At 33.7% G+C, this 71,499-nt stretch overlaps 8 protein-coding genes across 11 annotated transcripts in view; 4 read left to right on the forward strand and 4 right to left on the reverse strand.

The window, feature by feature from the left end:
* Positions 1-7,810, reverse strand: part of LOC107186627 (protein 60A) — a 47,153-nt gene extending 39,343 nt beyond the window's left edge. The window contains exon 1 of the mRNA XM_015574528.1: positions 7,372-7,810. Coding sequence (XP_015430014.1) covers positions 7,372-7,777 — 406 coding nt within the window. The 5' untranslated portion in view covers positions 7,778-7,810. The remainder of the gene's footprint in view (positions 1-7,371) is intronic.
* Positions 7,811-18,781: 10,971 nt separating this feature from the next.
* On the reverse strand, positions 18,782-21,061 carry LOC107186584 (protein CWC15 homolog B). The gene is made up of 3 exons (XM_015574485.1): positions 20,775-21,061; positions 20,270-20,576; positions 18,782-20,069 (listed from the first exon to the last, which is right to left on the reverse strand). The coding sequence occupies exons 1-3, from the start codon at positions 20,903-20,905 to the stop codon at positions 19,827-19,829; spliced, it is 681 nt and encodes a 226-aa protein (XP_015429971.1). The 5' UTR covers positions 20,906-21,061; the 3' UTR covers positions 18,782-19,826.
* Positions 21,062-24,876: 3,815 nt separating this feature from the next.
* LOC107186310 (dedicator of cytokinesis protein 9) lies at positions 24,877-36,651 on the reverse strand. The gene is made up of 28 exons (XM_015574150.1): positions 36,461-36,651; positions 35,632-35,748; positions 35,253-35,431; positions 34,720-34,789; positions 33,897-34,337; positions 33,313-33,807; positions 33,045-33,211; positions 32,790-32,951; positions 32,643-32,722; positions 32,299-32,552; positions 31,977-32,218; positions 31,293-31,392; positions 30,809-31,180; positions 30,526-30,723; positions 30,308-30,454; positions 30,066-30,229; positions 28,972-29,176; positions 28,636-28,844; positions 28,147-28,557; positions 27,770-28,070; positions 27,534-27,693; positions 27,296-27,456; positions 26,876-27,205; positions 26,651-26,792; positions 26,089-26,351; positions 25,640-25,997; positions 25,185-25,476; positions 24,877-25,111 (listed from the first exon to the last, which is right to left on the reverse strand). The coding sequence occupies exons 1-28, from the start codon at positions 36,557-36,559 to the stop codon at positions 24,877-24,879; spliced, it is 6,354 nt and encodes a 2,117-aa protein (XP_015429636.1). The 5' UTR covers positions 36,560-36,651.
* Positions 36,652-38,207: 1,556 nt separating this feature from the next.
* LOC107186784 (protein phosphatase 1L) lies at positions 38,208-41,808 on the forward strand. 3 transcript variants are annotated; one of them, XM_015574725.1, is made up of 8 exons: positions 38,208-38,453; positions 38,806-39,051; positions 39,248-39,445; positions 40,391-40,684; positions 40,755-40,911; positions 40,990-41,120; positions 41,196-41,503; positions 41,585-41,808. In XM_015574725.1, exons 1-8 carry the CDS (start codon positions 38,418-38,420, stop codon positions 41,664-41,666), a joined length of 1,452 nt encoding a protein of 483 aa, XP_015430211.1. In that variant the 5' UTR covers positions 38,208-38,417; the 3' UTR covers positions 41,667-41,808. The 3 variants fall into 3 exon arrangements, with proteins under 3 accessions (XP_015430211.1, XP_015430226.1, XP_015430218.1); XM_015574740.1 differs by having other exon boundaries at positions 41,017-41,120; XM_015574732.1 differs by having other exon boundaries at positions 39,263-39,445.
* A 2,799-nt stretch (positions 41,809-44,607) lies between these two features.
* On the reverse strand, positions 44,608-47,038 carry LOC107186872 (cysteine protease ATG4B). The gene is made up of 9 exons (XM_015574827.1): positions 46,779-47,038; positions 46,543-46,713; positions 46,262-46,439; positions 46,109-46,188; positions 45,877-46,028; positions 45,700-45,778; positions 45,472-45,626; positions 45,230-45,395; positions 44,608-44,822 (listed from the first exon to the last, which is right to left on the reverse strand). Exons 1-9 carry the CDS (start codon positions 46,879-46,881, stop codon positions 44,755-44,757), a joined length of 1,152 nt encoding a protein of 383 aa, XP_015430313.1. The 5' UTR covers positions 46,882-47,038; the 3' UTR covers positions 44,608-44,754.
* A 9,142-nt stretch (positions 47,039-56,180) lies between these two features.
* On the forward strand, positions 56,181-62,594 carry LOC107186939 (vesicular glutamate transporter 1). The gene is made up of 9 exons (XM_015574915.1): positions 56,181-56,233; positions 57,683-57,863; positions 58,888-59,121; positions 59,983-60,288; positions 60,677-60,800; positions 60,867-61,000; positions 61,528-61,670; positions 62,104-62,224; positions 62,421-62,594. The coding sequence occupies exons 1-9, from the start codon at positions 56,181-56,183 to the stop codon at positions 62,592-62,594; spliced, it is 1,470 nt and encodes a 489-aa protein (XP_015430401.1).
* Positions 62,595-63,637: 1,043 nt separating this feature from the next.
* On the forward strand, positions 63,638-65,638 carry LOC107187089 (FGFR1 oncogene partner 2 homolog). 2 transcript variants are annotated; one of them, XM_015575096.1, is made up of 4 exons: positions 63,638-63,824; positions 64,365-64,499; positions 64,815-65,066; positions 65,298-65,638. In XM_015575096.1, exons 2-4 carry the CDS (start codon positions 64,365-64,367, stop codon positions 65,523-65,525), a joined length of 615 nt encoding a protein of 204 aa, XP_015430582.1. In that variant the 5' UTR covers positions 63,638-63,824; the 3' UTR covers positions 65,526-65,638. The 2 variants fall into 2 exon arrangements, with proteins under 2 accessions (XP_015430582.1, XP_015430585.1); XM_015575099.1 differs by having other exon boundaries at positions 63,638-63,756.
* A 585-nt stretch (positions 65,639-66,223) lies between these two features.
* LOC107186532 lies at positions 66,224-71,107 on the forward strand. Its single transcript, XM_015574428.1, has 5 exons — positions 66,224-66,373; positions 66,937-67,059; positions 67,521-69,479; positions 69,560-69,725; positions 70,665-71,107. Exons 1-5 carry the CDS (start codon positions 66,308-66,310, stop codon positions 70,874-70,876), a joined length of 2,526 nt encoding a protein of 841 aa, XP_015429914.1. The 5' UTR covers positions 66,224-66,307; the 3' UTR covers positions 70,877-71,107.
* Positions 71,108-71,499: the final 392 nt, after the last annotated feature.

The following is a 71,499-nucleotide window of genomic DNA, read 5'->3' on the forward strand; positions in this document are numbered from 1 at the left end:
TCGTTCAAGCCAATGACGAAAAGGATTCCGACCGAATAGAAAGTTCTATGATGAGGCGGCGGGACATTTGCATAAGTCGACGGCAACGAAAGTGGAAACCATTTCTGTTCTCTCTAAACTGATCCTGGCTGCCTTCCACCCCTCCTCTCCACCTTTCCATCCATTTTTTTCGAGGAGATCCGCGCACCGATTTCGATCATCCGAGGCGTGCGTGACATAACCCCGATGAGTTATCGCCAACGGTCCCCGACGAAGAATTCACGATGGGCGGTCCGCATGAACGGTCCCCGCCAGGACCTTCTTACGGGAAATGTCTACACGTCCAAATAGAAAGTTCTACAAGCTGGCTGGTTGGCTCGTCTGTATCTGTGTGTGATCCTCGAAACGTGGAAATTTCGTACTTCCACAGACCTCACCCCCCCCCCTGTTCTTTTAGTTCGTCCATGTTTCTCGTTGTTCAAAGGATTTTCTACCCCTTTGTGTACGACTTAATATGTAAAATACAGTAAAATAGAAAACTCCATACAGTAAAAAACAGAGCTCCAAAAATTCTCCATTTATGGTTTTGATAGTGAAATAAAAATTCAAATTCGTCTCTGAGACCAGAATGGCCCGTGATTAACAAGAAACAATTCATTACGCACGAGGTCCAATTGCGTAGAATGCTTTCTAAATCAGAAACTTACAAAATGGTAAGTTCGTCCGTGTGACGTCACGGTATCATCGGAAACGAGACACGACCTAAAATTTCATCGTGTTCGGGCTCTGCGATGAATATGCATGCGGAAGCGACGAATACACGCGAAACTGGTTCGCGTTTTAGGACGCGCGCGACAAATGGCGAACGCAAACGGGGATCCGACGAATGTTAAATCTATGCGTTTCTTCCCCCCCCCCTTTTTTTGGCTAAACTGCGTGCAGACTGCATTCCAAAACGAATATTTCTGCTCGCCAATTGTGGAATGTGAACAAACATCGAATAAAAAGTCTTCAATGATCGTTTTGGAATATCAGTATTTTTCGAAAAAATCGCGAAAGAAAAAGTGTTTATTTTGAATGAAATTCAGTTAAATTGTTGATTGTTCCAAATATTTTGGCGTGGCAATGAGAAATCACCGTTCGTTATCAAATTCAATATTTGGTATTGTACTCGACAAAGTAGAAAAACGCTTTAGTATTAAAATATTCGACATTAATAAGATCTAATACAGTAGTACATTTGATATTGTATAATCGAATAAATAAATTCGAATATTGTAGAAATATTTGATGTTTATAACGGTGTCGCATAGAATTATAATTATTCGACAATACTTGGTTGCAGTCCTGGGTAAAAGACCCATTTACTGCCACCTACCGAATTACTGTCATCTTAGACTGTTTTACTTAAAATAACAAATAAACGTAGTAAAGTTATATACAACGTAGTAAGTATATATAACGACAATTCTGCTCAAGAAAAAGCAGCACATAATTTCCTTTTTGCATTAATTTTTGTAAAATGATCCAAAATTCTTAGTTGTTTGGAAGAGTAAAAACTACGACTTCCTTATTAGCGAAAGGTAAAACAAGGTAGTAAAGAAAAGGCTATAATTGTAATATTTGAACTAGTAACATAATAAAATGTAATGTTTTAGGTAATATAAAGATCGTATATACAATAATATGCTAGTAATTGGGATGTCAGTAATTCGATCGGACACATTTTACAAGTGACAGTAATAGCTTCCGAGATCTATTATTGAAACTAATAAATTTATAAACAAAAGTAGAGGTTTAAAAAGTTACAATAATTTTTTTCTTCGGTTAAACATATTAAATAATAATACATACAAATAAAAACTTATGTTTTTGCTCAAATAATAAAAAAATTATGCAATAATGTCAGTGTCATTTCTTAAAGTGTCAGTAACTGGATCTTTTGTCTTATATCATTTTTATCAACCACAAATACGAGAGAATAATACCTAATCCAATTCATACATTCGTCCGACATACAAATAAATAGTGAACTACTCGTTTGTATATCTAATAACTGAAAATATTTAAAGTCATTCGACTGTATATTCGAAGATTCTATTCTTCAGTACGGCAACATAATTAAATTAAGTTCTATCGATTCTTTATATCCTTTTTCCAGATTAGGTGTTTATAATGAGTAGATTATGGCTATTCATATAAATGCACGTTTTCAGAGAGTAATTTAGAGAAACCGAAATTAAACAGAAATTTATTTCCCCTGTTAATGACTTCGTTTAATTAAAAATGAAATTAAAATACTGATCAAACTTTATTAGAAATAGTTACTTTATTTTATATTTTTCAATCGTGTATCCCATGTATACCTATAATACACATTCTAATAATGAATTAAACAACCGTGATTACTCGAATACTGTTCTAAAATTCCGAAATAAACAATCGAGATTATTCGGATATTTTCTAGTATTACGAAGTAAACAATCGAGACTATTCGATTATGATTCTAATATTACGAAATAAACAATCGAGATTATCGCATATTTTTCTATGAAATAAGCAATTGAGATTATTTGATTATTATTTTCTAAGGTTATAAAGAGATTTAATGTGGTTCGTTACGTATTTTGATGTGTTAGATCGTGCGGCAGGGATCAGTTTACTATCCCCTGCCGGATATTATGGGACAAGAACCCGCAGAACAGTCACGGAAATCGATGTTCTACTTTTAAACTAGTAGGATCTAGTAACATCAAAGTATCATAAGATGTCGACATTAATCGTAACAATTTCACTCAGAGTTTCTTAATAAAACAATTATACATATACAATATATATTTCTCAAACATGGTATAGCCATCCAAAATATACTTACAAAAGGGTCGCAATGTATTTAATGTGCTGGTGAGTAAGAGAAAATAAGTTTCTTTTAACCGTTGTTGCATTTCTTGTATAAATAATAAAAATAGAAATTACTTCCACTTTTTAGCGCGTCTCGAAGTTGGTCCACCTTTTTTTTCCAAAAAAAAACTTTTTTATTCACTGTACTTTAGACATTACGCCATCAATTTCTCAAATGCCTCTTAAATGTCACAATTTACACGGAAAACTTCATTCTGACTTTTTTCCCCGATAAAATCACCTCACTTAATGGCTCCGTTGAGTTTCCCGTGTCAATTGTGGATCGAAGAAGTTTATCTGATCGACGCTGACGATTTCACGGATCGAAATCACACACACATACATAAACACGATGTCTACTCGATGATATTCGAGAACCGAACACGAAGATCTGGCAAAGTCACCTGAAGAAACGCTAGACGGAGGCAATATTCCCGCGTGCCCGCAGAATGCTAACACCCACGAGAACTGCTTCGAAACCGGTAGAATCCAGTTGGTTAAAACGATTTATAATCCCGAAGTAAACTCATACAGAGCGCATTAATTACATCGATCGGTCTGAAAACATTTTCTAAAGCTGTCTCTGAATTCAAATCTGCCGATTAAGAAACCAGTTTCAGGCTCCAATTCCACCGCGGTTTCCCTCGGTCGCCGTCACCAGTCGCCACCATTCTTCTGTTTCTTTTTTTCATTTTTTTTTTCTTCCTCATCGTGGCAACGGAACCGTTCCGTCTGTAACATTTCGCCGCGATGGTGACGCGCGCGGGGCGTTCGGCTCAATTTCGTGCTATGACGCAACTGATTTGCTATTCGAGCCTAGTTCTCCCGTTGCCTCCGCGTTACGCAGGAGTAGCCAGTAGGACGTTCGAAACGAGAAAATTCAATCTCCCCCGTAACAGCGCGGCTTGTGAATTTATTAAACTAATAATGTAATAGTAATAAAACAAATAGTAAATTTATTTTAAAAACAAAGAAGTTCAATTAGAGGTGTACGTATTAATCTTGGAGCAGTCATTCAGTTATTAAAAAAAACCTTCAACTCCTAAACAGTAACATTTATAAGCTTGTACAGTAAATCTCCGATGTGTGCTCGTAGACTCCTCGGTACTGAACATGTGCTAAACCTCGTTAAAAAGTCAGGGTTACATCTGGGGATCTCTCCTTGTCAGTGCCGAGGTGCCTTCGAACACTCACCGAGGATTTACTGTAAACAGAGTTGCACAAAATGCAATCTAATTAAAAAATCAAAATCACAATTACAATGTGATTGCAATGTAATTGCAAGACAATTACAAGGACAGTAGTATCCTCAACACGTTGAATACCGTGGAGGTCACCGGTAACCTCCACTCTAGGGAGTATACTTTTCGATATTACTAATATTGGACCATAAATCGGTAAATTTCTACAAACTAAATGCCAAAAGTACGATAACATAGTTGACATTAATAATTTTATATAACATTTTATTCTTCTACACTCTGTGTAACAAAAATTTCACTTTGACGCTGTAACTTAAATGTATGAAAATCCTGCGGCATTCAACGTGTTAATTCAAATAATACAGGAAATGGTCTTCGTCCGAAAACATTTGTCCCATATTGTATGTATCCGAAACGTCGAATAACGCGTTCATCGAAGAAGAAGTCACAGGAAGCTTAAATCTGCCAGCCTTAAGTACCGCGATAAGTCGCGCAGCCGTGTGTCGAATCAAAGTCGCGGCTCGATCATGAATCCCCAGCGAGCTAGACAGATGCCAGCGGAAAGCGTGTTCGCGGAAGCAGTTATCCTCCAGTTGGGTGGAACTCACTGAACGACTCCGACGTTGGTGGACGCCACAGACGAGACGTCACGCCGGGAACATTTCTGAGATTACGGCGACTACGTCGTCGCTGACGACAATGTCCACTTACGCGAAGACACTCACACGCTACCGCTCATAAAGGTGAATTTATACGGTTCACTTTGGTTGAAATTCAATTCAGTCGATTCAACAAAGTTGGAAGAAAAATGAACAGTGTAAGTTACCATTTGGTTGACAGGGGTGATTGAATGGTAATTTACACAGCGTTCACTTTGCTTTCAATTTTGTTCAGCCAATGTGAACCGTGCAAATTCGCCTTAAGGATCCGAATACCTAGCAGTTTCAGACACACAATAAACCAACGATATTACCTTACTGTTTTCTCAGTGAATTAAATTTCCATAAAGGTGAATTTACATGATTCACTTTGGTTGAAATTCAAACGTTTGATTTCCCAGTGTAAGTGTACGATGGACTTATGAACGGAAATATGTACGCGCGCATACACACGCGAGTCGCGTAAACGCGGTGCCCAGCGACGGGATTAATTAAGTCCAATATGTATTCATGAATACCAATCCGTTTGATGCGAAAGATTCGTTTCGTTAAACTCGATTAATACTCGTGAAAACGAACGGTTCAATCTTTGTATCTACTAAACACTTGGCATCATTCAGCTGATTAACGCTAATAATGTACTTCGAACTCGACTCATCTCTTTCGCAAAGAGCGTTTGAACCTTGTCGATTGTACAATGTGCGAGTGAACGCTTAACAGTAGAACTATACATTCATACATATACTATAAAATATAGTAATATACAGAATCTACAGTACAATTTAGCATAATATAATATAATCGTAAAATGTACAGAAAATTAAAAATCACTATAAAGTCCACGGAAATCATTATAATTTCAGTAATGGTAAAATATTAAATCTGTAATCCAATATTTATTTTAGTATAATTGTACCTATGTACAGAAATTTTCGATGCATATGATCCGAAATGAAACATTCAGGTGTAAAAGGCACCCAAAAGTTACACGTCTGAAAGGCATTTACTGAGATTTATAATGGACATAACATCCGATAAACGAGAATCATTGCGCCGGCTGTCAATTAAATACTAATATGTGAAAGTAGGCAGAGTCTAAAAATAGTAGCTATGATCCAACACGGAAACTTAATATAGAACTTCAACGTAGTATCACTTTTCTTTACTAAAGATATTTTACCGTTCGCCACAACTTTCAACGTGTCTGAATCAAAAATTAACCACAACACATTCTTACCAAAAGTAATCGAAAATCTAATATTCGGAATCCAATTGCTGTAACGATCTAATTAGCACGGTTTCTATAATATTTTCTAAAAGACGGGGCAATTTGTTAAATGATCCCTCTCCGTTAGCAATGCTAGAGTCAACACTTTTCTAACCGATATCCTATTAATATAGGTTTCGTGATTTCAGTGCCTATCGATAAGAAATATATTTAATTCACCATTTAAATCAAGACTGAAGAAAAAGCTGTCACATTACATTATGAGGGCTGTGACTACGTTTCACGATTATAATTAAATTTTGCGATGGAACTGTTCATTACCAATTCCTGGTCGTTGATCGTCGAGTATAACTTTTTAATTTGAATGTTTATTTCACTGTCACAATCTAGTGCAGAATTTTCTAGGCTATGGCGTTCGAGTACCATCAAACTACAGTAACCAGTACATTATTTCCCAAAATGGTGTATCGAAAAAGTACCACTTAGTCGGTTCTTAAAAGTATTCCAAAATCGTCGTTACAGGATTATTCATCTCTAAGACTAGTGTAACGTTAAACTCAGTTTTCTCAGTTTTAGAAACCAGTGGACATAGAACACTTAAAAATTAGAGCGACGAAATGTAGTTAGCGGATGAAAAAACAAATTTTTTAAAAATTGACCATTTTTTAGCCATCCTAGGCTAACATTGTGAGTTAAGGACTAGTTTTGGTATGCGCAGAATAAGCGTACCAAATTTCAAACCAATCGGTTCAGCCATCTCTGAGATCTTTTTGGAACGCGTTATCAAAGTACAATTTGTGAAAAACTGTGATTAATGTTGCATTTAACTTTTTTTTCTTTAATTTCAAGTTAGATTTGTAAGCGAAACCTAACCTACACGTCACTGTAAATGCACATTAAGTGAAAGAACGTAGGCTGTAAACAGTAAAACAGAGGTTTAATTGTCTATTTTCAAAGCATTATACTGATCAGGGTTGGTTAGAGCTACTTTAATTAAAAAAAACGGATACTAATAATAGTCTATAATTTGATAAATAAAAGTACTTATAATTGTTTGCGACATTTTTTAAACTGATATTTTGATTGATTTTTAGAGAGCCCCTTTCAACATACTAAAGTTTGAAGAAAAGTGGTGATCCCTTTCGAATTGAAAACTATTATCGGTAGGGATATTTTCCCATACAACTATGCTTCAAACAGTGAAGATATGCCCGAAAGTGTTCGAAGATCTAGAGAGAGAGAGAAAAAAAGGAGGTCGTTTATACTATCCTCGTTGTCAACGCGATGACACGCAGAGAGCCGGACCGGGATAGAGACCCAGAGCAATGTACAGTATACATAGGGGGAGGGAGGGGGTTAGGGGACCATAGAGAAACCGAACAGAGAGACTATAATGACTTACTGTGCGCGGTAAAGGTCATGATGACGTCGCTCTGGTCGATGGCCCTGAGATCCTGACCGGTGAGATCGAACTCGCCGGCCCTACGTTGCTCGCCGCCGATCGGCTTCTCGTCTTCGTCCTCGCCCAACGCGTTCTTGTATATGTCCAGAAGGAACTTGGGCGCCGACCTCTTGACCTGCGGTGGCCTGCCGGCTGTGCTCCTCGGCCGATCCGGCAGACCGAGCAGATTCAATATCTCGTGCTCGACCTCGCGTTTCTCCCGTTGGCTGACCACCCGATGGACAACGGTCTGATCGAACCCGTTGTCGACGTACAGTCCACTCATACGGTCCGCGGCGGCGGTGCTCGTCAACCCGGCGAGGATCGTGCCAAGGATCAGCAGGGGCGCGAGACGGCGCGGCGACATCTCGCCACCGCCGCGTCTTTCCGCCTGTGCGCGGGACCTACGGCCGGTCGAACCGACCACCATTCCTCTGTTCCACGACCACGCCGTTTTTTCCACCACCACCTCCACCAGCACCACCTTCCCCTACGCCACCGTCGCCTCCTCCTCCTCCTGCGTCGGTGCTCGCACCACCACGACGACGACGTCGTCGTCGTCGTCGTCGTCCCCTAGTCGAGCCACCAAAAACGTGGACGGAAGACCACCGAGCGCGGAGAACCGCGCGCGCGCGCGCGCGCGCCTCGACTCGGCGATCGAGCCCCTGGAACGGTTAAAATCGATCCGATCGATCCTTTGGCACACGACGAGAAACAGGTAGATACTCGGATAGTATCACGAGTGCACCCACCACAAACACGAACCTGTAACGCACTTGAATGAATTACCTCCTGCTATTACTCTAAATCCCTCCCGGCACTTGATACCTTCGTCTCTCCAAACAGGGTCTTAGTTGAATCGATCACACATTTAAAAGATACAAGTCCCGTATCTTGGCCACCCGTCTGTCCCCTCCCCCTCCCTGTTAGTATTGGTAAATATTTCTTCACAAAACACACCCACGATGATTCCTTCTTCCTGTCCTCCAGTGTTCACCACACGCGCGCACATACACACACACACACGGCGTTCGTGCGGTCCACCTTCGACCTTTCCTTTTTTTTTTTCACACGATTCCGAACTAATTTTCGTCACTATGCTACCGATTTGTAGGTACACCAGGTCTCTGTTCGCGATGCAGTTCACACCGGATCTTTACGGGGCACCATGCTCGCGGGCACTTTCCTCGATTACGGAACGGATTTAAAAACGAAAAGAAAAAAAAGTAACGAAATAATAGGATCCACACGCCGCGCACGTTCACCAAAACAAAAAAAAACAAACAAACGCGCACGGGTGGCTCTCTCGAGACCGTTCTCGGTGAGCACCGGTGACCACTGCCGCCGACTCCCGCGATGCCAGTGCCAGTCTGTTTGTCTGGCCCGTGCACCTCCTCGTCGCCGCCGCTCTGCTCCTCCGCCGAGGCCTCACCACACCGCCTCCCAGGGCCGTACCGCTCCTCCGGCAGAGCCACGCCTCGCCTTCCTTCGCCTTCCTTACGGCCCGTGGAACTGGCTCGCGGTTCCACTCGTTTCGCCTCGCCTCGCTTTGCTTCGCCTCGCCTCGCCTCGCCTCTCGGCCTCACCTCGCTTCGTCACAACTCGCCTCACCGCGCCGCGCTTCGTCTTGCTTTGCCACGCCGGTAGCCACGCGTACATACTAATGTACTTATTAGAATTGTAAGTATTCGGATACACGATGTATTCGAATAATTTCGAATAATTTCGAACACGAATAATGTATTCGAAAAATTCTAACAGTATGAAGAATTTGAATACTTCGAATAGTATGGAGTATTCGAATAACTCGAATAGTACGAAGTATTCGAATAATTCGAATAGTACGGAGTATTCGAGTATGCCAATATTTGAGTAGTATAAGAATTCCGAAGATTCAGATTGAACGTTTGAAAAACAAATAATTGTAAAGGCCAATGTGAAAAAAATTTCACGATAAAGTGTGAAAAAATATATTATGTTCAGATTCCTATTCAGTGCAATTGAAATTCAATCGCTTCGAATACTCGAAATAGTCCGAATACTTCGAATATTTCGAATAATTTGAAAACTTCAAATACTTCGAATATACGAATATCAAATTCAAATTCTACTGCTATTGGAATATTCACGTATTCGAATAATTCGAATACTCGTAACAGATATAGTACCTATCTTTAACCTCTTCTCCTCCACGTTCGTGTCTTTCCTATTCTACCAACACTCGCTACCCTCTTCCGTCACGATAGACTTCGATCGATAGAAATTTGGATTTGAATGTGATCTTGGAAGATTTCTGTGGGTGTGAGACTCTCCTGTTTATCGGAATAGACGTTTGAAGTGAGTTGGTAGCTAGCTGGATTATAGTTGATACCCATCAGATCTAAAACATACTCAGCTGTCGTGGCGCAACGGGGAGTCTTAGTTGATATCCTGAGAGGATTCTCTTTTAATTGGAACAGTCGTTGGTTATGGATTGATAGGTTCAATATTGGATGAAGATGGAATCTGTACACATTTTTAGATCTAACAAAAGGTAGACCACGGGGGGGAGGCTTTAAGTGAAATCATCAGTGGGCTTCCTTAATTGGAGCAAACGTTGGAGACCTTTCAATTTGACTAAAAACACGAAAGATGTTGAAAATTATAAATGATCTTTATTAAATGGCCAGTGAGCTGTAGATTGATTGGTTTAATAGCCAATGGGGATGGAATCCGGACTCATTTCTAGGCGCGAAAAAAGTGAAACACTGGGGTAGCTTATTTGGAATCCTGGGAGGATTTACTTTATTGGAGTAAACTTTGGGAGTAGATTAATTATTTACACAACATCTGACTGGTGTGAAATCTACACTCATCCTCATATGGAAAAAAGAAAGGTAAAACCGTGGGATATTCTATTTGACATTCCGTGATCGCTGTTTTTATTGAAGTAGTCTGGCAAAATATACGTTCAGAAGTAGTAGAACGCTAGAAAGAATTAGGATTTAAATTCCTCGGATGATGTTTTTAGTAGGGTCGGTCGACTGTCAATTTCTTCGATACTTGTCGAAGATGAAATTTATACTCATAGACAAATGGTAAAAAAGAGGAGAAACCGTTGGAAATCTTATTTGAAATCTTGACATGATTTCGTTGGGTAAAGTACACTTTAATTCCAATCGTGCAATCTGTCAAAATGATTGACAGCGATGACATATACACTCAGGTCTAAAAATGAGCGGAAAAATAGGAAGTTTTATTTAACATAGTAATTGACTGACTAACATTATCAAGCACAACGATGTCTAAACATGATCAATTTGTAGCGGACATCGTGCACACGAAACAATCATCATTCTCCTGGCACTTCGTTTCGACGGTTATTAAGTAACTGGACGAGGCTGAACAAACGCGCGTACCACGCGCGGATTAAATCAGAAACGGGGAAAGTGTTCGATCGTTCCTGCAAATACCAATATAATCTACAGGGTGATTCAGGAAATTGGGACAAGCGATTTCGGCGTATTTTCGAGCAGCCTGAAACGGACATAATAAACATAAATTTTATATAGTTCAGTGAACTGTATATTTTTCTGCGGTAATTTACGATATACAGGACGATTCAAAAACTGTAACAAATTGCAATGCGAATGCATGTTAATCCACGAGGTCTGCCTAGGTAACAGCCCTATTCAACACCCAAAAATAGAATGAACAGTTTGGCCTAAATTTTCTAGAATCACCCTAGTGCGTTCGACCCTGGCAGATTTACACCAAGAAAAACATTGCATGGAATTAGCAACGGGTAGATGGTTATGATAAAGAGAGCTGCGAAAATGAAGGATCGCCTCGTGCACGGAGTGAAACGGGGTACGCTCACACGATTAGATTGTTCAACAAGTGTGCAAGGTGTTGCGTACAACGCGCTTGTCGTTACACGCCTAATGCGGCATTCGCGGAATGTTGCATGTAACACCACCGTGTGTTTGCAAGGTTCCGAAGAGGTTCGCGAACGTGTACATTACAATGTAACGCGGGTTACGTAATGGAAACGCACGCGCTAGCGTTTGGATATACACGGGTATAACGGGTAGAACTCGCTTAGCACTAGGGATAAACCGATACCGTCAAGGTATCGATACTTTTACTCATAATTTGTATCGAAAAAAAGTATCGATATCTACTTAGTATCGCATAAAAAGTATCGCTACCTATTTGTATTGAAGGAAAACGAATACAAAATTCTTTTTTGTTAATATAATATATTTTAACCAGAGTTGAGTAGAATTTTATTCGAATAACACATAGTGACAAACTGCAGTATCCAAGGGTGTGATCCTGAGCTTTAAACAGTTAGTGCGATTAAATCAATTGTTTGGCAAATATCGACTCATTCAGAAAGAAGTATTACTTTGTTATAAAAATTGGAATTTCCACGTTGAATGGATTCAAAATAACCAAGTACTTTTATTTATCGTCTGGTACCGCAGATGGTGTTTTGATGATACCTTTTCTAATTAAATGGTAGCCGTTTTTTGTCTATTGATAGATCTATACTTCAATTTCTCAAAAGTTACTAAGGAGATAACATATAATAAGTTATGTATATGTTGAATGTTTAATAAATAATAATTCTGCATATACAAAAAGATTTTGTAATTTTCCCTCTTATTTAACAGATCAAAGGTATGTAACCCCTTTAAAGGAAAAATAAAACCGATAATTTGAAAAGTCGGCGTAACAAACGGGACACATTCATTTGGCGACACCACCCGATGTCGTTTGACGGCGGTAAGAGGACGAATCGCTTGCTTTCACCGCGGTAAATAAATTTCTTCGGTTCTCTTAAGACAGGCTTACAACTTTCGGAAGTGTAACGGCCGCTTTAAAAAAAGAAAAAAAAAGAAACAGAAAAAAAGAACATTCCACGCGTAAACCGTTCGAACGGATTTACTCGAGAAGATGGGGTCACTTGTCGAACGTAACGTTCGTTATATGTTTTCGCTTTTCCTCGTTCAACTTTACGATCACCGTGGCACGGCAATAAAATCTCAAAAGGAAACTTTCCATCCGGGTGCAGAAAAAAGAAATTATTGTACATTATTAAATGAACACGAACGTATCGACGAACGTCGATTCATTAAGGTGTCCGAACATTAACCCCTTGCCTTACAACAGCGAGTCAGACACGTGACAACGATTTCAAAGTGAATTTAATGAACATATATATTATTAGTTTTCTTTGGGTCGACGTGAAATACTGTTTCGCTGATATTAACATTTATGGTTTAGAATACATGTAACATTTGACATAAGACTAGAATTCCTTTTGTGTCTGGGAAAATATTAACGATAAAGTAATTCTTGAGAGTGAAGTCGTAAAAGAAATCGTATGGCAAAGGGTTAACTGTGAACTCCGTTATGTCCTGTTCGTTAAATATTCAAATTCATTGTTTTTCACTGGTTACAGTGTTTTACATTACACAGTTATTGTAATACACGGTAACGAGTACACAAATAGGTTCGAAATTGATATTTTCTAAATTTTCTTTATTGTTTCTTTTTTTATTTGAAGGTTGTCGTTCTAGGGTTAACAAAATTTTATCTTATCATCAACATAAATTTTTAATTGTTATTAGTATTTGAAGATACAACCATTAAGAGAAAAAAAAACTTTCAATGTTCCAGAACTAGAACTTAAAAGACTAATTGTTGTTCTTTGGGTTACATTTCCTTCATATTATGATGAATATGCATTCTTTGGGCCAATGAGACGCACATAGATTGGTTAACTAAATTTTTTTTAAAAATACAGCTAGAACATTTATGAACTCGGGCGACGATGTGGCCAACAATTATTTAATCTAGTTAACCGTTTAAAAACTCAAAATGATGCCCTTAGATGCTGTAACATTTTACTATGTATTATTCGAATGAAATTGTGCCCAACTTTGGTTTCCACCGGTCGAACCACGGAATTTTCGAAGGCATTTGCACGCCCCTGGGTCATAGAGATAGGACCGCCCCTGCCGAAGAAGTAGGCGGTGTTCACCAGCCCTGATCGTCGGGTGTTACATCGCTCTCTGACGTGGTGCCGTCGACCAGGGTTAACGAGGAAGCACCGTGCAATGGCGGCCGACCGAACCCGGTGATTCTTCCACTTTTTCAACCCCCCCGCCGCCAGGGATCTTTATCAGGCCGCCATTCCAACCAGTCACGCGGAATTTCCCGTGATAACCGCGTACGAACGGTTAGTCCGCTATCTTCTACGTAGAGAACTGTCCTCCGTTTCCGGTCCGCAGGTTTCGGAATGCGGGAACACATTCTAAAAATTTCATGTAATTGGAATATCTACCCTTTTTAATAATAGTAAACAATTTCGGAACATTTTGAACGATTTATTGGTTTAGGAGGAAATTTTAAATTATCCTATTTTCACAGTTTCAGTCTCGTAAAAGACTAAAATATTGTATTCTTATAAATGGTCTAATAACGATTCTGAGCGTATACACTAAACATAGGGTTCGAGCAATGGTCAAGCCATCGATAATGATACTTTCAAACTAAAGTCAGCCGTGCAATTATAAACGACCCTAAAACCGTCTTATTACCTCATTATTTATTTGTTTCCCTCGTCCGTGATTCATCGGCGGTGTGTCTGAATGTCGTAAATCACCGCGCAAACATTGGTAAGTAACTCATAAACCTGGGTACCAAAAATTATCGAAGCCTTCACAGAAGTTATAACCGGTGATATCACCATGAAGAGGTTTACAGACTACAAAACAAAGAACGGTCGACATCCGACCTGGACATTTCCAAAATAAGCTTTCGTCCAAATAAATTCAACTGTTTTGTTAATATAATAATAGTACAATTTATATTGTATTCAGATGTTTTCCTGATATGAATGGGTGTCTAGAAGAAGGGCGTATGTTACATTTCATAAAATTTACAGGAAAACGTGAAAACAATTCATTGCTCACTGTAGCAACGAAAGAAACAGCTGGTGTAACATATGTCCTTCTTCCACTTTGAAAAATAAATAATATGTAATCCGATTATGAGAAAGTAATACACCATTCTTTTAGGCACCCATGTGTCTGTTTCTTAGTAAAAATGGCATAGATTATACAAAATTAAGGACAGATATTGTCAAAATAGCATAGTTTCTGATATTTAAAATAACCACTGAATTTGAAAACAAACACGATAAATTACTCTACTGGTATACTACTTTTGTACACAATTCTTTATACGTAACTTTTTCCATTAACTAAAATAAATGAAATGTCAATATTGGGGACACTGGCAGTAATTGGAACATTTACCCTAGCTATAACTTTTGTTCTCAGCGTGATGCTCCACGAATTTTGTTCAGCTAGGTTTATAAAATACCACACCGTGTGTTGTGAAAACGGAGCACTGTACTGGTCGCGAAATTTTCAATAAAAACTGTAAAAGAACGACAAAATAAGAATATGTCACGTGTTATATTTACACGCAACCGGCCATAAAAGTAGAAGAAGGGGGCGGACGACGACGGTGAAAGCGAATCTGAGTCGGTAGTATCATTAATCTGCCAATAAAGCCAGCGCGAGCCTCGTAATATGTATCCAGTTTATTGTCAGAAATATTTGTTTACCCAACATACAATTTCCCTCGCACGTGATCCGAACGAAGGAACGATCTCATCGACAAAACCATCCAGAAAATGTGCAACCCTGACGTCGGCGACATTTTCGAGTTCGGCCAGCTTTTTTTTTCAAATAGATTTTCGCGTTCATGAATAATGCACGAACGGATAGAAATTGAGGAAGGTATTTTTAAACGTGATATCAAGATATTACACTTGTTTACCACGAAGCCACGCGTCTCTTCTTGGTCCCGATGGTGTTTTTTGCTGCGTCTCGATGGTATCGGATACCTTTTACCGTAAAGTGCAGGACGATTTAAGAAAATGATCGAGATTTTCAGTATTAATTAAGATTTGGTAATTATAACAATGCTTATCCAAGCCCGTTGTGGAAACTATAAATGTTATCTTGTTTTTTTATTATACTTTTTTTTCGCGGCATGCCTGTGACCGCTTGTATGTACATTATGACAAAATATGTAATTTTCTTCCGGAAATGTAGTCTTGTGTGAATACCATGTGCTATTTTTGTTTTTCTTTTGAATAATAAATCCGTTTTTTATCACATACGAAGTTTAGATGACAACATCCTTTGGTGTTTCGATGCTAGTATTACTTTTATATCAGATGTACCAAGAATAGTAATCCATTATTTTGTTTAATATGATAAGAGTACAGTTTAAACTTTAGATATTTTCTATATTTTTTGAAATAAGATTAAATTTTTTTCAGAATAAGATTTAAAAAGTGACAAAAAGCCAAACGCAATTAACTAAGTTGTTTATATCTAATGACGATTTTTAAACATTTTAAAAATAATTTTAATTTATAATCTGTTTATCCTACAAGACAGAAATAAAAGATTACGCTTAGTCACTAATTCACACATTTTAGTAACATTTATAGACTGTTCTTACAAATCTATCAAGTATCTGAATATTTATGAGCAGAGACGGGCTTGTATGAATGATTTTGTGATTGAAATACGTTTAAAATTAGTATACACTTAACCTACTAAATACTTGTATTAAACGTGGAGATAAATTGACGAATAACTTGGTAATTTACATTCAATGATGACTAAATACTGGTGGAATTCCAAACGTAGTAATTTCGTCTGTTCAGGTAATAAAATACTCATAAAATAAAAAAACACATAATTTTCAGAATTCATTCGAATTCTCCGCTTCAGTCAAACACATACTGTACCCAATGTGTTTATTGAACAAGCAAACAATAAAGTCTTACTTGCAGTGCAGTTCTCACTTTTAGTTCTTGCATTTGCATTTCAGTAAAACATAATTCATGAAAAGTAACATCTGTCAACAGATAGAAAAAAATTGAAGGACACGCTCGAATCTCATTTTCAAATGAGATATTAACAATATACTAGATACCTATTGTTAAGACGAGCGCAAAATACGTTTATTCTTGAATAAAAATATCCGACAGCTACGTAACTAACAAATGCAATACGTTAGAATTTCGATTACAATTGCATTAACCGTTAATGTTTCAATATTAGTTATGTTTTCAAATATTTGTTTTTAGTATCTAACGTATTTAAATTTTACGTCTACTTTATATGTATTTCTCATTTCTTCAGAAGAAATCATTTCAAAGTTTGAAATAATTTTATTCGAAATGATGCAAACGCGAAGAATAAGCAAGGAGAACAGCAGGTTTAATAGAAACACCCGGCGCCAATAAAGTCCCTTGGCGCTAAAATTTGAAGGAATTCAAAAAGTGGCGTTAGTCACTTCGGCCTCGTGAATGGCTTATTTGACATCCGAAAATGCCTTTCGGAGATCCACTTTACCCGTCTCCGCTAAAGGTACGTTTTCACGTGACAGTAAATCGTGACTCTTACGGTTCTACCACTAAATGTTATGACTTTAGTCGTCATGAAAAGTACATATCACGTTGTCGTGACATTGCTTTCCATTGTCATACAATGTCACAACAAAAATCATGACACTTTTACTGTCACGTGAAAACGTACCTTAACAAGCGGTAGCGCACGTTCAGCGACCATCGCGAGAGAGCCTAGCAGCCAGCATTCTTCCCGCGTACGACAGACCGTTTCTTCTTGCAAGAAGTCGGTGCACCTGAACGGCGGAGAACTCACAGCGGTGCTCGCTCTTAATTCCAGCCGATAATCCTGAAAGCATCTCTGGCGATTCCATTATCGATGCATACCAGCTCAACCCAATAAAACGTTGTTATCTATACAGCCCTGGCTCGTCATTCTGCGTGTCCGTGGATGAAACACCTGAAGAAAAGCACGAGATGGCTCTGCAGCTCCTTCTCTCTCTGTCTTTCTTGTTATCTGCCCCGTGCACGTGTCCCTTTCTCGACCGAGAAGAAACAGCAACGGGAATAAATAAAGTAAATAGAGGGATATAGGAGGTAAATAAAAAATGTGGCAGCAGAAGAGAGAGGAGTGTGCGAGAGTGGAATGGACGGGGCGGGTGGGAGGCAGGGAGGGTGGTAGAGAGGGGCAAGAAAGCTGCAGAATCCAGAGGTGCGTTCACCGGGAAAATCCCTCCCCCGGAGATTATCTCCTCAAAGAAAACTCGACGACTTCGCGCTTTAGTTTACCCGTCCAATCGAGCGTGTGTCCGCTGATTCCGATAGATTCTACGCCATATAGAACTCGCCAGATACAGAGAATATTCGTATGATTTCGGTATCGGCGAGCATATTGCGTGCATTTATCGATATTTTCCAGGTGGACACGAGTTAAGGCGCGTTTTCACGTGACACTGAAAGTGTCATGGCTTTTGTTCTGTACCTGCATAATAGGAAACAAGGACTAGATAAACATTAATTCATTCTTACTGAATGTTTAATAAAACATTCTGAGAATGTTTGTTTAACATTTTTTTAACAGTTCTGTAACTACGGAATACTCTGCATTCTACTTATATGCATTCAAATATATGTGAAAAAATCGAATAAATGTCAATTTTCAATTCATTAAACTCGTAGGACTCATTTTTCAAACGAGGTTTATAAGCTGCTTGAAAGAGTACTAAATCCTTTAGAAACTGTAATTCTTGTGGAGTTGTGCGATGCTTTAAATTTCCTCTTACACGTTTCTCCCATTTTATATTTATGAAGACATTCTAGTATTTGGCATACTCGAAGATGATAAGTTTGACTGTTATCAAGTATCTATGAAATCAAATTCAACGTAAAACTGGAGGAATCAATGATCACGGATAAAGTCCGAAACCACCTAGTTTTCACCTCGTTGCTGACTGAACTCGGGAGTTCTCGCGAGTCTCGCATGTCATTATGTAACTCGGTAACTTTAACAGACAGGGTAGACGACCTTATTAACTTCTTCCTCTCACCTCTTTTTAAATAATACATTTACAAACATTCATCGTACAATAACGAATCTATACTTCACCTCGTAGAGAAATTTCCAAAACAAAGTATCAACAGTCCAATTCAACGAACATTTCAATCTAAACATATTCGCTACCGAGTCACTTTATAGTTTTCCAAGTTTCTACTTCCTGCTATAGAACAAACAAGAGATTGCCAATACTCTGACACTAGCTGTATAGGTGCTAAACTCTAACTCATTACTTTCAAATTAGATTAGGGTAAGAGGTTCAAACAGTATCTATTACTTGGGGATGTAAAAGGTAGGATCCACAAGAAACGTTCGGAAGTATCAAAACTATCCCTCCGGATGTCGTTTAATAACAGTATGTATACATGTCGAATGATTTTGGTGTCGGATGAATTGGTGTGGATCGCGGCCCGTAACTAATTTGAACGTTCGAAAAGAAGCGGATGACGAATTCAGACGCGCAAAGTACCGATCGGCCGTACCGTAACATAGGACATATCTCTTCCCAGAAATCATCTCGAGGCGATCTACCGGTGAACGGTCGTCTCTCTCTCTTTCTCTCCTCGTCGAGCCGGACCGGCCCCTTGTGTGTCCCTGTTGCGTTAGTTGGCCAGGTCGGTGCCAGGGAGTCTACCAGCGATAACCAGCTGCGCGTCGCACCGGTAGACTGCTTGCTGCCTCCGGCTGCTCCGGGGACCCTGGGACCGGTTATACTTGACCCAGCGGTTTACACGCGCTTGCCGCCGCCAGCTCCACCACCGCCGAGGCCGGTCGCTACCGAAACACGTACCTACATTGCCTGGACAAACTCCAGCACGCTCTCCTCCTTCTTTATCCTTTTTTCCCTTTCTCTCTTGCTCACGTTCTTTAACTGTCTTTCTTATTCATTCCCCTGTCACACATATACACACCAACCGGACCGATACACGTTACCTCAATCCATCTCACCCCACTTCTACTCATCCCGCTCTTTCCTCCTTTCATTCGAGTATTTGTACGCTTATTTTTACATACCGGGGAACTTAACGACTTCTTTGTATAGTTATTAGAACGGCTCTGCTCGCCGCGTGCCGAGAAAACACCCGTGTAAAGGAGATCACGCGAGTAATTAAACATTCGCCGCGAGAGGAAACCGTGGATCAGAGAATTCATACTATTTCGAATACTTAGATGGTACATAGTTTGGAGTATTTCTGTTTAATTAAACGAATTTTGTGGTCACTACAATATGGTAATCGAACGACGCGCTTCGTTAGCGTGAACATACGCGTGTATAGAGGATGATTTAAGAGAATAATGTTGCAGAGAGATTGTCTATAACATACTTAGTTTTTGTAAGAACACTTTGTTACGCCTCTTCTGATGCAGAACTTTTATAATTATGGACTAACTTAAAACTATGTACAAACGCAATATATTTCTTAGAGTAGTTCTTCACTTAACATATTTTTCCATAAATTTACGGTGAAATTCACTTCTTAAGGAATCATTTATGAACACATCATGCTTCTTTTTTGGTTCAGAACGAGCACAGTTCTTGAACACAACATCGTCATCCCATCTTCTTTTAACTTTCATGTCTGTCCGACCACTCTGGGATGAATAATTTAGTAAAGGATTGCCAGAAAGAATATTTTCCATTCTTATTCTTTCCTCCTCTTGTCTTTTCTCTATTTCCTGCAAAATAAAAACAATGTAATATTACATTGTGCAAATAAGATAAACATAATTTTAATTTTATTAATTTATCAAGTTAAACATTTCTGGCATCAACAGTTTAATATCTCAATGCATCACAAAAATTAATCTTTTCTTGTATATTTTTTTTTCCTGTAATCATAGAGAAGAATTTAACAATTAATTTAATAAATTCGAACCTTCTTAGCTTGTTCAGCTGCTCTTTCTTTCTTAATGCGTTGCAATTCAGCCAAAAGGGCAGCAGTATCGTCCTCATCACTGTCAGAGTCTGAATCCTCATCATCTAAAGGATCATCAGCATCTAAACTAGCTGTTGGGACCTGATCTATTTTTTGCCTTTTAGCACTTGTTGCAGAAGTTTCTCGAGCTGGCTCTATCATGCGCCGATTAGAACTTTTATCTTTGTCCCTTTCACGTTCACGTTCTTCTAATTCCTTGCGGAAATCACGGTTTCGCAATTCATCAACTGTTCCTTGCCCATGTTCTCTAAACACGAAATTTATCAAAATAAATAGAAATATATAAATTGTATTTAATTACATACTAAGAAAGTCTTGCAACTATGTGGATAAGTAAGGTTATATTCAATGACGTACTAATCAGAAACTAACATTACGTTCGGAAAAATGTAGTAGATGAATGTTATACTTTCAGAATAGAGTAATATAAAATGTAATAAAATACCTGTATTTTAATTTCGTATGAGACGGTAAGTCTCTACTACTGTATTGTTTTGATATTGCACTTAAATCCTTTTCACCACGACCTTGTCCTCCTCTAGCAGGTTCGAAGGTGGGTCTTGCAGCTGTTGTCATTTTTTATAGAATCTATAAAATACTCTACCGAATCAACAATCTGTTTCCTTTTTTTTCTCAATGCGAATTACAAAAATGTTCCAAAACACAGCTGATCGTTCAACAAATTCATAAACTTCCGTAGCGTCATATACCATACTCCAATACTCTCCACCAGAGGTCTTCCCGGTCTTCTGCGTGAAGCATCAATCGATACAATATTCGATCGTAGTATCGAAATATTTCAAATATAGAAAATTCGAAATAAAAATACGTTACTCGATACAATTAGAAAATAACATATTGTAGCCGCCGTGCCCTTCAATACGACGTATAATTCCTGGAAAGTTTATTATAAAAACAAAGCTACGTGTTAGTATCGTATAGAGAAGATGTAAGATTATAAAGTCTATAGTAATTTATTTCTTTTCTTTCGCTTCGTGGATGCAACAGTGACTGACCGTAGTAACGATCCTCTAACTGTTTCAAGGAGTATACATTTTAATTAGTGAACATTGAGTTGAATATAAAAGATAGTGTTTCAGGTGTATATTTTAAATAAAGTATGTCGGTGATTAAGAAATTATTTGAAATCGCGAGTGAGTTTCATAAGTTAATTATTGAAACAATAATAAGTGTTTTTTAAAATAAAATAGAGTAATATGTGGTAGTACAATGGCATATTTATATAATAGCCATACATTAGTAATTGCAACATCAGTGTACTTTAAGCTGTATGTAATCTATGTGACTACATCTGTATAATTCTTTGTGACGTAATTCTGTGAGTATGTTTCCAACTTATTATTGCATGACAATTGAATTTATTACCATTATTTATAATACAATTTGTATTTAAAAAATTGTGACTTTATAAATTCGTACATACTTAATGAACATGAGCCAACTTTAGAAATTAGGTTTAATGTTTTAAATACTGCATTTTAGATTAATTTGATATTTATTAAAATGAAGACTACATTTGTCTTACATAATAGCAACATTTATTTTCACGCACTATTCATTTCTATTAATGAATTTTAACACATTGCGCTTTTTCTCTTTCGCATACATACATTGTTAGTTTTCCATTCTGTTATAAATGTTTATGTCGAATGTAAACTATTGACGTGTCATTTATTTTGTGCGTTATAATATTTATCATAGTTAAACTTCTTATCAGTATAAAACCTAATACCTTTTAAATACAGTGTTGGACAGCATTCCGACTTTCATTTATTATATTTGCAACCAAAGAGGCACTGTACTAGAAAACAGTCTTTAAATTTCACAGATAAAAGCACAGCTCTGTAGAAATTTTCCTTTGACTATTTTCTTAAATGATAATTGAAAAATACATAAATGTAAGTGCATATACAATATTCAGCATGAGACAATAATGTTTACTACATGTGTTTCATGTTGAAATAAGTTCCATGATTAAATGATTTTATAAAAATATATGTAATATAATGTATGAGAAATCGTAGATAAATTTCAGAAGAATTTTCTTCTTCTAACACGTTGAAAATACAATTATTGCCTCATTCATTTCTAGAGAGCTTTGTCAAAACGCACTTGTAATTACATTCGCAAACAACGATTAAAATTTATTTTCCAATTGTAATATAATATGAATTCGACATTGATTTCATCTACCTAGCTTATATTGCAGTAGCGATGCGACAAACGTGTTGCTACATTCGTGACATACTATTATCCCCTACAATTAACTTTTCCTATAAACAATTCATAACTTTATAAGCAGAGCTTTTTCTACTTTTAATGGTATCATTCGTTAATTGCATTAGGCGAACGAAATAATAACATATATTTCGAAATATTCAGACATAGTTTCTATGCAACGTTCATTTGCACTTACAAAGAGCAGTCTGAATAAAAGAAAGATTGTACCATGGCACACAAGTTTTACCACTGTTCTTAGTCAAATATTATGTTTTATTATTTCAAAGTTTATCAGTTTTGTAAATAAATGCTACTAGTGTACAAGTCTAATATATATGTAATGTACATACTGTAATACATCATTCTTACTCAGCCTTTTTCTTATAGCATTATGACAGTAAGTTGCTGTACAATTTGCAGATTACAAATTTGTCAATTTCAACTTAAATAAAGACAACAAAAATAATGTACAATTAAGTTTTACCTAATTAAATGTAATAAAATTAGTTTGTCATAATGCAATAACAAAATCATTTATAAATCCACTGAAATTTCTAAGGAATTTTGTCATTTGTATATGCATTTATTATAAATTATACCCTTTACTTGGATAAATATTATATGAGCAGCTTTGTACTACTAAAATTGCATGTGTATAAAGTATTTGATATCATTTCAAAATATATCTATTCAATAAAACATTATTCAGGACAGATTCTAATATAAAGTGATACATATTCCTAAAAATGAATAACAATATTCTGTTATTCAAACACAATATTCTATGTATAATAATTACAATTATACATTTCATTACATACAAAAACACATAAAATTTGCACAAAACACTTTGCATAAAAACCGATAACATTGATAAGATTTATATAAGTATTAATTTCACAATTTTTCGGTAAATAAAAAAGAAAATAAAAATTCTGTGATACTTAAAATTTGTAGCGTTTTATTTAATTTGATACTATTCTGTGTGCAATAAATGTAATGAAATTAAAAATTCTGAAATATTCAACATTTGTAATTCTACATTTTACGTACTCCATACGTTTCAATATTTTTGTTTTATGTACACGAATTTACGAAACAAAATTGTACAGAATGCAAATACATACAATAAAGTACTGCATCTTATTTAAAAAATGTATCACAATATAGTTATATAAAGAAGATAAGCATACATCATAAAATAGAAATAACTTTTGGAAAAATTGATTGGAAGGAATAATTTTAAGGTAAGTACATCGTCCGTAAAATTTGGTTACTTCATTAACGAGAATGCGGAGATTTGACAAGTATCACAATTTCTAACAAGCAGACATTCTATAATGTATAAGTGCTGCATAATATATAAATTTGTATTTTCATGTTAACTAAAGCTTTAATATGTATTACCATGTATAAATGTACAAAAAATTTGTTTATTAATTGAAATATTTTCCTTCTCAAAATATTCTCCACTTCTCAGCCAATAATAATACTTGCATAAATATAGACTGCCAGCTACATCTTCTTTACATAATGCATATACATAAGATAAATTATACAAATATATACAAATTAACTTCTACATGTTTAACATATTGTAATGTACAAATCATTAAATTCTTGAGTCAATACGCACGCATATATAAATGCCCCTTTAGGTGCTGGACACCAAAATATACTACATTCAACTAGATTTCATATGTATACTTTTCTCAATACATGGAAATTGTATGTAAGACAATTATAAATTTTGTAGTTAAGAGTAATTTTAATATTTCACAGAAGTAAAATATCTAAATATTATTTTTGTCATTTACTTTTTTTATCTATATAAATTTTCACTAAAAAGAGAGTATATAAACATGATAATTATATCAAAATATGGCAGTGATTAGAATATTAGAAACCTTTGTAATTAGGCCACCTGATAATACTTTTATACTGTTTGTAGAAAAAGTGTATATTCATTATTTATGAAGTAATGATATGAAACCAAATAATTCCGATTATTCTTCTTTCTATTCTATGAAGAATTATTTGAAATATGTTTAATACGCATGTATTGTTAATTAACGAATAGGAAAAAACAGTTTGAATTTAATAGAAATCTGTAATTGTAGCGGTTTACTAAAATAGTAGCATTATTCTCTAATTCATAATTAATAATGCAGTTCTCTTTGTGCTTAAGAAAATTAATAATGAGTTAACGCATAACCCAATTTGTACCATTCGTTTCGATAAGAAATTGCCTTAAAAACAAAGCTAATTGAATTATGCAAACGACTTCTTTTCAAACGTTCATTCTTTTAGGCTGTACTTGTATGATTATTAGCACCACTGATAGCACTAAACAAAGCAGCACTATTACGTTTAAAGTTACCAACTTGCTCATCTGGCCAAATAGGTTCTCCCAGCAACGATGATAAACTTTGACAAAGTTTCTGATAATTCTCGCGTAAAACTTCCTGATACTCGTGTTGGTCAGATGTGATTAATTTACTGTTTATTTGCAGAGCTGTGTAACATATCTTAACAAATTCCCTGAAATTGAGTTATACATTAAACACAAAAAATAGTAACTAAAAATAGTCAATTGTTAAAGATGAATGCTTACCTAAAAACATCTTTTAATTCTTCAACTTTATCATCCGGGTAATGTGGGGATAATGCAGGATCTAAAAATGCAGAAGCGTACGCGAGTGGTCCAGCATTTACTGTGACACATATGCTCCCTTGTAGTCTTAACTGTAATTTTTTCACATCCGTTGGACCTACAAGAGCCACGTCTTCCAATTCTTGAACGCGTTGTCGCATTTCATCCAAAGCGACTTCAATCGGGCTAAGTTCCATTACTCGTTTTTCAGTAACCAGGATCCGTTTTTTAATATACGGAAAAGAATATTGCGCTAAAATATTACAAATGATAACATTGAACTAAACCTGCGAATTTCTTCAATGCGAAGTATATAATAAAATCTTTTTTTTTCGATATAATTATTCAGCCATGAAAACATTTTGAGATGTATAAGTCATGAATACTTTAAAATGTTAACCTTAAAATTAACGTACTTGTCAAAATTGTTCTCCGCTTCCACTGATCTTCTGGATTACCCCTTGCTTTCCCCTCTTTAGTAAACGGAGTTTCAAACATGAAACACGACACATTGTGATTCTGTTCAAATTCTGTTTGCCGAGCATCCAATTCGTATTTTTCAAAATAAGGTGTAACGTGCGTTACTTGAATGTATGCAATTTTCGGATCCAATTCAGTTATATCAATGGGTACAGAGTCCATAATCATTTTAACATTTTCTGCTCCAAATTTATCAGAATACAAATGATGTAGTCGTTCCGAAATCTCTGATAAAGACGTAACTTTTGGTTCTTTATAAATGTATTCTTGTCCGTTTTCATCCTCAAAGTATGCCTGTAGAGCACATATTCACAAAAATTAAATTTTGAAGATAATTAATAAGCATATATTGTGTACAATAATATTATTCTGTAACTCTTCTTACCGAACCAAAAAATGCAACTCTATAAAACCTTCCAAGGAGCCTCTTTCCAGATTTAGTGACTTCAACAATTTTATTACAAGCTTGCGCTAAATGTGAATAACAATTTGCTAATGCTTCGTAATTCCGTTTTTCTTCGTAGATAGGAACTATTAAACGATACAGATGTCCAAGAACTTCAAATCGTTCTGCTTTCTCCAGCATCTCAGCACAAGCTTCCAATTGTTCAAGAAGTAGATACTCGTTATAATGAATATCTTGCACACCTAAAATAATACCATCAATAATGAAGTATTATCTTGGCATGAAAAGAAAGAGAAAGAAACTTTTCATTCCAATTAATCTACAAAAAACGTCTACAAAAAGTGTTCCAGTAAATCTAAAATAACAACACGCTTACTAGATTACAAATACAAATGAACCAAAATAAATATGAACAATTGCAATTCAATACCATGCACCATATTCCAAGCGAAATAAAACAGTGATTAACAAAATCGAATGGATTGAAAATAATCAGAACTTAAATCATAATACAAACGTGTGCACAACATACAAATCTCACCAGCATCGAGTTTAAGACTGCATTCGTCTCTAAAAATGTTCTCAGAGATTTTATCAAAGGCTTCCGCTCCCCATGTGTGAACTTTTTTCAATTTTAAATATTCAGCCATTAATGCAGCGATATGTAATTGACAGCAAGCAGCCTAAAAAGTAATAATAATGTAAACATTATGGAATATCAACATTTACATGAAATCCATATTGTAGAATCTATGAAAGTACATACTTCCGAAAAATTTCCATCTCTTGCATGATTTCTAGCCATAGTTTCTAACCATGTGTGCCTTAATTCGGGTGTACTAGCATAAGAGTTGGCTAAACTGTGTTGTAAATCGACCAACATTTCAGGATCATTATTATGTTCTCTCATTTGTGCTGTTGCCATTAAAACAGTTCTAATCCTTTTATTGAGATCTTTCACTTCCACTGGAAAACCTGTACCTTTCATTACTTTGTCAGATGAAGCATAACTATTTATCAATGACAGCGATTCTTGAAACCTTGAATTATTCAATCCAATAACGTTTCCAAGCATTTGTGAAACAGAAATGATCACCTGTATATAAATAAACACATAAAATATTTAAAATATTGTTAGGCATAATTTGACGTAAAAATAAAATTTTCTGAAAAGTTTAGCACTTACTTGTAAGTGAACTCTAGTTAAACCTTTTCTGCTAGTGAACTCGAAATTACTCCTCATAAGAAGGTAAAGCAAAGCACAGGACTCTTGCCTAATAGAACTTAATTTACTATTACAACAACGTAATAACTCGTAACACAAGCGTCCACACAGAACTGCATTTCCTGTAAACATTTTTTATAATAATTAATTAGAGTTACCAAGAAGTTTACGTCGTCGTATATGTTATCGTAGTTCATACCCTGAAAAAGTATTATGGAGTAATTATTTAAAAATGCCCTAAAACTGGCGAAAACATGACGTAGTAATGTTTCAGATTGACCAACTTGCAAGAATGACAAATATATGCTGAAAACTTTTTGCATAATAGGATTATCACCATCTGCTGCTAAAAGTACATCCTGAAAAATGTATGTAAGTTAATTCTCAGTTACAAATATCCAGTTTTGTAAAATGTTGATATATTATATTATATACCTTAAAGTGAAGGCAGAAGAGTCCTAAACAGTCTAATGCAATAAGACCAACTTCTGTCGCCATATTTGCTTCTAACAATGCCTGATGCATTTTTCCACTATCACTTTCAACAAGATTTTCCCTGGCTGTAGTGTTATGAGGTTGTAAAGTGCTAGTAGCAGGTCCTTCGCTGGTAAAATCAGGAGGCGCCATTCTGGCTGGCAATGTCATTGCTTTTACTGTTCGAGGTTTTCCAGAACTGTTTGCTGCATTTGTAGCAATTTGTCTTTTTCCAACATATTTAAAATGATGAAGACTCATCCTAGAAAAAATTATAACGTCTGGTTTACTGAGCAAGACTGAATGTTCTAATATTGCATTCGTAATATTGGGCTTACTCTACAACTGAAAAAAAGTTCAAAATTTCACAATCGCTGCACTGCTGCCACCAAGCAATTACTTGATGATCACCCAAGTATTTTATAACGAACAAAAAACAAAGCAGAATGTCTTTCACTTCCGCTGACTGTAATTTATCGCATCTGGGTGATGACTGTGTAACACTCAAAGAACGTGAATGTCTCTTTTTCTCGCTGGTGCCATTTTCGACAGGTTCACGAATTACTATTGTAGTTTCCTGAGATATATTTGACTGCGAGGCGCCAGACATAGTTGATGTGTCTGATTCTATACTAGTGCATGAGTATCCGTTAACTAATCCTTGCCCTGCTATGGCAGCAAAATACGTGGAATCTCGTAAATGCATGGACGCTCTTATTGGAGAATGCGTATCCAAATGTAAGGTGAGCCTATAGAGAATATTTCATAAAAGTTATTCCAATTGCGTAACTTCAATTTCAATTACATCTAAACTGACTTAATCATACCTGTGTATTGACTTTGGTGTTCCAGTAGCTGTTGTGGTACTATTAGTGTCTTTGCTTGCTAAAAAAGAACTACTGGTTGACATTCTGTTGGTACCATTTTGCTTAGTTTCTGGTTTAGTACTATCATATACAGATTGTAGTCGTTGCAAATTTTCCAATACAATACCCAGCCATGGTATATAAATGGATGCTATTCTACTTAATTGACCCTACACAAACAGAACATAGTTAACCAGAAACTACTTTATTTTAATATTAAGCATTGTATGATAAAACATCTCAAATTTACTTTTAATGATACAATTCACTCGAACAATTATATTATAACTGATTTACCTTGTTCTGATACCTATCATCAAGTTCATGCTTCGCCATTAAATCTCTTAACGTAGCTATTGCCACTTTTCGAGTTTGTATAATTTCGTTTAGAGATGTTTTAACCTCTTGCATTAAGAGTCCAACCAAAAAGTGATGTTTACAGAAATCTTCAGACAAGCAATACTCGTTAATTAAATCTGTAACGAACATCTTTATATAACATCTTATATTAAATGTCATAAAAACATAAAAGAATGCACATTCAAGGGCCGCCCAAAAATATTAAATATCCAACGAAAATAAAATAGCTTATAAAAACTATTTAATAGATTGTTATAAAACTTTGACTGTATGCAATTCATTTCTAAACTCTGTTGAAAATGATTTTTTATTGAAATTGCTTATACTTCAATAATGACAGAATTATTCTATTAACCTGTTTATAAAATATTTGTAAAATCGTGCAGTTCTTTGTATAAAAATCTTTTCAAACAGTGTACATAAATATAAAAATAACATTGTGTAAAAATACGTTCTTAAACATATAAAATATAAAATATAACATGTGAGTATATTGTATGCGTGTGTATATATATACAGGGTGTTCGCGGTAAATTGGACCAGCGTTTTTCTCATAAACAGTAAGTATTTCAAAACAATGGAAGAGGTACTTACATTTTTTTTCGAAATACTTAATGTTTATGAGAAGAGCACCCTGTATAATCTATTTAATGTGTGTATTAAATAGTGTTAAGTACTAAATATGCCATAAATTTCGGAATCTTCAGTTCTCAGTGCATTTCAATGATCTAAAAAACAAGGCTTGCATCGCAGTAAATAAGAATGCCATGAAAACACTGTCTAAAAAATCTAGTGATTGATAGTGATCAATGTTAAGAAAATTATGTGCAACTCCCACTCACTATGGCTACAGTAACAAACCACAATAAAGACGGGAGTGTGTGACCATGACTTAACATACCATCACATTCTGGATCACTCTCTGTATCTTCTAAATAAAGCATAAAACGATTATATTACATTGTTGAAGATACCGAGTATGATAACAATTATTCGTTTCGGTTTTACCTCTGGAAGTGATTCGTGATTGCATCATTGGTAAGTTGAAGGACACGTAATGCTCGTGCGAACAAATTATTTGCAGGAATGTAAATTTGAAGTCGTGCAGTGCACGTGGATCTCCAGGTGAAAAATTGTCCATGTACGAATTGATCAAACGGAAAACGAATCCACGATCCATGAACGTAAGACATCGCTGTAGCAGAACATTTAAAGTATTTCATAAAGCAGGCTTGTAGAAGATACACGACTAACATGTTCCATATTTATTTACTTTTAGAAATTGTGCAAGACTCTTGTTTAATTCGTGAGTTTCGACAGTCATTTCCTTATACTTGTTCATAAGATATGGCATAATAACCTCCACTAAACTTCTAATTTTTTCATGGTATTCTTTCGAAAACCTTTCATTCCTATGCATCTGTAAAACGATTTAGTTGACATATATATATTCCACGTGTTGAGTCAACAACATACTATTTCATGACCCACCTTTATTCTTCCTGTTGAAAGTAGATGTTGTGCCATGCTTTTTATCATTATTTCAAAAAAGAAACTAGAATGATGCATAAATTTATTTACCACTAGAAAGTCAGTGTTACTGGGCTCTAATAATGTAGGAAGATGTTTTCCTAACTGTTCGTGAACTGTGACACTGCCGTTTCCTTGAGTAGGTGATACAAAAACAAACTGCGAAAGTATTAATATACAAAATTAACATTCTCTCTTTAAAATGATTCGTAAACAATATTTGTAATTTCCGAGAATTGTTTACCTTAATATAAGCTTGAAGAATTTCTTTTCTACCAGCTTCGTGTACCATATGTATAAAATGTATTAACACTCTTATAATAAATAATCCAACTTCTTCGTTCGCTGTATGCGTTAATAACGTAAACAGTTGATTTAGTATAGTAGGAAGAAATGTAATAACAGTAACCAATTGTACGGCATGAGTAGCTTTTAATATCTTGCACGTTTCCGAATCCGCTGGTACTGCTCCCAGTTTTGTGTCCAGGATTCGCTCCATGTGAGCAAATAAATTATGCAAATGTACATCACGCGTAAATACAGTTGAAATTAATTGAAACGCCACCGTGAATACTGGCCGCTGAGAGTCAATCCATAGAATTTCCGGTCCCGCATTCTAAAAAGAAAATATAAATATCATCGAATCAATTATATTTTTCATCATTTTTATTTATATCTATCTGTGTTAAATGTTAAAATATAAATATTTTATTTTATCTTTTTCTTACCCCTTTTCCAAGCCCAAGTGGCTGTATCGAAAGATATCCTGGTGGTAAATGTGTTGCTACAGGTAATGCTTGAACATTCACATCCATATCCACATTCAGTCTGCATAAAATATGTTTTTTTTTTACAATTGTATCATTTCATTATACAGACTCCTCTCGATTATCATCTGGCTTGTTCTACACAATTATTGTCCAAGCGTTATCCCCACCACTGGGTGGGCTGTCAAGCACATACTTTTGTTGCACCTCCGTTTTTATTGCCGAGGCTCGAACTTCGGGCAAAAAACGAATTTACGAGAGACTGAAGCATTTCTCCCTATAAGATTCTTGTCTCGGCGCGAACACGAGTTCGGGACGATAATCGAGAGGTAATAGTCTGTAATTTATATACAAAACATAGAAAGTAAATACACGGTTTAACGCTTGTGTAGGCAACCGAGTACCCAGGTACCAATTTCGAAATTTCCTTTCACAACTTTTCATGTTCTTATCTAAAACAACACTTGGCATATTATAGGAAGGGAAAACTAAAAATTTCCGAAAAATATGGAAGTAAATTTATCGATGTTTATCTAATCTGTCAGAATAGGAATATCCTGATTATTCAATAACCGTGAATATTTTGGTTGCCCCACAAAAAGGTTAAATTCCAAAAGTCATCGGTTACGGAACACAATGTCATACCTTCCTTTGTACAATAAAGGCGACCAGGCATATCCAACACAGTTTTCAACTCCATTCTCCTTCTTCTTATTCATATCACAACTTATATGGTAAAAAGAGAAAAGTAAATGGTGCTTAGAATGAAGTTTCGTCGGCAGTCGTATTTTAATTTCTTCGTACCACGAGGGAACTGAATTGTGATGTAGAACTGAGCAACACGCTCGTAGACATAAAAGCGGAGCACCGGGTCTTCCATATATACACTATTAGAAAATATGAGGAAAATAGTAAAATAATATCGCAACAAATGTCCAAGCGAAAGAAAAATTTACATTATACATACTCTTAAAGATGTAGTATTTTCGCTATCATCATCTCGTAACTCAACGATGCATGCAATATTTCTGGCTCTTGTAAATATCTTCTGTGCATCAAAGCACAAAGTTTGTGGATAAACATAAAGGTGATTAATGTATGTCGTATAAGGATGGACATCTTTTTCTGAAACACTTTCAAACTCTGCCACTTCAAGGGTCGGTTCTGACGTTGGTGGTAGTGGGAATGGCTTTAAAGCTGCGAAGGACGTAGACAATGTGTCTAAACGCATAAAAATAGTATATCACTTTCACTTTCGTTCATTTATTGCGGTTAATGAAAAATGATAATTTTCATTATTGAAATACATACTGTCGGGTAATTCTGTAATTGACTCAATTTTTATTTTTAACCATCCTGGTATCACAGTTAATTTACTAAGTTTTTCAGGTCTAAAATACGAAAGAGATATCAGTAAGCATTTGTACAAAGCTTAGTCCACATTGCTCTCATACATACTTTCTGTACTCCGAAAGAAGTTTTAGCAATTCATCATCCTTTATCTTATTTCCCTCTTGTCTATATATTGCTGGAAAATCAGACGATGTATCTAATTCGTTACTATATAATCTAAATAAGGGTCTGGCAGCCCAAGCGAAAGGCATTCTATAATTTCCCAGTCTGGAAAATAGAAATCAAATTTAAATTCCATAAAAGAAAATAGTGCACTACAATAGAATAATGTTCTTGTAATACAATTACAGATAAATTTACCTTTGGCAACATGCTTTGACTTGTTTATGCACTTTCAAACCTAATCGCGGATCTTTTGTAGCTCTTACATATGGTTCTGAAGTTTGGCATATGTTCCCTTGTAATATTTTATCTATTCTTACAACCAAGAATATATCAGGGTGAGGATTACTAATACTAAATATGGCCTATAAACATAAAAAATTAAATCAGAGTTAAAATAAAAATAAATTACGAAAATAACAGTATTAATATCGTCGTAACAAAATGAATATTTAAAATTACACACCTGTTTTGGATATTTAATCCAATCCGAAGGTATATTTTTTAAATCATCCGGTAATTTCATATTGTCTGTAGATTCTGTCATAATACCTACAGGACTTAATTCCTTTACAATTTCCTGGACAACCTCATGATTAATATCAAAATGAAAATTCTCTGTAAGTTTTCTACCATTTCTTGCATCATAAAGACTTAATGTTGTTTGATATGGCTCCACCTGACACAACGACTCCTTTTCATCTATCGGTGCTTGCAATCTAAATTTCAGACTTTCACATTTCACAAAAATTCTGTGCCCAAACTGCTCTTTGTATGGATCAACACTATATTCACTCAAACTTCCTGGCTGTTGTTTACTGTGCGGAATATGAGGATAAATACTGAACAGTCGTTTGCGATTTTCACGTCGAGCCAATGCTATACTCGTATCAGTTTCTCTGGAATATTTGATCAATTGTGGATTCATACTCTGCTCTAAGCCTTTCAATGTTCCATAAACCTGTAAATATTGTATAATATAAAATTTGACTTTTAGCAAACTTGTTTAGTAAATATCTGTCTAGTATCTTTCATTTTTACATTCAGTACCTGCATAGGTTGAGGAGATGGAGGAGGTGTATTACATGCTCGTTCCAACGAAGCAGCACGCTTCTCTTCTTGTTGTTTATAATGCTGTAATACTGAGCTTAACTTTAGTAACCAATCCTGCATATCTGTCTCATTATCTGCTGCTAAAGTATACGACTTATGAGTCCCGCTCATTCTTAACTCAAAACAATACCTTCCACGCTTTGGATTCCTCGCAACTTCGGTACAAAAATCCATTACTATTGTCAATTTTGCTTCTCCTTTCTTCTCATCTTTAAAAAATTCAAGAATATATGTGCCATCAACTTCTTGTCTAAGGTGACAAAATCGTCTTTTAAATGATTTCGAGCCAATATGTGCAAACATTCGATCACTGCTTCCGATTTCTGGTCCTTTCATTAAATATCCCTCTTTTGTTATTCCATTACTCCTTGTTAATTCCTAATGAAATTAAACAAACTGTTATATTTGTTTATACAACATTCCGTGGTACTGAATATCTTACATATACAAAACGAATAAAACTAACAACAAAACAGTTGGTTCAATGAAACATAAATGGGAGGAATATCATAAAAGTAATTTTTTGTAAATACGAACTCTACTGCATGGTAAATTATTTCTGCAAACACCAAGTTTCACAACAAATGATACAAAATTTATCTAAACTATTTACATATTTATCATGACAAATTATAATTTAAATACTGATATATTTAAAGTGCTAATCTTGCTTATCGAATCATGCAACCAGATAAAACACTGCAACGAAAAATATTATTTGTATAACATTTTAATATTTACATTAAAGCAAAAATTTTACCTCATCAACTTGGTCTACTTCAGTATCAATTTCATATACTTCATCTTTCAGATCATCAGCTTTTGCTATTCTAAAAATATAAGAAAGAATAGGTGAACTACATTTTACTATCTAATATACTATTTAGAGAAATATAATTATTGATATGACAATATCAAAATACAATTCTTTTCACTGTTTGAAATATATTATTTGGTTTTGTGTTTCATACACTATAGTTGAAATATGTACATACATATAGATACTACAGGGTAATTCTCTTGCTGCTTACACTAAAGGCTGTGTCGCTCTAAAAAATTGCTGTCGGCTTGTGTAATCTGTAAATCGGTCCTCACTGTCAATGATGCAGGCTCTTCTCAGAGTGGCACGACCTTAGGTTTGCGCAGTGAGAGAATCACCCTGTACAATACAAACTCGATATTGTAACACATGCATTACACATAAAAGTTTATGAACTTGATCAGTTATCTGAATTAAATAACAATAATTAAACTAGAATGAATGCTTTTATCAATGTAGAAATAAAAACATACTTGGGCAATTCAAGATAAGTTCCACTGTGTGCTGAATATTTATAATGTATCAGGTTCCAATTAGACGTATAACTTCGCAAACATTCTTTTGTAAGAAGGTTCTCTCCTCCTTCTTCATTATCTGAAACTTGTGGTACTGTGGGTGTAAGGGTACGATATCTCCTGGGCAATACCACTTGCTATGTAAATGAAACATTTTTTAAATTATTAGTCTTCATTAAAATCCCTTATAATCAAAGACTCATATATACGTTACAGAAAAATTTGATAGTATGTTGTAAGCATTAACATCCTATGTATGAATTCATAATAATTTATCTACTCATACAGCGGATGTAAATTCTGATAAGTAGATATGAAATACTGAGTTGAAACTCACTGATACATCATCCTGAGGATAAAGCAAAAGCTCTCTCTGGGGGTCATTTTGTAATAAAGTTTTATTTTTTAATACAAAACTTTCAAAGTCTATGGGTTCTACTAGATGAGGCTTATTCTGAAAATAAATAATATTTTCATGAAATAAATGAAGATGAATGAAAAGAAACATTATGATTATTGCATTAAATTAATTCAATTTCCTTCCAATTTACAAAAAAGATTACTTTAAAAGTTCAAAAGAATAAAGGCAATGTCGTTAATTAAATAAGTGATCCATAATGTATGCACATTAGAACTTCTAACGGTATATTCTTTAGAAGTTAATCATCAATTTATCAATCTCTATTGTGTGATGACAGTAAATGGGCCAAACAACGATCAAAAGAACACAATTTGTCCACTGTTCAAGGAAATAATTAACGAACAATAAAGACAAGGAAATACAAGATACCATAAATGGACACGTTCCACTGTGAATAACATTATCTTTAAAAGAAGCGGAATTTCGTGTTTGCGAGTCTATGACTAAGAACAAGGATAAAATATCACAGCATAGAGTCATTGTAAATGAATAATTACTTAAACATTCATTCAATTTATCTTCGTTTCGAAGTATTTATACCGAGAACTTTGTACACTGTTGACAGTAATTATCATGAATAATAAATTAATAATGTGATGGAAGTACCGATAAATGGTGTCAAGGAGAACAAACTTTTATCGGTGTCGGTTATTATTAAGGACTTATTGTTTGAAAATCAAGTGACGAATCGTTGGGAAGGATCGAGCGGCAAAAAGTATCGAACTGAGGATGTCAACGGTCCTACCTGTACGGTGCTCTCGCGTACTACCTGAGAGACAGTCTCCCGTAATTGAGCGGCCATTCCCGGCTTGCCCAAGCCGCGAGTAAACTTTCTTTCGCTCATCTTTGCCGATGGCACGTTGATCTCATCACCGTACACCAACAAGAACGATCACAAACATCACGCGTACTCATTACACACGTCTGTGGTAACCACTCATTATTGCCGCGGCCATGTTAAGCGGCTTCTAAACTCACGTCGTGTGTAGCAACGCGTGACAGCTCACCCTATACAGTTTGCAGCGTAATGCAATTGCTGCGAACTGTATCCGGTCGGATGTCTTTGGCCTGAGATTATATTGTTCACATTCTAAACTTTAATCGGTGAACAATAAACAGCTTATTTTATTTCTGAATGACGTCTACTTTATTTACATCGAATTGCTGAATCAGTAAGATATGGGAGATACTTGTTTCATCCGGATCATTACGAAAGTAGGGCTACGACCTTGTTTGACTAATTTATTTAAAGACCCCTGGATATTATTTGAAATAGGGGCATTAACATTTTATTTTGTCCAGCATACACTAAACCTGGTATATTTAAAGTATTAAAGAGTTTATTTGGATAATTTAGGACTGGTAAAATACTACATTTTCCTTAAGTTTTTAAAATATTCAATAAACTATTATCCTTAAATTATTTACAATTAATTGTAGTATGAAAAGCTTAAATGAAGTACGTAACAGAAACTCATAATTAAAATAGAAAATATTTCGTAGTCGAAAAATGTGCTCGTTTAGCAAATTAATGCGACCCAGTACGACCTGAACAGTTATAATAATGTAGAATAATATGTACATAGAATGTATGATAAAATGTAAGACTATCTTCAGATTGTCTGCATTTGAGAATTAGATAAACATAAGCAAAACTTATCTACGAACTTATTAAATGATTATACTGATAAGTTTCGCTTATATTTATTATATAATATATTATTATTGACCAAGATAAGCATGTTCCACTTCTTGGAATGTCATCTCACATTAAAAGATTTATGAGGAAAATATATTCTTTACCGTACATTAATATGAATTAAAATTTAATTAAAAAATTGTCTGCACTAAAAAGTCAAATGAGTGAGAAATTTATATATAAATGTTATAAAATTTCATATGAATTGTACATACACTAACTGTACTACTTATACACAATAATAATAATAATTAGTTTTATGTAAAACCAAATCTATATGTATCTATTTACCATTAAAACAGTCTAACAATCGAAGTACGATACAATATTTTAATGATAAATGCATTGTCCTGCAATTATAATATTAATCAGTTCTGATATTTTGTACTATTTTTTTAATTCACTTCCTATTAAAATTATTCATCAGTAGACTCAGAATGTTTATGTAAATTCTCATTTTTAAAAATATAAATTATGTGAATAGAAATTAAATACGATTTTATTTTATTACACTTTATTTAGTTGGATCTATTACAAATGTATAGTCTAGTCATCAATATATTACCTGGAAAAAGTAAAGTTATATCAAAATGATGAAAATATTTTAGAATATTTATTTCTGGTGCATAAAGGAATTGATTGGACATAATTAGTTTCATTATGAGGAGCATAAATGATACCTATAGAATACTGAGAATGCCGCATACATTAGATTACGGCGTGAGTCTAAGCTGCAGTCTACAGTAACGTTTGAATTTTACAATTTATTAGTATCGTCGCCGTAAGTGCTAAATGCTGTACAAATTAATTTCCGTTGAATACGATTTTTTAAACTTTCCGAACGAACGACCGTACAAATTCTCAGCAATAAATATTAATGCTGCATTTGTGCGTGTTTTATGTACCATCACGTACGCATTTTAATAAATTATTGTCAATTTTTCGTTGAAACTCTCGTTCAGTGCAAAACTGGCTTGAACCAAGGTGTTTTTCACTTTATATTATGGATGACGAGCTCGAAGACAGGATTTTGTATCAGGTAATAATAGAAATAATTAAACATAATATATTTTCATATTTCTTAGAAGTAAAACTTACAGTTTAATAAAATAATAAATTTAATAAACTTAAATGTTTAATTCGTGATTTTCATATCGCGTAATTCGTATTCAAAAATAGTCTCGGTTAGCTGCTCCTTTATTTTTATAACACATACTTAAACGATAAATTGGAACAAATAAAATTTATTATTCAATTGTTCGATGATACATAGTACAATTCAATAACTATAACATTCTCGAATAATCATTATCACTTCAAAACATACATTTTTGTTATAAAATAAGATATTTAGCATTATTGTTTATAAACCTTTTCTAATTGTGCAATAGACATATCTGTCACATATGAAGTTGGTGTCAAAGTTTGCCGTGGGTATTCCCACCGGATTACACGCTGGGATAAATAATCCTTTGGGTTATTTTTGGAGAATCATGAGAGTCTATGCATTGAAGCCAGAAGTGTTAATTTGTGGAGCAATTTTGGCAATAATTCTATTCTACATACAAGCAGTTGATGTGTGGAGTCGATCATTATTAGGAAGAATTCAATATACCCTTGGTCGTACCACATCAAAGGTATCCAGATTACAAGAATGAATATGAAGAATAAGTTAGCTATTAATATAATAACATTTATTCTATTAGACCTTATATATTATAATTATATCATCATTAATGTAAAACAAAATATTTTGTTATTTTAAATATATTACAAATGTCAACAATTGAATTTTAGAAATAGTAAATGTATATAATCATTCATTTCTAATAGGTATCAAAACTACAGTTTTTAGTTAATGATTCTGTAAACAATGGGATGAAACTTAGTTGGGAATTAAAACAAGGACATATTGCTGCATATGCTGTTCAAGGTCATAGACCTCGTATGGAAGATCGTTTTGTTGTGAACGAAGATATGAATGATACAGGTGTATCTTTGTTTGCCGTATTTGATGGACACGGTGGAGAAGTAAGTTTAGCAATATACAATACATTAATTTACCTATACATATATATATTATAGGAACTTAATTTATAATTAAAATATTACTCACAGTGCAATGTTCAGTGTTAGCCTCTTTGTGTAAAATTACAACTGTTGTATTTTTATGATCCTATATGATCATTGTCAAAAATTTCAGATTAAAGAAACAGGAATAAGGTAAAATTAGTGATGGTACAGTTGTTTGATAAATCATAATATACTAGTATCAGTTAAATTAAAATACCATAAAATGTAATAATAGGTCTCAGTGAAATCGGAATGCATTTCTTATATAAATTTATTATTGAACAAGTTAATATATTCATTTATAGTATACATTGTTATGGACTAATACAAAATATTTTTCAACTACATATTAATGTAGCTATTGTTTCATTTCATTATAACTGCTTAGCTTATATAGGACACTTCAAGAGGAGTATTTTATAATTAAGTTATTATTGTTCACGGAATGAAAACTAACATAGTGCATGCAACAAATTACAGGCAGAATAATATATTTTTATTGAAAGTATAGACTTTTGTTCAGATATAGAATAGACTATTATAGTATATGAAGGATTATTAGTGTAGATTTAAAAAAAATAATATGAATGTGTAATAGGTCATTGTTACAGCAAATTATATTGAGTATAAACTATAATCCTCATATTTACTTAGATATCTCTATATTATATTAGAGCAATCTGTACATAATAGACAAATTGCATCTTGAAAATTAATATGCAGTTAAACTGTTACAGTCCTCGTTTAAAACTATTTGAGAAGATTGTTAAAGTGTAGCATATATATAATTAAATAATATTATAACATACATTAGTAATAGTATATTAACCATACGCTAATATTATGAATGTATATTTTATTAGCAGCCATACAATAGAATTAGAGCAAATTTTTTTTCCACAGTTTGCTGCAAATTATGCATATGATAATCTTATCCCGAATATTAATAAGAAAGTGCTCGAATTGAAAGATATGATAGCTGGTAAAACACCACATGTTCAGTTAACAGAAGATGTGGATAAAGTTGAGGAACATCCAAAGGAGGAGAAAAATGATGGTGCTCCCGAACGGAAAAAATCGTTTCGCAAAACAGTCAGCACATCTCAAACATACGATTGTATGAAGAAAATCGTTGATGTAACTGATCCAGAATTACTTGACAAGTTAAACAGGTTGCAGAGACCAATTACAAGAGAGGTATAATAAATGTTAGATATCCCTTTAATAAATTTAAATAACAAAAGTCAACTTTTATTGTAATTATAAGGTAAGGCCATGCAGGACAACAGGAAAACCAGAAAAAATAGATATTACAAATTATCTCGATGGAAATAAAATAAACTACGGTAGACTACTAACTGACGAAGTGTTAGCAGTCGATCGATTGTTAGTCGAAACAGCTAAGAAAAATATGGATGTCGCTGGTAATCAGTTCATCAGAATTTATGTTATTTCATTTCTATTTGAGCGTCAAAATAACTATAATAGTTCAATTAATGTAGGTACAACTGCCTTGATTGCTCTTTTAGAAGACAACAAATTGATTGTGGCAAATGTTGGCGATTCAAGAGGTGTAATGTGTGATGGAAAAGGAAATGCAATACCTTTGTCTTTCGACCATAAACCTCAACAAGTAGATGCTTCTGTTTATGTATATAGAGTTTTAACTGTACTGTCATTTTTTTTTGTTTATGAAACTTTTTTCCAGGAAAGAGAAAGAAGGAGGATAAATAAAGCAGGCGGCTTAGTTACGTTTAATGGTGTATGGAGAGTCGCCGGTATATTAGCTACTTCTCGAGCCTTGGGTGACTATCCACTAAAGGATAAAAAATTAGTAATTGCCGATCCTGACATTTTAACTTTCGATCTCAGTGATCATAATCCAATGTTCATTGTTCTCGCATCGGATGGTTTGTGGGATACTTTTACAAATGAAGAGGCTGTGGCGTTCATTAAGGAACGTATAAATGAACCACATTTCGGAGCAAAAAGTATCACGCTGCAAAGCTATTACAGGTAATGTGAAGCAGAATAATACTGGTGTTCGACGATAATTTATATAACATTTTACTGTATATTTGTCACTTCAATTTACAGGGGTTCTGCAGACAATATTACTGTGGTTGTTATCAATTTGAAAGATCGTAAATTCGGTATTTCAGAGATCAAAAAATATTAGTAATGTTTTTATTATGCAACTAAACTACAATACTTCCCCAAAGATATTCTGATCATTAATTACATAATAACAACTAGTAAGTATAAATCTGAAAAGAAATGAGTGTACTCTGGCTGTGCGTGCGTAATATAGAAAAATTGGATGTTTCAATCATTATCAGAATATCTCTTTTTACAGAGAACAGCATCCGTTTTATGTAATTAAAATATTCAGTATACTTTTCTGCAGCTACTCCATTTAATAGTAATCTTAAATGGATAGTAATCCTGTAGTAGTAGATATTTTATTATTGTATGCATAGAACTTTGCTAATATTAATTGTATCATGTATTTGATATTGTCCGTTTCTTGAAATATCAATTTTTCTACTTCACCAGCAGTATGTGAGTACAACATTTATGTATACTTCTGTACATTATGCATTACTATTGTAATAATGAATTAAATATATGTAGTATATACAAAATTAAACTAGGATATAATTTTTAAATAATATGAGTTTGGTGTACAAATGTGGATACCTGATATTTATTTTTGTATAAACTAGAATGAGTGAATTCTGTAAGAGTGTGATCTGATAACTCACACTTATGTATGTTAAAATGAATGCCTAATAGTAACGTTTAAGTGTTAATATAACATTCACACGTAATAGTTTATGATTGTGTATGTTGAAGATATACAAATTTGAATATTTTAAATCTGAACAAGTTTTTTAACGTAATATATGCTTATATCATCTTGTTATTTAGAAAAATTTATAAAGCATTCTATTACATATATATATATATATACTCTTGAAAATTATTGTATTTAACTATAATTCAAATAAAGTGTAAATTATTAAAAACAACTTAAATCAAACAGTATTATTTGAAAGATATGGAAAAAATACAATAGTACTGAAAATGAGTTATGTAATTTATAATCACACCATATACACTTGTACAGTGTCTCAGCAAACTGGATTACCTCGAATAATGACTTAATGCTACACTTTATGAAAATTTTGAGGCATGGAAGTTAAATGGCATCAAAGGGCACATTTTATAAGGTACGTGCTTTTTTGTGGGTGGAGGCATTTAAAAAATTTCAAAGTCACCTTGACTTTTTTTAACGGAATGACCTAGTTTTTGTACCATACATCGATAAAGTATCAAATTCTGAGTAAAAATGTTTTGACCTTCATACGCCCTAAACCTAATAGTTAACGAGATATTTACAAAATAATCACTGTAGTTGAACTTGAGGGACATCAGTTTGAGCACCTATAGCTTCCAAATAGTAAGTACATACGTATTAAAAGTTATTTTGTAAATATCTCGTTAACTATTAGGTTTATGACGTATGAAGGTCAACATATTTTTACTCGGAATTTGATACTCTATCGATCTATGGCACAACAATAGGTCATTCCGTTAAAAGAAATCAAGGTGACCTTGAATAAAATTAGTTGTAAATTTCAAAATTCATTTTATTACACAAATTTTGAAATACAGAAAAGCTTATGAGGTTTAAATAAATACAATTTCTTGATTGTAAAGTGCTGCCAAAATGTTTATCCTAAATATATATATTATATTTTACATTATACTATAAAATATTCGTTTATTGAAAATTAAATTAATTTTTAAAATTGTATATGTATTTCTTCAATTATATCACATAATAATCGGTTACGTTTCATATATTTGTTATAACAAGTGTTTAGGAAGCAGCAGATTAATTATGTTTATAAATTTTAATAAATTCTATAAAAATGTACATACACTTATATCAGATTGCAGTAATTTTTATTATAACTTTAATGTATGTTCAACTAGTCGTATGTAATGACATAACGTTACAATGATTATTCTTAGCATGTGTAGAAACAGTTGTATCTTGCATTACATTATAAAATTTTATAATTACATTGAATTTGATACCACAGAATGTTCTCACAGTTCAATGCAGTTTTTGTAGGTTTCAATTTATGAATATTCAAGGTTTACAAATATATTTTACGTAGAATAGTTATGAACACATTAAATTATACACTTTGGCATATTATTAATGTAATTAGTATGTGGTATAAATCCATATTGATTTACCCTCTTTTTCTGTATGATATTTATATTAACTTTCATGACTTATTGATCAGAGCCATTAATATTTAAAATTCCTGGATTTCAATTTAAATAGTAAACATTTTTTAGTAATATTTGAAAGTAACTAATAATGGAATTGAACTTGAATTGTATAATTAAAATATTCAATCTTGCTCCCTGAACACATTTGAAATTGTATGTACATCAGTGCATATTAAGATTCTTGTATGCATTATCCGCTGAAGAAGGCAAATACATTTTATGGACATGAGTGTTCTTACTTCTTAATTGTATTATTTTGATTGATATATAACAAATAGTAACGCATACACAGTGTTTCTGTATATACAATGTTTGAAATTATTTTTAATACTCAAACACTTTCGTGAGTAGTTTAGTGTGTATATTTTTTAAAATTTTATTATAAAAAAATTGTACATAAAATATTGCCGAAATTTTGTTTATATACATAGCACTTAAGCTACGAATCTGTGAAATAACGGTGTAAACATTTAACAAATTAATATATCACAATCGTACTTTGAAGAAACATAAATATTTACCATCCTCTCAACATAACAGCCATTTACATTTGACATGAGTTAATTATCAGTCAATTCAATTATCATAAATTAATATTAATTTCATTAGTGTACATAAGTGCATATTACATTATAGATGGAATTAAGCATCTTTTTATGTAGAGCAGATTTCATAGCATCAAAATTGATACATTGGACTAACAATGTCCAAATCCTCCAATGATCACTCATGTCCGAAAAATTTAAATATAAGTAATATATACAATTTTTTTTTATTATTTGGTATAAATTATTTTATTTTCCACCCCTTAGTATTGAATCAGCAATAGTTCCATTCAAAAATGTATGTCCAATGAATAGTTGTTTTCATTTTAAAGTATATCAGTAAACCATCAAGGGTATTATGTACATCTTTCTTTCTTATATCATAGACTCATTTTACTTGATGATTAAATATCAACCAAGTAGTTCAAAGTCTTCATCAGATGTGTCATACTGGGGATCTACATGTTCGAAATCTACAACTACAAAAAGTTATGTTAAGATCTATTGTATATATGTAGATTAAAACTACTGAATACAACATTGCCAATAAGTAATAAGGTAAAAACTCAGTAAAGATGAAACATAAGGTAAAAAATTAATGAGAATTTAATTAACTCTGCATTCTTTACAGTGATTTACACGTTTGTTCACGGAAGGTGGTCACATTTTTTCGACCAAAACACGTATCAAACTATGAATTTTATTTCAAAATTAAGAGAAAATTGATCAAAAATGGACAATGAAAGTGAAGATAATAAGGATACATAAATAGGAATTGCATAAAAATGTTTGCACTTAATTATTATGAAGTTGTAATATGTAAACAAATCCTATCAACAATTTTGTGAACGAAATAGTTCATTTGTATGTATATAAAGGTACTTACAACTTACAGCTGCTATTGCTTCCGAAGCAGCATCTTCAATTGGAGACCACTGTGTCAATCTTTCTGCACACAATTCTAATAAAGGTTGCTTTTCTGGAGCAATTAGTTCTTCTTGAATAGATTTGCATAAAGCTTCAAAGTCTTTTTCAGTCGCGCAAAAGAAACACTGCAAAGAACGATATGATTTCTGAATTACTTCCAAACTCTAATTCACCATGGAACAGATTTAATTATGTACTTACAAGTGCTACAGAAGGATCTATTCCCGTAATAGGAATACGACTAGCAAATTTGCAGTGATAAGTAGCATCCATTTCAATGTCCTCCTCTTCTAACTTTTTATCAACACTACCGTATCTTTGTGTTGTATGGGGATCTAAATAAATTACTTCATTTCCTGTGAATATAAATGTTATTGTTTATTTCTTAACACATTAAAGTTTTTAAATGCATCACAAATGCACACATACCAACACATCCTATAAAGTACAGCGCAAGATTGGGTTTTCCTCCTATTACTCCTAGAGATTGTGAGATTTTGAATGAAGTCTGAAAAATTATAGATATGAATAAATATGACCCTTCATTTCATTCTTATTTCAGTTCATTTTTAGCCATTCATGTAAAAACATTTATTTTTGTATTACCTTAAGCCCGTTAATGTAGATAGGATTAATTTCGCTTAACCCAAGACGAAGTGGTATTAAAAGTAATAAAGGCTTCCATTGGCTAGGTGCTTTTAATGGTACATCACCATCTGCTTCTGCTGTGGTACCTCCTTCTACTCTACATTGTCTTACTGTAAAGATTCAAATAAATTTTACACTTTAATTTACACATATATCAACCATGACAATCCATTCGATTATTCATACTCACAAACATCATTAACTATTAATGTATTGTCTAGAGCCACATGTATTGTGATCGAACTCCATTCATCGTGCACAACTAATTTCCTAAAAATTATAATTTATTAATACACCAAATTATTCATGTACAATAATATATAGGAACAGAAAAAATATGTACTTTAATACTTGTGCTATCGTATTAGGACCAAACCATTGTCCAACTTCTTTCCCCTCTGTAGCTCCTGTTAATGCAATTTGGTGAATAGAGAAAGCAGCACCTCTTCTGTCTTCAAAACGTTCCAAAATTTTCAGGTATGTACTGTTTCTAGTTTCTGGTGCCCATTGCCACTCTTTACCTTTTTTTATGTGTACATTATATAATACTTAAAATCTGACCCTTAATTGTTGCTTATTTTATCAGTATAAATGTAAACAAAAAATTAATTACATACAAATTACCTAAATGTAATGTAATTAAAGCTTGTCCAAGAACCATTTGTCCACATCTCAACATGCACCCCCAACCCTTGTCAGTTGTGATTGTAGAATTGTTACCACCAATTGATTTAAAATTCTTGCGATAGGTGAACCATAATTTGGACCTTATATCTCTACGAATTGCATCCAATTCTGAAATTCAAGATTTTACACATCCATGTTACTAAAAATCTCTTTATCATAATGTTTTGTTAAACCTTTTATAGCATTGTATTTTTTTCCAAGAACCCAAACTGGTTCATCTGTCTGTGGTATATCTTCTGGTTCATCTAAGATATTCTGTGTGAAAAGGCTATCCATTTTTACAATTATTATAAATACTTTTTATATTAGTTGAAAATCTTCAATGCACCATAAGGATGAAATGGTCTGTTTTCCTACAAATGTAAAAAAGAAATTAGTATGTTTATATCAACAAAAAGAAATAATGGAAGTAAGGTTAAACGTTTATCAAAGGATAATGATATTCTATCTATATATATACATATATATGTATATATCACACATATATATATATATCACACACCACCTTCAGTTTGACGAGTCCGACGAGACAGCATTGGTCGTTGTACATTGAGTGAAGATTTCCTTGTTTTCACAAATGACAAATATAACGTTATTTGATCACTTTACTAAAACGTCAATAATTTCATGATAATAGCACTACAGCTGATTAATAAAGATATTTAAGATACTGAGATAATCAAAATAATTTGTATTCTTGCGAAGCGTAATATCAAGTAATCAAGCATATACACCAGAAACGAATGTATATATTGCTATGACTAAAATATTTTATGTTTACATGATGTGATTCATTGAATATCAAGTCTGATCAAGTCAAACACATATTAATTTTTCGTGTTTGGCATTTTTACACTTCATAGAATCTGCAGTTTAGATCGTTTAGATATTCTTCATCGCACTAGATGGCACATCCATTTTAACTCCGATTATGCTTTTATCCACGTGCACCCCCTTAATGTTCAAGCCACAGATATTCTAATTCTAAACAATGAATTTTAGGATCCCAAAAATCGAAACTTCTTTCGAAACTATAAAGGTTGAGACCTTACATATAATATGTAAATGGTTTCATATCTAAATGCGCATTAGTAAGCATGCTACGGTTCTGCTTGTGTTTAAGCTATTCGATAAGGGAAAACCGGTCCTTATAGACAAATTTTCATGAATTGACCAGGTAATATATTATCATCGAAAGATTTTTTTCGAAACACTGTTTTCAAAAGAGTGACTAGGGTAACAAAAACAATGATTATAATAGGCTGATAATATTTTTTTTATTTGATTATTTGTATGCAATCCTTTAAGAAATAGCATTTCTTTCTGAAATTCTCACATGCTTCTAAATAGATGAAACTGATGTAAGAGACCCCATGTGGTGAGAACGTGGGTCACAGAACCCCCGGTGGAGGCGCCAGGGACCCTGTGTGGTGAAAACGTGGGGTCATAGAACCCCCGGCGGAGATGCCAGGGACAACGTGTGATGAGAACGTGGGGTCATAGAACCCCCCGGCGGAGGCGCCAGAAACCCCTGTGGTAAGATCGTGGGGTCATACAACCCCAGGTGGAGGCGCCAGGGACCCGTGTGGTGGATCGTGGGGTCATAGAACCCCCGGTGAAGGCGCCAGGGACCCCGTGTGGTGAAAACGTGGGGTCATAGAACCTCCGGTGGAGGCGCCAGGACCCGTGTGGTGAGAACGCGGGGTCACAGAACCCCCCGATGGAGGCGCCAGCACAGAGGAGATATAAGAATAGACCTACATGCAATGTAATTTTCTGTCCCATGCTTCGAGGGCGTCAGAAGCCCCCGTATTTCGATAAATTCGATAAATGTAACGAATTACGTATTTTAAACGACTGCTTCAGTCCTAATCTGGGCCTGTTTAAGATGCCTTGAAGGCGCCTTGATTTGTCACATTAGGCGGTCAGAAACTGTGTCTAAGCTGTTCGTAAGCTATCCAAGACCTCTGAAATGTGACTGGAACGACTGGAACAGGTGTCTTTAAGTCGTTGTGAAGCCGACTGTGTGCTATTTGGATTAAGGTCACGATATTATCCAAAACATTTTTTGATATCATTAATATTTTTTCTTGCACATTTTCATAAGTAAAAGCTGATTATATGTGTAAAAACCGCCATATCCACTGCTTGGGACTTAATGGGGGTTAAGAACCACGCGACGGATGTGGAGAAAAAATTAATGACCACGACAACATGGACGGACCGGAAACGAGAAAATATTTACGAATTACCGGACGGGATTGGTATTGCGTAATATTCGAACCATTTAAACGACGGACACGGTGCTCCGATTGGCGGGGAGAACAATTTCCAGTGTCCTGTATACATATGTTCACCTTCTACCTGTACGGCCGACTACTTACCCACTTAACGTTTTCCGTTTATTCCGGTCAGTCGTTCCACGCTGCACGGTATTATATGACCATTTCGTCTACTCTGTTTACGGGATTCGGTCCTCTCTCATCTGGCGACAGTACAACATTGTAATTCGTTCTTTTGTTTGAATTAACAGTCAAAATTTTGCAATCATCATTTTCATTTTATCATCCATTGTGAGTTCGGGAGTAGCAGTGATAACACGATAAGAAAGTTCTGTGTTTTATGGATTTAATTGGAAGGATTAAAGTGCTGCAAATTAGATAATTGAAACGCAAGTATTTTTTTTTACATTGTTTGTTATTTTTTGTCTACAGTGGTAATTTTCAGTCAATTTTTTCTATTCGTCTTTTGTTTTTCCTTTCTTTCAAAGAAGTCAAGCGGTCGTGATTCCGTCTGATGTCGAATTGGTCTTCGGTGTAACTTTATTTTATAAATTTATTAGGTCGGCGGGGACTGAATAAACAATTATCGATAGGGTGTTATAATTCTACATAATTTCCAGTATTTCATAGTTTCGTAGTTAATTTTAATTCTATAAAATTCGATCTTTGTTACTAGATTGAATGCTCGTGCGGAATATTATATTTGTAGAATGTGCTTTAGATATGAGGATCAAAGAAAAATTGATTTTCACAATTAAGGAGTTTATTGAACTCAAAGTAATCGTAAACAAATCTCGTTGCTTTTGAAACCAATTTTCTGTTTCAATGCATTTCACATACATGCATAAAATCTTCAGTCATAGGTAGTTATCTTACTATGAAATGTTCGAACGGTCATCATTTTTCTACAAATTAAATAAAACAAGAAATGATGTTCCATTTAATATTTACGTGAATGTTAAAAACATCACAGTATGATCGTCTATGTTTTCAAAAATGGCGGTTTTATATGACCAATCTGTAATCGAGTAATTACTGTTTTTTCTTTCTTTGTTTGCATTCTTTACCCAGCGCCGAATTAAGGGGGGGGGGGCTGCAGCCCCAGTCTAAGTCTTCCATTTATGTCAAAAAATAATTCAATGAAATTTTGTTTATTCTTCCTTCTTGAAATAATTAAAAATTCGACTAAAAGTAGAAATAAATTGAACCAAAGGTGTTAAAATATATATGATTAAATGTTATTTAACTTTACGTAGAATAAATTATAAATTTTGAAGATTTATGTATTTTATTGTATATTATATTACAACAATCCCCCCCCCCCGCTCCCCTTTTAGTTTGAATTTTTAGTTTGAAGACTACTATGACTTACGATTAACGAATATGAAACGCTCTTTGGGGATATAAACGTTTACGACTTCTTATCGTTCTGCATACAAACTGAATTTATTGTTTCATAACTTTGAATCACTTTATCAATAAGATTCTAGATCGCGATCCGAACTCGATTAGAAGTTTTGATTTATAATAAATAAACTCGTTATAACGATTGATCAGTGGAATTTATCTTTGCACCAGTGTTACGTAGTAATATGTATTTATTACAATTCTATTTTAATTAATAGTTTCTTTATGACAGTGAATCATACTCTACTAGAAATATAAATAAATTTAAATAACAAAACAAACATATATTAGTTTCTTTACAAGTATATAATATCAATATATATTATAAACAATAAAAATTAATTGAAATGAAGAATAAATATTATATTTATTATAAATTACGAATAAAAATGAAGAATTATCGTACGTTAGAGATTGATACTGTCGTAATAAGTAAATCAAGAAGCATTAAGTTAATTTTTAAGCAAAAGTGTATCTGGTATGCTTACACATATCCGGTTGTATCATATCATTCGATCGAATACCTTTGGTCAAATGTCAGTATTATTTTTTTTTATGAATGAAATCTCTTGCATCGTAGCTCCTTTCATGAACTGGATTTCCTTGAAGCTTTCTACACATGCCGGTAACTCGTTAACGTATCAGACCTTCGTATGAATTTCGTTAAGGCGGTCGACCCGGAAACAAAAGCCAATTTTTTTTTCATCTGTTTCCTGAACACCCTCGAAGTATTAATCTGTTAGTAGTTATTAATCCGTTTATGTATTTTTTTTTTGTCAACGTGGTAACAGCGAAGTAGTCAGTAACAAAGGAAATACCTTTTCTTTGTTCCATTCAAGTATTAAAGGATCAACGCGTTAACCCTTTAACGGTGGAATTTTCGTTAAAGTTTTCAGGAAGTTAAAACCTTAACGGTGAAATGTTGTTTTCGAAATATGTATTTGCGTGCGCGTAAATAAAATTAGTCGATGCCGAGTATACGCGTCATTGCCCAAAAAGTGGTTATTTTCTCATGACGAATATATTCGTCGAATATCGTTAAAGGGTCAAGTAGGTACACAGATAATTTTGAAAACCTTACTGTTTATGCCACATGCGATGCGATCATTGTTTCGAGCTGTTAGAGTATTTTTCAAGAAATATTATGAAGAAAATACAAAGGGATTTCGGAAGGGAAGTGCTGGAAATATGATTATGATATATGAAATATGATAAATTGTTAGATACATTTTGATCTCCTCTTTGTAATGGCATACAAAAGAAATAAGTCATTCCATTAAAAAAAACGTTACCATTAGAGAAATCTCAGAAGATATGACCTTGAGATGACCTTCAATCTCAGCCTAATTTCCCCTCTAAAACACACTAACTTTCTCCCAAACCATTCTTTCGTACCGTGACAAATAAAAGAATAATTAAGGGTGGCAGAGTTTGGTGGGACACCCTGTATATAATTACAAAGAATTTGGCAATAGTTATAAATGAGTCAAACTGGCTCTGCAGTCGCTATACGAGGGTTAATAGCCCAAAGGTATGTAACCCTTAATGCATAAACTAAAAATTGTTGTCGAAACTGTGCCATACGACGTTTTTCCTTACAGCCACAGAAATACATTTTCATGTTCATTTCCACCAAACGTCTACAGATCTTATCTGAACGTGCGTTATTCGTGAATTCGATCCAGAATGTAGGAAAATGAAAGTGGCACTAAAGGAAGTGGCGGCTACATGGGCCGATCAATAATCTCGAAGCGACACGACTGGAAAGTGTGCAACACTTCCTATATCATTCGTATCGCGACAATCGTGTTTCGCTCTCGATCGCGTCCCGGCACGCATCGTTAACACGATCTTAAAATTCGGAACCTTAAACTTTCGTTCGATCACACATAGAAAAAAAAAAAATCACAGACTTTCGTAACACAACGTAAACAACTTTCATCGATAATACCGTTCGAACATTTCACGTGAAAAATAAGAACACCCGAAGTGATCATCACCAGTGGATTCACATTGGGATAAAACAAGCCAACCGAAATCCTCGAAATCATCGAATATTATTAAATTTCGAATATTATTAATTAAAACTCTATAAATCTCAGATTTATAAAGAGAGGGCACAAGAATCATGACGCCTCTAGTAACTTTTTTTTCGTTGGACTAGAATGTCGCGAAATACGCACGACAAATGGTCGTTCGATAAATCACAGTTCAAATATGTTGCTGTTCGTGGTATATTATTTGAAGGATTGTTCTTTCGTATAGAAAAATATCGAAATGGAAGAAGATGTTGTATCGACCGTGTTTCATCGATGAATGGAGAAAGGAAAGGGCAAGACAAGTCCAGGGGAAAGTTGTGGCCTGTTGACCGTCGCTATGGCGTAATTTAGAAGGATTACGGTAGAAGAAGTGTATACATATGAACGCATTCTTATCGTTTGTGCACTGAATAGCCGGTAAACAGTCGGACGTAAACCTGCAGGAGGTGAGGGGAGCTGCCACGTGTGTGTGCACAGTTGTTGCTTCGCGTGTAACAGGTTGTCGCGATAGGTCCGTTAAAAATGTCGCGAGAATATGTCAGCAGACGAATGGTGGAGTCGAGTGAATTCGAAAAACTGATAGTGTATTCGGACGAGGAGGTATTGGACAAATTGAACATTCATACACAGTAAATACTCGATAAGTGGCTCCTTGACACTGACAAGGAAAGGTGGCCAGGTGTAACGTTGGATTTAAAATAATTAATAAATTATTATGGCCTCGTAAATAATAATAATAGCTTTAAATGTTTAGCACAGTGATAGAGCTTGGAATTTTGAAGTCAATGGTATTTGTTCTAGCCACATATGTCAATTTATTTATGAAATATTTAATGCTCAGTGATAACCTTCGAACACTCATCGAGGATTTACAGTACAGGGTGTTTCGCTATTACTAGCCAGCGTTTTTCTCGCAAATAGTAAGTATTAGAAAAATATGAAGGAGGAATAGGTTTTACAGCTCTCTATGACTAATATAATAGTGCATATGAATTTTTTACGAATGTTTTCCGAGAAACGAAAGGTGATCTTTAATTTTTTAAACGGAATGCTATATATTTTTTATGTTGTATAAAAGCGTGCGACAAGGCGAATCCATTAATATGCCATAGAATGACCTCCAAGGTCATGCAATGTCAGAAATGAAAGAAATGTTTTGAATATTTCGTACTAATGTGTTTACAGGTATTTTTCATTAATACGGCTTAGCTCGTTAAATGTAACTGATTTTTTGTTTTTATTTTACTATCTGAGTGGTTGCTTTTGCTTCTACACCTCTGGATTTCTTTTTAAGAGGCACAGGTAAAGATATCGTTTATGATACATCGCCCAGAGATGGAAACGATTTGGAAAGCAAAATAACGCAATACAACATTAGCAGAAGCTACCAACAATGTAATTCATAGAGCTAAAATATGCATGCATACACAAGGAAGTCATATTGAACATCTACTGTAGCCTTGTCAATAAAGAACACTTGTACACTGTAAACACATTGGTATGAAATATTCGAAATGCTTTTTTCATTTCTGAACTTATACGACTTTGAAGGTCATTCTATAAAACATTGATGAATTTGTATTGACACGTACTTTCATACGACATAAAAAAATATACAGCATTGCATTTAAAAAAATTGAACGTCACCTACGTTTCCCGAAAAATATTGCAAACATAAAAAATTGATAAATATTATTATGTTGGTCACAGAAAGCTACAAAACTTTTTCCTATTTCATTTTTTTCTAATACTAACTATTTGCGAGAAAACTGCTGGCTAATAATAGCGTGAAATATCCGGAAATGTATGAGAGTGGATTTAAATAATAATAATAACTATAATGGATGGATTAGTGCAAAAATGTATCAGAGTTGATGGACATCACTTTGAGCATTTATTAAAATAAATTTTCTGCAAATCAAAAGTAAGTTAGATACTGAAGGTGCTCACGTTAGGTGGGACACCCTGTATAGTAAGGATGAGCAATTTATAGAAAGTAGAATTAATCAACTTGACTTTTCGGTGGCTCAATCACGTAGCCACCACGGTGGCTGCGAATATTTCGTTAGATCGTCCGTATGCCCTCGGCGAAAAGGAAAAGGAAAATGAGTTTTAGCCTGTAATTAGCGGAACACCTCCCGACTAATCTCGTAATAATTGCATAGAATGTAATGGTTTTGTCGAGATTCATGCAAAAACACTGCCTGCAATAATGATATGCGAAAATCTGAAATAAATATTGTTTAGGAGATTTTAAATCTTGACGGACGATATTTATGCTAATATAAAATAATAAAAGTGGCCCCAAAGTGTGTTATTTGTAGGAAACATGCAAATACTGCCCTTCTTAATTACAACGTCATAGCTACCGTTTTTTCATTTTTCTATTTTTTCGACAGTGTTAGAATGCTCTACGTGCTTTGTAGGGGTCAAAAACAGTTTAATTGATTTGTTCTAACTGCTGTTCGGATAGTTTTACTAACTTAACATGCTCTATGTAGTATCTCCTAAATTAAATAGTCCTAAGTTAATATGTAAAAAGCAGAGAGGACATTTTATTTTGAAACTGGAATAAATCATTTATGTCGGCTAATTCCTTCCATGAATTAAATGAAATGAATTGAAAAGAAAAGGTGTTCAATTTTAATGATTTTAAATGTGCTGTATAAGACGCAAATTCTACAAAAGTTGACGTTTGTGAAATAAAAATTAACCATTTCTTTGATTGGCTAAACTTCGCTGCTCAGTATAAATCACAAAGAATTTCTCCGAAGATATACTTGCAGGATTTTGTGTCTGTTTAATTCACAAGAGGACAAAAATGATTAAAGTATAATTTAATGAGTTCAATTTTCTCACTGCAAAAGCATTTTAAACTAATTTACCAAAACCAAAATTCAGGATCCAATGTAAAGATATATCAGCGAAAAGAAGAACAAATTTAATTCCAAAATTGAAAATGATCGTGACAGCCAATCACCTTGCCATTTGGGAATTATTACCAATGTCTAACAGTGATAATTATAATGATGACGACCGATAAATATTCGGTCTTATTTTACATTCTTTAAAACGTTAAAATATCCTATTTGAGGTGTTTAATTAATTGCTACGTTAGTAACACATATACTAGCCTCATACATAATTCCAAAAATTATATAAACTATTACGACGTAACGACTAAAATTTTGAAACATTAACAAAGAAAAATAGGGACGTGATATAAAAAATTATAAAACCTCATTTTTCTCGGATGTTTCGAAATGTTAGTTAAGACAATTTAACTAAGGAGGGCAGAATGAGCCAGATTACCTGACATTTATGAATAGCAGTGTATGTATATGTACGATATAAGTATGAATTTAAAATTTTCTTTTCATCGAAACTGTAAATCTCGAATATTGTTATACCGTTTACAAAGCAGTGATTTTATTGCCAATGATTTCCGTGGCTCCATTGTCGGTTTGAAGTACGGGACTTTCTACTGTCGTGGTATTGTCAGATCACTGCTATAATTTCTGTACATAATCCTTTCTCTGATACTAACACAGTTCTACATCTATTCATGCCACTAGCAGTCACTTGTTCGATTCGACAAATTCAGAACGCGTCAAAGAATAAGGTTTTCCTTTCGTGTGAACAAAATCGATCAAATTAATATAATTCTTCACGTTCATTTCCATCATAAATTTAATTACACGTAATATATCAAAAGAGACGTTGAATACAAATTTGTTACTATACCGAATAAATAAATGGTAGCGCAGATATTTCATAATTTCGCGAAGTGTCGAGTAGATTTCGCTGTACCTGCAGTATTTGAAACCATTGAACCTTGCAGGACACGATGGAACGAAAAAAATCCTCGGTCGAGTCAGCCAAGGATATAGAGTGCAGAACGTAAGTTTTACAATTTTGCAACACGTTTTGCTTCACTGCAATACACTTTCTCTCTTTTTTTATTTAATTGAAAAATAACACGTTGATTTCACCGTTAACGCAAGTTTCTAAGAATTTTATTCATTGTTTAGTTGCTTACATCGATAAATAGTTTATTTAATATGCTTCTATTACACTGTGTTTGATTGTTGTGTATAATATAATACATCTTTTAATAGCATTCAGTATCGTATTCATAGACGAATTCTTTTGGGTTTGGGGTGACGCTAGTGTGAACGCTTAGAAGCCATAGCGGAACTTTGGCAATTTGTTTTAGCTAAACGATAAAATGAATGAGAAATCGGATTCAAGGCCTTTATTATACGTGTGTTTTGAGTACACAAAATCATTTAAAAATTTTGTTTCAATTGTTATTTACAGAGATTTCAATGACAATGTAATTTTTTTTTTATTATCGTCATGTTATTAAGCATTTTAAGACTAATTCAACGACATACTTGAAAGTTTTGTTTGAATAATCATTTCTCGGATTAATTAAAAGACGCTTATTGAACTTGACATTTGCCAGCAATATTGGTACAGTTATCGGAGAAATTGTTATTCAAACAGAACTTCTAAATATGTCGTTAAATTTGCCGTGAAATGCTTAATAACATGGCGATAATAAACCTATGCAGTTATATTTTAAAAAATTACATTGTTATTGAAATCTCTGTAAATAACAATTAACAAAAAAAGTCAAATATTCTATTAAGTTTACTCTATGAAACCAATCAACTTTTGTACGAAACAGTTACTCATATTTTCAACAGAGAAATAACGGTTTGAATTGAAGCTCCACCGTAACTACAATAATTGTATAAAAAATAATTCATATGAAATGAACCTAATGAAATTTGGTGTGTTTATAGAGAAATATTCAAGGAATACCATGTATGTATTTTTTTCAGATCTACAAAGATACGAGTATGAGTTCGTTTTTGCAAAAAAAAAGTTTATTTACAATTTTCGAGAGTCTGAAGCATTTCTCCCTATAAGATTATTGTCCCAGCGCGGACTCGAGTTCGGGACGATAATCGAGAGGCGTCTGTATGTATCATGACCATCAGTTCAAAGACATCCTGTATCTTACTCACTGAAACCGCCACTTGATCCTGTAAACCAGATATTTCTGACAGAGATGGGCAAACTCATTATCTATATAAAAAGTTTCGAATAACGAATAAAAGATAAAAAAAGTATTTCGTCATTTTTAATTGCTTAAACGTGGAAATTAAAAATTTTTATAACAAAATAATACTCCTTTATGAATAATTGTCATTTGTCGAACAATTTTTTAATCTCATTAACTGTTTAAAGCTCAGGATGACACTCGTAGATATTGCTGTTTTTCACATCGAATAAAATTCTGCCCAACTCTGATTATTGAATCTACTGATCTGTCGATAGTGTCAAATACGAAGACGAGGTATCGTCATGGAAGTTTTGGAAGAAAAGACGATACATAGTCGGGATATTGGCGTTCCTCGGATTCTTCACGTCGTACATTCTTCGCGTGAATTTGAGCGTAGCCATTGTCGCGATGACTGCAAAAGTCACGAAGGTCGACGCAGAAGGAAATTTGTATTCCGTAAGTAACAGAACCGATCTTGCTGTTGGTCTGGTAAATTGGTGAGAAAGATTTCTCCCGACGCGATGGTTCCACACCATTTTTCTTCGTTCTTCGTACCATTATTTACAGTATCTTTATTTCTTTTTTTCTAATGTATTAGACTATAATGTACCTATTATATTATAAAGTAATATAAAGATAAATAAATATGAAGATATAAATAATATTAAATTAATAGGGGCAGCCATAGTGTTTTTGCATCTGGGCAGCCAACAACCTAGGAACAGTCCTGTATATTGTGCTCATGCATTTTGATAATAATTTGTCGTGGAATTAACAGATCAGATAAATGATTACGATCATGTAGTTTCGACATTATTGTCACAACTAAATGAAGAAGATTAATTTTTATCGATCGAAGAATGCTTGTTTGAATATTCTTATCGTGACACGATTATAAAATTTATCAATTTTATTTCGCACTCTACGAAGATCGATCAATCAAGTATCTATATTTAAACGATAGATTAAACGAATATCGATCAATCAAGTATCTATATTGAAACGATAGATTAAACGAATATCGATCAATCAAGTAACTATATTAAATTATAAATATATTGTGAATTTTATGCATTTATAATATGCACCATTGTGCTATAAGTGATTGTTATTATTACTCAGTAGATCCAATTTTCATATCTGCCTTGTACACGTGTGTTCGTGTAATAGTTACACTTATACAATTTCCGTGAAACGGTACCAAAGTTATACAGAAAATAAATAATGGTACTGAAAAATCGAATAAAATATGGTATTAAACCTTATTATACACTGTTCAAAGTGGTGGCCATCTTGCACCATTTAAGCTAAGCAAGTTTTATAAACAAAATTAATTTTTAAATACCAGGTATATACAAGTATATGTATTTCTTTGTTTTATAGTGTAATTGCAATTTAGATTCTGTAATTAGAGTATATTTTGCCCAACTCTGCTGTTAACAATGCCCACTTTTATATGCATTCAGATTGTTGTTTGCAGGATAGCGAGTTCGATTGGGATTCGAAAACGCAAGGACTGATTCTGAGTTCATTCTTCTACGGATATATAAGCACGCAATTACTCGGAGGATGGCTTGGAGCTCGCGTTGGCGGGAAAAGGGTGTTCGGTATCGGAATCGCAGCCACAGCATTCTTCACAATTATCACGCCGCCATTGACCAGAATAAGTGTCTACTTTTTGATCATATTGAGGATAGTCGAAGGGGTTTTCGAGGTAGGTAGTATTAAACTTCGAATCACTTTCTTCTTTAACCCGTTCATTCCAAAATTTAAAAATGACCAAAGAAATATTTTGTTGTATATTTGTATGTACTACATAACATAAATGATTCACAAGAATATTTTAACATTTTGGAACCGTCTAATACCATTTTCTCATCTGTTACCATTTGAAAACTTTTTACTTTTAATACAATTATATGTAATAATCTCCATTAAGTATGTTATTATACATAATAAAACCCCATTTTTCGTAGCTTTGATCAACAAACGCCTTGGAAATATTTGACAGAAATTAGAATTTTGTAAGTTTCTATTGTATTTGTAACAATGCTAGATACTTGCAATTAAAATATCATAGATCCCAAATCATTTGTCTAAATGAATACAAACGTCAAAAAACTAGTGGATTGCCCAGTATATGTATACAGAGATGACAAATCACTAAAGTTTTTAAATATTTTTTGTTATCAAATATTTTTTAGAGCTTACTTAGAGATCATATTTTTTCTATAATATCATATACACAAAAAAAGTAGTAACTCAAAAAGAAAAAACAGACATACATTGAAAACTTCCAAAAACTTGAAAATTCGAAGTCGACAAAATGGGAATAGTATCTTATTACAAAGATTCATACGAACAAAATTCATGTTACCATTTCTACATCGTTTAAGACGTAGGATCACTTCGTCTCAATTCTTCTAAAAATTTCAGCGCAATGGTACCTAGTATGTTATTCCTTTTAGCGTATGTTTAACACAATTTCTTATTATCCACTTATTTACGACAAATAAGGGTCAGTTTTAGCTATCAGCTTTTTTTATTGATTCCGAATCTTTGTAATTCGTCGCAGGGCGTCACGTTTCCTTGTATACACGCGATGTGGGCGCACTGGGCACCACCGCTGGAAAGGTCGAAGCTAGCAACCCTCGCGTTCTCCGGAAGTTTTTTTGGAACTGTGTTCGCGATGCCTGTCGCCGGTATAATGGCCGAACGCCTTGGCTGGTCCTCCATTTTTTACGTGTTCGGAGCAGCGGGCCTTGTATGGTTCTTCTTCTGGTGGATAATCGTGAAGGATAAACCGGAGGACGATCCATATATCTCCGAAGCAGAACTTCGATATATTAAAAGTAGCATTGGGGATTCAAATAAAAAGGAAGTAGGTGTACAAACGTATAATACTATACTTATTGTACTTTGCATTTTCCTTTATTAACGAATAAGAAATTTTTTGCAAAAAGAATGAGCTTCTTGCAAAGATTCGAATATTGGGTTATTCTACAAGTAATGTTGTTTCTTCTCTTAGACGAACTTAACGAGTAGTCATATTTTCATGTAAAAATTAAACAAGTGATTTGCAAAATATTACACTGTTACGGAAATAGTATGTTCGATGTATCAATAATTATATAAGTAGTCAACAGCATTCATTTCGTTCGAATGAAAATTAATCTTAGAAACAATATTATTTGTAGGACTTTATATTTTTGTAGTATTTTGGTTATTTTTATATACGAATTATTTTTCAATCGTTCTGTTTTCTACAGAAAATTACTCATCCATGGAAAGAGATGTTCACATCTCCACCAGTGTGGGCGATCATTGCAGCTCATTTTAGTGAAAACTGGGGTTTCTATACTATGCTCACTCAACTTCCAACATTTATGAATGGTTAGTACCGTACTATATTCGACACGATCAACAGTCATGAAGCATACTTGAGTAACGTATTCGTAGATGTACTCAACTTCAAATTGGATAAGACTGGATACTTATCCGCCCTGCCATATCTAGCTATGACTGTCGTTGTTCAATTTTCTGGACACTTAGCGGACTACTTAAGAACGAAGAAAATTATGACAACTACACAGGTCGGTTAAACGTTTACAAAAATATTTATCACACATATTTATTTGATTCCGTTCAGTCATTACTGTTAAAATTAACTACTAGTTATCTACTTTTAATAAGTGTCAGATTTCAAAGTTCGTTCAGTACACGTACACTTAATTGTCACTTGGCTCGTGTATCTATTTGTGTAGTCACTGATTATATGTATTACTATTGCTGTTAATGTTTTTAAACATTGGCGGTGATATGGCAGTATTTATTTACCACAACAACATGACAGATTGTAATAGTTCGTAGATAGTAAGATAAAATTTTACGTACACACTTGATGAAATTTCAAATTCTATTTTCTCAAAAATGAAATGATTTTACCATACACTTTGAATTTACTTTTACTTTTTACTTATTTTGTACTTTGCGTTCCGGCTCATTCTCTATGCGAAAATAATAAGGAAGTTTCCTGAATTCTCGTTTAAAAAATAAATTTACAGAAAATAAACACAACATTCTTTTGCGAAAAAATGTTTGGGATTAATTTTTGTTGTAGGTCCGCAAACTATTTAACTGTGGAGCTTTTGTGTTCCAAACAATATTCATGACGTGTACAGGTTTCATCTTTACCCCCGCAGGAGTGGTTATTTGTATTACACTAGCAGTTGGTATTGGTGGTTTTGCTTGGTCCGGCTTCGGGTAATTCTGTTGTTTTTCATTCCAAATATATATATATAAAAATATTTAAATAAGACAAACAAAGAACCTCTAACCAATACACTGCCCAGATAGCACATGACGCCTTGAAGACGTCCATTTTACGGCTATTTTAGGTCTAAGGCATCTTTAGCCGTCTTCAAGGCGTCATTAGGCGTCATGTGCTATCTGGGTATAAAAATAAGGGACTTATTAATGAAAAAAATTTTGTATTTATATAAAGTTTGTAAAGTTATACACTACGAATGCTGCACAATTTAATGATCTGTGTATAATATAGTAAATCTGTTTAATAGTCTTATTTTCAAATTTTTTAATTTAAAGTAAATTTCATATAATTTTGTAATATTTGATATGTTATATTCATTAATATTAAAAGATCATAATCAATACTTTTTCAAATTATATTTTTTAGAGTAAACCATTTAGATATTGCTCCTAAGCATGCAAGTGTATTGATGGGAATAGGAAACACTATTGCTACTTTACCTGGTATTGTTAGTCCAATCATTACTGGCTATATTGTTCAAAATCATGTAAGTTAACATTTTTATGTACTTGCGTAATATACTTATTTGCACCTGAAACAAGAGGAAATCCATGGCTTAATAACATATTACAAAATATGCATACCTCAACAACATATTACAAAAAGAATTAATTCCTAATTTTTATTTTATAAATTATAATGTATTATTATACGTTAATTAAATGTTTAAATGTAATTTACAGAGCCCAACAGAGTGGCGTATAGTTTTCATAATTGCTGGTGTAGTTTATTTATTTGGAGCAGTTATATATGGATTATATGCATCTGGTGAAAAACAAAGTTGGGCAGATGAAGATCAGGAAATGAAGAAGAAACAGTCTTATAGTAACCCTGCCATGGAAGTGGATAATTTATAATCTGTAAAAACATAAATTTATGAGCATTAAATGATTATATTGACAGGACTGTAGGATAATATATATGTGTACATACATAGCTATGTAAGTTACTATGCATTTTTCGATTCATCAGTATTTATAGCTACAAAAATAAAACAATATGATTTTATATTCTGACAAATGCATAAACAATTTTTATAAATTTAGTAATAGATTCTTTACAGTGACTGTATTTTGCAATTAAAATGTAAATAAAATACATATTTTTTCAATTTTATATGTACAGATTAATCGAAATACAGTATTAGACTATAATAAATAAATAATGTGTTTAATTAAAACATATTAGTATTTTAAACCATTGCAGTTCATTTAGATCTTAGTTTTCGTATTAAAATTTGATCTCTTTAGTATTAATAATTTCCAGTGATTGTCGATCGATCGATTGACAAAAATGTGAAATATATATCAATCCGGTCAATCAAATTTGGTTCAATGCTTGTTATAAAGTTATGGCTACAAATTCAATGCAAGATTTGCTAGGGCTACGAACAACTTGCCCGCACATTGGCAACACATATGCAGCAAATTGGCTCGCGCAGACTCTGTTCCGTGTTTTGTCTTCAATTTGACACAGGTTGTGTTGCTAAACTTGCTACCAATTTGCTTTATCATTTCGTCAGCTGGAGTTGTTTGCAAAACCCAAGCCAAATGCGAAAAAAGGTATGGCTATGGTTTTTTAGACAACTTTTGTCATTTATTACTGACAATTTGCGCGAAACTTGTACCACATAACTGATTAACAGGGTGGTTATCAGGGTGACGTAGTACATGTATATATGATGTATTCAATTCAAGATAACATAGCATAATGCTTGGGTAGGGAAAAAGAAAAAGTATCATTATGTATGTATGAACGCACCTGTGCGTATAGATATTGTATAATATATATATGTATATAAGTATGTGACGTAAGAATTTAGTCGTTCCCCAATTGGTGAACCAATGATCTTACGGAAGTGATTGAAAATAAACAATCACATTCATACAGTTGGCGAAGATATTTTCGTGTGACGTGTGTGACGTAGATCTCGATAATTTCACACACATTCGAAGCTAGATGATTTAACCATTAAAGTTTTGCTACAATTCATAGCACAAAACTACTCATCAATAAGAGGTTAGCACATTTAATGTTCATATACTATCTCTGAAAACGCTACAAGCAACCCATTTAGCAGTTTCGATGTAAGTATAACCTATTTCATACTCGCTAACCTACAATAATTTACAAAACAGACTTTTTATTAGCAGATTTGTAGTCTATAATTGTAGAAAAGATGAACTGTTAAATAGTTACACAAATATTACAATTCTCTGTATCAAATGAGTGAAACATTCTCACGAGTATTCTAATCCATAACATACACATCCTTCCATGAAATTTTGAATTTCCTGATTATAGTTTATATAAATCTGACTGCCACGTTTGTATAAACCACTAAAATAATTGGACTTTTCCGGATGGATAATGTACACTAATTAACAATAATTTACAGCTTTCATACAAAGATAGTAACCTTTTATAAGGTGCTTTTGACATATTTGTCTTACAGATGCAAAAAATAATGCAGATATAACGTACATAACATTATGCATTCCGAATTTTTAGAGTATAGTGCATTAAGATTGACAAATGTGCATATATTTAACTTGAAGTATAAATTAGTTGCTATTAAGTATTTTTATATTTTTATTTACTAATGATGTGTACATGTACCTTTGCAGATGTCACTAACTTTCCAGCAAATTGTATTGGATGCTAAAAAATTAGTAATTGGAATAGCACAACATGAAATTATTGCAGATGATTTGATAAGCGATATAGAATCAGTTTCTAGTCAAATCAGTAATATGAAACAGGTAAAAATGTTGTTTAGTTTTAATCTGTGTCAAGCTTTATAAATGAATATGCAGATACATTGAATATTATTTATTTTATTTGTAATGTTGTAGCTTAATTAATTTGTCTAAATATAATCTTTTAACATAATGTTAATATAATATAGTTTTAAATAATGAGTAGACAACAACTACCTAATATAAAAATAATATAATTTTATTCATTAATGGTATTCTATTTACAAAATGCTTTAATGTGATATGTTAAAAGAAATTATACTCATTCTTTTACAAACATAAAAATTAATTTGTTATTTTAATGTTTTGTATTTATAGTACCAAGAAGAAATAGAAATATTAAACACAGAAGCAAGGCACAGACCACATGTACAATTAATTGCAAGTATACACAGGGAAAATAAACATTTGCAAGAAATACAAACTCAAAATAAACAATTAAAAAATGCATTGGAAGATCATCAGCATGCTCTTGAATTAATAATGTCTAAATACAGGCAACAAACAGCAGCTTTATTACGTCTGTATAAAACTGATCTGACTTCATTACATAATTCAAAATATGCTAATGTAAGTATAAGCAATGTACATATTACCTTTTATTCATTACTAACATTTGATCATGATTCTTATAAAATCATATAGTTAGTTACTGTCACCAACATAGTCGAGAAAAGCAATACACTTTTGAATGGAAAATTGAAACATATATTGTCTACTACTTATACGTTTTGTTCTGTTTGTTAATAGAAGAAAATTAAAATAATAATTGTTGGTAACAATTTGTGTACAAAATTATAGATAATTGCCAGTCAAGCTGACACAATTCATGAGATGATAGCAGTAATGAAAACTGCAGCTGCCTTAGACCAAGAAAGTGAATTGCAAGAAAAAGAGATGTATTATAGTTTAAAGGAAGAAAATGCAACGCTACGAGAAATAGTGAATATCGCAAATAAGTATGGTTCCCTAAACAAGGAAACCGAGGCAAAAAATGAAAGTGTTCAAACAGATCCAGTAGACTTATAAAAACAATTTTGTAATGTACACGTCTCTTATATAAAGCTCATATTATTTATTTCATATTTTATAGTATAATTAATGTCAAAAAAGTGTATTATCTATATGCAATAAAGTGCACCTGCAACGTATGATCTGTACACATTAAAAATTTTTAATGCAATTTATTAAAGAAAAGCATTTGTTATTGTTGTTTTCATTTCATGTCATGATTTCGAATTACAATCATTGGTTTTCAGGATTACATTTCTTCTGAAACATAAGGAAGTATGTTTGGAGTACATACGTAATTTTTGATCCGCAATGGGATCGAAGTATTCGAATATTCGCGCATGCGCTCGCAAAATTTAGTAATAACAGGTATGCATTCCTAGGGGAAACAGAAATTATTCGTTTACTATATTTTTAAAACGATTGAAGAACGATAATTTTTACTTGCATGTCTCTCTCTGCGTTCAACGAAGGAAACATATACAGTGTGGAAGCTCGAAAGAAATTAATGTGTATCGTAGATTCGATATTTACGATCCCGTATTCGACGCGCTCACTGTACTAGTGCATATATGATTGTCTATTTGAATATATATTACATATATCTAGTACAATAACCGCAGTTCCATCTACATTCTGCCCTCCCATAGTAGCACCGTTAATGTGCATCGCGAGATGCTAGCGAGCTCCGTTTAAAGAGAGTGTAGGTTGGTGTGGGTGTGCATACTGCTGGGAAGACAGACGCACAAGTGAAAGGGTGATGGCAAGGAGTGGAGGTGATTTTCAGTGATCTTTAACAAATGGCTCTGTCCGAGGTGCACAATTTGGCTGCAATTATCGGCAACAATGGTTTTACTGTTAACAAGGTAAGCGATCGCGTTTCTCTGTCTCTGACTTCATCGCCGAAAAAGTGACGTTCATTTTCCTCTCCACTGCAAAGTACAACGCGATTATTCTAACATAATGCGTAGAGACAAATGTAATTGTATTGTTTAATGGATATCGTTTGATTAATGAGAAAATGAAGTATATTATGTTTATCATATCAGAGAATTTATTACTGAAATTGTAGTTACTCGATAATTTAATTAACGAAAACGATTCGAATTTAGTTCGTTGCTAATGCACGATACCGTAATTCTACTCCCGATAGGTTCAAAATTTAAAATTGTTGGATCTGAGGTCCGTAGACGTTGAAAACGAACAAACAATAATTAATTTGTTGAATTTAATGGTCGTACCATGACACACGTTTATGTGTGTATAGTCATATTAATAATGTAAAGTTGTTATCAAGTAAAGTTTTTGTATTCTGGTACTGTTAAATTTTTTTATGATACGAATAAACATTTATACAACCAGTAATACTTTCATTGTTGGGTTCATTAGAATTTGCTTGTAATGTAAAGTAAATTATTTTTTTTTATAGAATAACATGGTTGAACGTAACATCAGCATGTTGGAACCAAGAAATAATTATCCAACTGACCGCTGCAACACAGAATATAATTATTGGAACTATGACTTAATGGAATATAATGCACAAAAAAATGTAAGCACTTTTAAAACAACAATTAAGCTTCACGCATTATATAAAAAGTTTTAAATAGATTAAACATGGGTTTTCATTAATGTTTAAAACATTGTAGTAAATGTCAATTACTTATGAAATATCAGGTTTAAATAGTAAATTATTATGAAAAATATTTAATCATAAACAGTCTCTATTATTTGAAAATAGTTTCTTATATAAAAGTAATAAGAATTAATTTATGTTTCTTTTTAATATATGCATTTGTCAAGAGTGATAATATTTAAAAAATGACCCATGTAAATAGAATGAATTTTATTTCATATTATTTATATTATAATGCACCAATTATGTTTACCTGTTAATTAAAGTGTATATCTACTCAACTTCATTAATACTTGTTTTATCTGAACAATAAATTTAAAGTTACAATAAATATTATATTGCACTTATGTATGTTTATAAATAATTTGTTTGTGTAGATGAATATAGAAGATGAAGACAGTCAGGATTTAAATAATCCTATGGTCAATGATTTAGTCTCAAAAATTCTTGATGACGATTCGATTGTTAGTGACAATGCTCACAGTAATAGTTATAATGGCAATATTCAATATCATCCAGAAACACATCCATCTTCTATCATGGCGAGTAAAATGGAGAATAATACAGACCTCAATCTTACAACCATAGATCATTTTAATATTCATTCTACGTTCAGTAAATTACAAAACAGTGTTTCTAACAATACTAAACTCAAAAGTCATTATAACAATCTTTGCGGAGAACTCAAAACATTGAATTTAAACACATGTGCAGGACAAGTTCCAGATCAAGAGAATTTATATAGTAACGGAGTCAATGCATATCCAAATATATACCCATCTGACTCACAGTCGTATATATTACGTCCAAACGATGAAAATTCCTGTATTAGCGGAAATCCTATGCCTCTGTGCAATGACTTGTTAACAATAACAAACGAGACCGATTTAAGTAAACAATCCGCTAACTGGTCGGAAAATTTATCTACCGTAGGATGTACATCAGATTTATTTGGAAATTATCAACAAATACAAAATTGCACAAACCCAGACCTTAACTTCAATATGGCTCTAACATTGGCATTAGATTTCCCTGATCAAATTCCTCTTAATGAACTGGAGTATCATAATAATATTGGGCAAAATGGAACCACCAATACTTATAATAATCCACCTACAGCTGCTATGCATGAATTGTATAGCATGACTGCCAGTAATCAGAGTTACAGACCAAGTTCGGCAATGACTGATCTGAGTATCGATTCGGGCTTTCTGTCGAATTCTCCATTGCAACATTTTTCCCCAGCTGACACAAATTTGCACAATTGTTTTGGGAATAATGTACAACGCAGTTCCGCCGGCGACTATAAAGATTTACAAGACTCGGGTAGATTAAGCATGGCAAATATCTCCATACCTAACGAACAATTTCAATTTTTGCAACACGCTCGTAGTTACAAATTGGATCAAGCTGTGGACCAAGAATATAAACAACTGATCGACTATTATCCAGGTGTGAATGAATTCACCACAACGTCGATCAATAGCTTAGACACGAATGAAAACTGTCTTTTGAATAACGAGTATAGAATCGAGAACAATTTATTGAAAATCATAAGTCCAAAAGCTAAGACTATCGAAACTAAGACATACTCGCCAATTGGATTTCCGAAAAATTTAAGTTCACGACACACGCATCAGTCAATTGCGAAATATGGATACCACAATTATCAACATTACACTGCCAATAACGGCGAGACTTTGAAAATGTTACCACACAGTTCCACATCGTATCATGATTTGAAGCAGCCTAATAATACTAATACATACAAAATGGAAGGCTTAGATCTTACCAAGGAAATAGCATTTCCTTCTGTGAGTCATTTGACCAATCAAATAGCAGGGTCCTCAATGAACAAAGATACTTTTAATTATATTGTAAAACAACGACATCATATGCCAAGAATACAAAATACCGCGGGCATTTCGTCAGCCGATGTACTGTTCAATTCAGGAATGGTACCGAATCCGATTGCAGTCCGATCTGGAGTATTTCCATCCGTGAGGCCAGTTCCTGTACCACTTCCAGTTCCACGTCTATTTTCTGTACTTTACGGTGGAGGTTTAAGTCTTAGAAATGGAAGTGGAGCGGCTAGACGTACAGCACCATCGAGTATACTACACTTTAGACTGGAGCAAACCTACAAACAGTTTAAACAATTGGAAAAGGAACGAAAGAAATGCGAAGCTGGACTGGCCGCTCATTTTCCTGGCAAAAGAGTAACGAGCGCAAACAACATACCCATTCCTCGCCTACAAGGAAACCCATCACGTGTAGATCGTTTGATTATTGACTATTTGAGGGAACATGCACGTGTTATAACTTTGATTGCGAAGGTAAGTAGGTAGACGTCTCTGCTCCATTTTTGCTGATGGTAACACAATATTAAAAGTATAATCGTCTATTCTTGAAATAGATGGAACGACTGCGAGGGACCACAATGAATCAACGCGTACACAAAGCTATGGAATATTGGCTGGAAGCAATCAAATTTGTTCAAGAATGTCGTAAACGAGAAATCGCCAACGCAACTAAACGTCAAAAGGAAAATCCACCATGCAATCTTGTATATAATGACAACGGTATGTTTTTTTTTAATTAACTTAACACGCTTAATTATTATTACATAACTACATGATATAGAATGTTCAAGTTGTCCATTTCAGCTATTTTAATTCCATAAATTTCTATATGCTAGGTGTTCCAAGTAACAGTCGCCTCGAAATTTCAAAACTTTCCTTGAACTTAACAAAAGAATGTTGTTAAACAAAAGTTGAAATATATTCAACTGTGGGTAACTTTAGTAAATCAGAGTTTCTTTATCTGTAAATTATAACAAGTCTAACACTTATACATGCGTTACAAAGCAAAACATAAGTAGCGTATAAAAAGTCAACAGAAATTGTGCAATGTCACGGTAACTTTGTATCTTCGAACGTTCGATTGTTTTGTTCGAACTTCTTGATATACCGTGACTTTACGTAACTACTGTTGATTTTTTATACGTTATTCGTGTTTTTTTTTAACGTATGTATAATTGTTAGTCTTGTCATGATTCGTTCTAATAAAAAAATACTAAAAACTCTGCAGCTTCACTTACAAGGGAACATCCCGAATTGACAATTGCCGATTTTGATGCAACTCTGTGAAATTGTAGTTCTCATAAAAATATTGGACATGTATGGTTTTTTAGCTGCTCTTATTCACGTTGAAGGGAGAAAAACAGCCCAAAAAGTTAAAGATGTTAATTGTATTCGGTCGAGTACCTCGGAAAGTATTAGAGATATAAACATTTTTTAGGACACCCTGTATACATGTGTGAACAAAACAACATAATACACATTCCAATTTATTCCAACGCTTTGCGCGTCAGATCATTTTGAATACAAAAGCTCTCTTAAAGAATAGAACATTTATGTGCATTTGTAAGCTACTCTCTATCGAATATTAAAAAGAATAACACGGACATTGCAATAAAATGGCGACGACGTGAAGTTTCAGCCGATCGTTTTTGTTCGCAGATATACTAACATTGGCTGCCAGCGTCTACGAATTGACAAAGGCATCTCGGTACGCAAGAACTGGTATGTATAACGCATTACAAGCAACGCTGCTCTATGACTTGGACATCGAGAAAAAGGTTATCGAAACCTCGAAGGATCCAGTCCTCGAAATGAAACGTAATGAAAGTCAGGTAGGAACCGAGGTCGGCGACTATTCGAAATGTACCTAGCAATATTTCGAAAGCCGCTTCACCTCTTCGCGCAACGAAACATAGGTCGTGTCCAGCGGCTTTTCACTCGCGTATTCCACGTTACGTTACGGAAAAACAAGCTTTTGCTGGCGTTTTATCAATAATTTTATCGCTGAATGGAAAAAAAGAGAACACAATGCCGCCCACTAATCGCGAAACTTCAGAGCATTATATACGGAAAAAGTACGCGTGCTCACGCCGAAATAGGAAGAAGACAAAAGAGAAAAAAAGAATCGTATGCGTGTCTACTTTTTACAAGTTAATAGTGACTCCATAGTTTTCTACTACGAGACGACTCTAAAGAGGAAGCAAATACCGTGGACATTTTTATTTTTGAGTACGTTGGTTTCACGTGTTTCACAATGCCAAAGATAATAATCGCTTTCAAAAAAAATCCTAATCGCGGATTCGAAACTCGTAGAAGGAAAACGAAGAACAAGGTTGCTCAGACGTACTAACGAAAAACAAACAAAACATATATATGTATATATACGTTTGCAAGAATCTCCATCTATTACTCGTTTGCGTATGTGTCATAGGCTAGACGATATAGGCTAAATTCTACCAATATATTTGTTCAGAGTGCTAGACAGTAATTTCTT

The sequence above is a fragment of the Dufourea novaeangliae genome, unplaced genomic scaffold, assembly GCF_001272555.1.
Source record: "Dufourea novaeangliae isolate 0120121106 unplaced genomic scaffold, ASM127255v1 scaffold14, whole genome shotgun sequence".
Taxonomy (NCBI): Eukaryota; Metazoa; Arthropoda; class Insecta; order Hymenoptera; family Halictidae; genus Dufourea; species Dufourea novaeangliae.

What these genes read in the sequence shown, in the direction of transcription:
- LOC107186584 (XM_015574485.1), bottom strand. Translation starts at nt 20,905, where the DNA reads ATGACAACAGCTGCAAGACCCACCTTCGAACCTGCTAGAGGAGGACAA. An exon ending in CATACGAAATTAAAATACAG is followed by an intron (nt 20,577 to 20,774) that starts GTATTTTATTAC and finishes TTTCGTGTTTAG; the next exon opens with AGAACATGGGCAAGGAACAG. An exon ending in CAGCTGAACAAGCTAAGAAG is followed by an intron (nt 20,070 to 20,269) that starts GTTCGAATTTAT and finishes TTTATTTTGCAG; the next exon opens with GAAATAGAGAAAAGACAAGA.
- LOC107186310 (XM_015574150.1), bottom strand. Translation starts at nt 36,559, where the DNA reads ATGAGCGAAAGAAAGTTTACTCGCGGCTTGGGCAAGCCGGGAATGGCC. An exon ending in CACTTGGGCTTGGAAAAGGG is followed by an intron (nt 31,181 to 31,292) that starts GTAAGAAAAAGA and finishes TTTTCTTTTTAG; the next exon opens with AATGCGGGACCGGAAATTCT. An exon ending in CAGTCTTAAACTCGATGCTG is followed by an intron (nt 26,352 to 26,650) that starts GTGAGATTTGTA and finishes GTATTATTTTAG; the next exon opens with GTGTGCAAGATATTCATTAT.
- LOC107186784 (XM_015574725.1), top strand. Translation starts at nt 38,418, where the DNA reads ATGGATGACGAGCTCGAAGACAGGATTTTGTATCAG. An exon ending in TTGGTCGTACCACATCAAAG is followed by an intron (nt 39,052 to 39,247) that starts GTATCCAGATTA and finishes CATTTCTAATAG; the next exon opens with GTATCAAAACTACAGTTTTT. An exon ending in AGAGACCAATTACAAGAGAG is followed by an intron (nt 40,685 to 40,754) that starts GTATAATAAATG and finishes TGTAATTATAAG; the next exon opens with GTAAGGCCATGCAGGACAAC.
- LOC107186872 (XM_015574827.1), bottom strand. Translation starts at nt 46,881, where the DNA reads ATGGATAGCCTTTTCACACAGAATATCTTAGATGAACCAGAAGATATA. An exon ending in AAAATACAATGCTATAAAAG is followed by an intron (nt 46,714 to 46,778) that starts GTTTAACAAAAC and finishes CTTGAATTTCAG; the next exon opens with AATTGGATGCAATTCGTAGA. An exon ending in GTACTTTATAGGATGTGTTG is followed by an intron (nt 45,627 to 45,699) that starts GTATGTGTGCAT and finishes TTATATTCACAG; the next exon opens with GAAATGAAGTAATTTATTTA.
- LOC107186939 (XM_015574915.1), top strand. Translation starts at nt 56,181, where the DNA reads ATGGAACGAAAAAAATCCTCGGTCGAGTCAGCCAAGGATATAGAGTGC. An exon ending in ACTTCCAACATTTATGAATG is followed by an intron (nt 60,801 to 60,866) that starts GTTAGTACCGTA and finishes ACGTATTCGTAG; the next exon opens with ATGTACTCAACTTCAAATTG. An exon ending in GCTATATTGTTCAAAATCAT is followed by an intron (nt 62,225 to 62,420) that starts GTAAGTTAACAT and finishes TGTAATTTACAG; the next exon opens with AGCCCAACAGAGTGGCGTAT.
- LOC107187089 (XM_015575096.1), top strand. Translation starts at nt 64,365, where the DNA reads ATGTCACTAACTTTCCAGCAAATTGTATTGGATGCTAAAAAATTAGTA. An exon ending in AAATCAGTAATATGAAACAG is followed by an intron (nt 64,500 to 64,814) that starts GTAAAAATGTTG and finishes TTGTATTTATAG; the next exon opens with TACCAAGAAGAAATAGAAAT. An exon ending in ATAATTCAAAATATGCTAAT is followed by an intron (nt 65,067 to 65,297) that starts GTAAGTATAAGC and finishes ACAAAATTATAG; the next exon opens with ATAATTGCCAGTCAAGCTGA.
- LOC107186532 (XM_015574428.1), top strand. Translation starts at nt 66,308, where the DNA reads ATGGCTCTGTCCGAGGTGCACAATTTGGCTGCAATTATCGGCAACAAT. An exon ending in AATATAATGCACAAAAAAAT is followed by an intron (nt 67,060 to 67,520) that starts GTAAGCACTTTT and finishes TTGTTTGTGTAG; the next exon opens with ATGAATATAGAAGATGAAGA. An exon ending in TTATAACTTTGATTGCGAAG is followed by an intron (nt 69,480 to 69,559) that starts GTAAGTAGGTAG and finishes TTCTTGAAATAG; the next exon opens with ATGGAACGACTGCGAGGGAC.